At 37.7% G+C, this 60948-nt stretch overlaps 5 protein-coding genes and 1 long non-coding RNA gene across 10 annotated transcripts in view; 3 read left to right on the top strand and 3 right to left on the bottom strand.

Moving 5' to 3' along the window:
- Positions 1 to 2213, bottom strand: part of LOC133746344 (uncharacterized) — a 4154-nt gene extending 1941 nt beyond the window's left edge. For 2 of the 4 annotated variants that reach the window (XR_009864073.1, XR_009864074.1), the window contains exons 1-3: positions 1486 to 2213; positions 638 to 709; positions 359 to 428 (exon numbers count right to left, since the gene is read on the bottom strand). This is a non-coding gene — a long non-coding RNA (uncharacterized LOC133746344). Of the gene's footprint in view, positions 1 to 358; positions 510 to 637; positions 710 to 1485 lie in introns of all 4 variants that reach the window. The other 2 variants (XR_009864076.1, XR_009864075.1) reach the window with 2 other exon arrangements.
- Positions 2214 to 6237: 4024 nt separating this feature from the next.
- LOC133706857 (peroxidase N1-like) lies at positions 6238 to 7473 on the top strand. Its single transcript, XM_062132409.1, has 3 exons — positions 6238 to 6647; positions 6772 to 6934; positions 7052 to 7473. The coding sequence occupies exons 1-3, from the start codon at positions 6243 to 6245 to the stop codon at positions 7471 to 7473; spliced, it is 990 nt and encodes a 329-aa protein (XP_061988393.1). The 5' UTR covers positions 6238 to 6242.
- Positions 7474 to 16988: 9515 nt separating this feature from the next.
- Positions 16989 to 19435, top strand: LOC133743570 (ferredoxin C 2, chloroplastic). The gene is made up of 6 exons (XM_062171547.1): positions 16989 to 17307; positions 17388 to 17451; positions 17665 to 17753; positions 18089 to 18157; positions 18570 to 18614; positions 18715 to 19435. Exons 1-6 carry the CDS (start codon positions 17056 to 17058, stop codon positions 18757 to 18759), a joined length of 564 nt encoding a protein of 187 aa, XP_062027531.1. The 5' UTR covers positions 16989 to 17055; the 3' UTR covers positions 18760 to 19435.
- Positions 19436 to 35942: 16507 nt separating this feature from the next.
- LOC133745233 (protein LOL1) lies at positions 35943 to 38122 on the bottom strand. 2 transcript variants are annotated; one of them, XM_062173270.1, is made up of 6 exons: positions 37988 to 38122; positions 37472 to 37644; positions 36953 to 37066; positions 36707 to 36820; positions 36469 to 36578; positions 35943 to 36248 (listed from the first exon to the last, which is right to left on the bottom strand). In XM_062173270.1, the coding sequence occupies exons 2-6, from the start codon at positions 37542 to 37544 to the stop codon at positions 36210 to 36212; spliced, it is 450 nt and encodes a 149-aa protein (XP_062029254.1). In that variant the 5' UTR covers positions 37545 to 37644; positions 37988 to 38122; the 3' UTR covers positions 35943 to 36209. The 2 variants fall into 2 exon arrangements, with proteins under 2 accessions (XP_062029254.1, XP_062029253.1); XM_062173269.1 differs by lacking the exon at positions 37988 to 38122 and adding an exon at positions 37812 to 37969.
- Positions 38123 to 47661: 9539 nt separating this feature from the next.
- On the bottom strand, positions 47662 to 53951 carry LOC133706732 (eyes absent homolog). The gene is made up of 6 exons (XM_062132276.1): positions 53813 to 53951; positions 53257 to 53520; positions 52991 to 53158; positions 51943 to 52036; positions 50002 to 50184; positions 47662 to 48391 (listed from the first exon to the last, which is right to left on the bottom strand). The coding sequence occupies exons 2-6, from the start codon at positions 53479 to 53481 to the stop codon at positions 48132 to 48134; spliced, it is 930 nt and encodes a 309-aa protein (XP_061988260.1). The 5' UTR covers positions 53482 to 53520; positions 53813 to 53951; the 3' UTR covers positions 47662 to 48131.
- A 2836-nt stretch (positions 53952 to 56787) lies between these two features.
- On the top strand, positions 56788 to 59302 carry LOC133745097 (plant intracellular Ras-group-related LRR protein 5-like). The gene is made up of 3 exons (XM_062173090.1): positions 56788 to 57474; positions 57981 to 58891; positions 58988 to 59302. Exons 1-3 carry the CDS (start codon positions 56934 to 56936, stop codon positions 59108 to 59110), a joined length of 1575 nt encoding a protein of 524 aa, XP_062029074.1. The 5' UTR covers positions 56788 to 56933; the 3' UTR covers positions 59111 to 59302.
- Positions 59303 to 60948: the final 1646 nt, after the last annotated feature.

The following is a 60948-nucleotide window of genomic DNA, read 5'->3' on the forward strand; positions in this document are numbered from 1 at the left end:
CAGAGCTTAATCAAAGAGAGGCTAAAAGATATCCAGACGTGTATTTGAATATGAAGAGCTGCAAATCAATAGAAAGTAATCAAAGAATTGAGATTGAAATTCATCAGGCGTACCCTTTTTAACAAGCAGATCAGAGGAGAAAGGGTGAGAATTCCAGAAAAAATGATAAGAACAAGCATAAAGAGACCGAGGAGAAGGAAAAGATTGAAGAAGGGAAAAACTTGGTTAAGCCCATTCAATGAGTAACGATGAGAAAGAAAAGATTGAAGAAGGGAAGAAAGTATGTAGCTTTGCAAAGAGAAAGAAGCTAATTTTCATAGGTTTATATATTTCAGTAAAGAGACAATAAGATTCATACCCTATTCTCTGAAAGAAACTTGTGAAGAGAGAGAGCAATAGAAAACTGGGACTTTGTATGGAGAACCAAGCTGCAACAATGAAAATGAGGGTAGGAGGTCGAGTTAAGTTCATGTTTCCCATGTAAAATTTTCTTGATGGTGTGCTATTTGCTGGCGTGACAATACCAAAAATACAATTAAAGCATTAAATGAAAATAAGTTTTGAGGTGTTTAGTCTCAAACTCATTTACATACACCAGAATAGAAAGAACATTTTAATACCATTTGTTTAGTCTCACCTACTCTCTAGTCTGACCTTCCATAGAAGCTTTAGATTTGACCTTCCATAAAAATTCCATCTCTTTCAGGTCCTGAACAAACAACATATGGAGATATAAGTTAGACATTGCAAAAAGCAAAGCAATTGCAACTTGTCAGCATTATAATTTCTATAGAGCATACTACAACACATGCTCACGAATATGTAACACATGCTCAGGCATATGGTGTTGTATGCCTATCTCAATCCATGTGCATGAAGAAGTTGTAAGCTTGATTTATATATTTCAATGAACAAACATGAGTACAAATAGATACAAGCCAAAGCTATCAGGTACAATTGTAATCAAACTAAACAACTATAAGGGCCAAAGATAAGATATACTAGACTCTCTTCAGATCAGAAGAGGCGGATCTAATTGTGCAAGAGGAGAATAGAATCCAGTGCTAGAATAAAATCGACACAGATCCAAGCAAATAAGCATCAAAACTATGAACCATATTACTAAGCAAATAAGCATCAAAACTGTGAACCAGAAACTACACAAAAACATAAACGAATAGAACTAATGTATACAGCCAAGATATGTATGAAATGAAGCCAAACAGGTATTGAAGGTATATTCATCATCCATGCCGCGACCGCTTTAGTTAAAATTTCCACAACAGGGTCAGTTACCAATCAAAATCACAGTAAAAAATGAAAAACGAAAATCAAGAATGAAAATCATACTTTAAAGATACTAAAAACCTCTCACAAGACTCAAAATCATACAAGAATCAATAGATGAAGAAATACTGCAGAGCCATTGAAACAGAAATTCACATACAAAAAAAAAAAAAAAATCTACAAAGAACAAACCCTAACCTCGAGTTGTGAAGACGAAGGCGACGAAGGTAATGGAGTCTAGGGTGGAAAATCTCGGGTCTTGGATGAGGATCGAACTTGTAAGTATATTTTTCCATACAAGGATCGAAGGTAATGGAGTCTAGGGTGGAATATCTGATTATCCCCGAGTACCATTTGTAACATCAGATCGAGATTATACCTCGGAAAATCGGAATCCCACTTCAGTCATTCAAACTCAGCTTCCCGAGCTCTCTGTTGAAACTGGAATGGAGATGAACTGACGGATCTCGCTCTACAATCCAGAAAACTTCTCGATTCCTCGTCTACAGGAGTAGTCGAAGTGGAAGCCAAGGCCAGGATAGTCGGAAAAGCACAAGAAGCTCAGACGGTGGCCGGAAATGGCGGAAACTCGCCAGAGCAGTCACCACTTTTCACCGTCGAGTCGCCCTCCTCGTCCCGTGCACGGGCGATCCAAGGCCACAGGCGCGACGGCGTCGACTAGTCGGAGGGACTGGGGGTCTTGCGTCGTCGATCGGTGGCCGGAGGTCGGCGCTCTGGCTGGGTTTCCTCGGTCGAGTCGTGTTTCGGTTCTGAGAGCACCGAGCTCTCGTTTTCTCTCTCTCTCTCTCTCGAGCTTACTCTCCTTCTCCAGAACTCTCCTCTCCTTTTTCTTTCTCTCTCTTCTCTTTTTTTCTCCCGAAGCCTCTGGGCTCTCCCGATTTTGCTATGTGTCAACCAAAAATAATAGCCCCCGTAGGCTTAGACACCCACACATATTTATTATATGAAGATATTTAATTTCTTGATAAAAGTAATAATAGTCAATTTCTTCATTTACTAAGAATAACTCATTTATGTTCGTGAATAAATTTTCAAATCTATTGAGATAATAAGAAAATATTTATCCTATTCTCTCGTGGTTTTATAATCTTTCTTATGCGAGAAAGATATTTTGTGCTAATAAGTTCTTATCACTAAATATAATATGCAAATAAAATTAGTTATTTCTAAAATGTCTCGGGTATTACATCAACTCTCTAGTTTTACGACTCTCAATCTACGTCAATTTTCTGCTCTACATTTTACAAATCTCATCTAATTTTTCGCTTGTTATGACTTTCTGGGTTTTGTGTGATTGCTAAATCTCATCTACATTTATGCACTTATAACTCCCTAAGGAGAGCTTAATCACGAGTAGATAAACTTTCTAAAATTTTTACATTAGTTGGTATAGCTCATAGAGACGAGAGTGTGAGAGGTGACAGATTAAAAAAAGAGGTTGCGAGTGAGCGGTTATGAGCATATTAGTTATACGTGGTATTTAAGGTTTAAGGTTGACCTAATAGATCAAGACCCTAACGGCGACGAAAATAGCTGAAATTTTGACCATAACCATTTATTCTTATCATGATAACATCCAACGGTCAATCTTGATAAATTCTATTTCCACCACATTGTTGCTCATAGAATGTATATTTTTCCATACACTAATAAACAAGTTAAAACCACATTAGTAGGGATATAAGGATTTCGTGCGATCCAAAAAATTGAAACTTAAAATTGATAAATTTGACATTACCCATCTACTTGTAGTGTATTGATAGGTATTGTATAAAAAAGTTAACTCGATCCACTGTTATTTAGATGTCCAATAAAGCGGTCAACCATTTGTGCACTTATAGCTCCCTAAGGGGAGCTTAACCACGAGTAGATAAACTTTCTGAAATTTTTACATTAGTTGATGTAGCTCATAGCCACGAGAGTGTGAGAGCTGACAGATCAAAAAAAGAAGTTGCGAGTGAGCAGTTATGAGTATATTAGTTTTATAGGGTATTTAGGGTTTAGAGTTGACCTAATGGATCGAGACCCAAACAACGAAAAAAATAGCTGAAATTTTGACCATAACCATTTATTCTTATCATGATAACATCCAACGGACAATCTTGATAAATTCTATTTCCTCCACCTTGTTGCTCATAGAAGGTATATTTTTCCATACAAGTATAGTTAAAACCACATTAGTGGGGATATAAGGATTTCGTGCGATCAAAAAAATTAAAACTTAAAATTGATAAATTTGACATTACCCATCTACTTGTAGTGTATTGAGGTATTGTATAAAAAATTTAACCCAATCCACTGTTATTTAGATGTCCAATAAAGCGGTCAACCATTTATGCACTTATAGCTCCCTAAGGGGAGCTTAACCACGAGTAGATAAATTTTCTGAAATGTTTACATTAGTTGATGTAGCTCATAGCCACGAGAGTGTGAGAGCTGACAGAGCAAAAAAAGAAGTTGCGAGTGAGCGGTTATGAGCATATTAATTTTATAGGGTATTTAGGGTTTAGGGTTGACCTAATAGATCGAGACCCAAACGACGACAAAAATAGCTAAAATTTTGACCATAACCATTTCTTCTTATCATGATAACATCCAACGGTCAATCTTGATAAATTCTATTTCCTCCACCTTGTTGCTCATAGAAGGTATATTTTTTTATACACTAATAAACAAGTTAAAACCACATTAGTAGGGATATAATGATTTTGTGCAATCAATATATTCAAAATATGGAAATTGAAAAATTGAGACAACCCATGTATTTATAGTGTGTTAACATCCAACAGTTGATTTTGATAAAATCTATTTCCGCCACCTTGTTGTTTATGGACGGTATATTTTCTTATACAACTAATAAACAAGTTGGACAACATTAGTAGACATATAAGGATTTTGTGCGATCTAAAAAATCGAAATTGAAAATTAATAAATCAATCCATATCGTCAAGCAATGACACCTTAGTAACACTATATTTGTTTATTACGTTCCTCTGAGGGCAACCCCATCAAGACATAAGACTTTGGGAAAACCGACCATTGGATGCATTGATTGAGATATTTTATGCCCATTTTCAAAATATTATCCTCTTTCGACTTCGATTCAATAGCGATCCACTCTGTCAACCATAATATTCAAAAATTCGAGGGACTTGATCTTTGCGGTTAGTTTTTCTAAATATTTAAATGTTAAATTTATAAATAAAATTTAATCAAGTCAACATCCTATTAGAAAATTTAATTTTTTAATCTTTCTTTCTATTTTATTTCTATGTCACTAATGTGGTCGAAACGAGAACAATAACTAATAAATCATAACAAATTCAGTTTATTATATGTTGAAAAAAAAAAGGAAAAGAGAATAAGGTGTAGAAAAAAAAAAAAAAAACCAAATTCGTTTAAGCACAAAGCTAACGCACCCTGCACCCGTGTATTTTTTTATTTATTTCCCTTCTGCTTCTTCTTCTTCTTCAATTAGAAGGATTGAGGTCTGCAAGGAACGCACTACCAGCAGCTTGCCCGGAATTCTCCCGCCGTCGTCCCACCATCCTCAACCCAACCACCACCTTCCATCGACTGCGTCGATCTCTACGGCCACCTAACCTCGCCCTTATCGATCGGCCCTTAATACCCTCATGCCGGATCTCAACCCCATCAACTTGCCCGTCCAAGTCTCCCACACACGGATTGCCCGGAGAAGATGGCGTCCTAGAAACTAAAGAGCTGAAGGTGAGAAAAAGTTTTCAAGAATGTAGCTAGAGAGAATGGGTTGTGGTGATGGGTGACGAGCACGGTGATGAGCACTTTCAGGCTACAGAACTTGATCCAAGATCTACCTTTTATCATCAGAGGTAATCACAGGTGTAGAGATTGGCTTATAATTTCACTCGGGTCTGCTCTGGGTAAAACCCAATTCACCCAAATCGATTCACCCTAGGTAAAACTCAATTGAGAAACTTGACCGGGAACAGGCTTGGCCTTTCCCATGTGAATTTCATCTTAATAAGGAGGCACGTGAAAGTCATGTGGGTGGACCCAAAAAGGCCGAGCATTACTTGCTTGGAGCATGGAAGACGTTCTCATAGACAACACAAAATAACAAACTGTTGTGTGATATTTTGCAAGTTCCTCCTATACAACAGATTTAACTATTCTGTTGTACTATGTAGTACCAATTTGGAGCCAAGTTAGGAGGGAAATTTGCCGCTATTTTTTTTTTTCATTCACACAACAAACTATTCTTGTAAGTGTTGTGCAATCACCTTCTACATAAAAACTTCAAAATTTTTATGGTCTTATACAACGTAAGGTTCTTAATCGTGTTGTATGATTGACTTTCCATCATCACACAACATCTTTTTTTTTTTCGTTGTGTAAAAAGTGTTGTATATTGAGGTTATTGGCCTAGTGTCATACATTTCCTCAGTAACCTAACAAGAACTCAATGTCCATGTACCAATTATATGCAATGTTTTTTAGATTCTAACAATTAAGCAACTATATCACCCTAAATTGTAGCTGTTCCAAAACACCAACTTTAGTATCAGAATGAACTCAAACCCTTATTTTTCTTTTATCTCAAATTTTTTACAGCGTGTGCCACACGTTGTGGTTCTAAAAATATTTAGCAACGCGCATTTATGCTTGTTGATATCTCAAATAACAATTTTTAGACAACAACGTGTAAAGTGAGTTGTCTTTACATATATATATATATTTTTTTTATAGAATGTAAAGTGAGTTGTCAATAATCAAATTAAAAACAAGCAAATGATACATGTGGTGGTAAATAATTTAATACAACGCACATTCTGTGCCTATTTTAAAAGATTGTACGTGAAAACGAGTATTTATAGACCATTTTTCTTATGGTGCATTCATCTAATCGTTCATACATTGATTCAATATAAACAAATAAGCTAGCTAAGTTAGAAATGTACCAGAAGTCCTCCATTTTCGTTATGTTTCTGACCTTGCTTGCCTTGGCTACCACCTTCCCCAGCTCGGTGCAAAGCCAAAGCACCCGAGTTGGATTCTATTCCAGTTCATGTCCTAAGGCAGAGTCCATTGTCACACAAACAGTTCAGAAGCATTTCACATCCACTCCTTCCATTGCTCCTGGCTTATTGAGGATGCACTTTCATGACTGCTTTGTCCAAGGTTGTGACGCTTCTGTCCTCCTCAACGGCGCAAACACTGAAAAAACCGCTGGCCCAAACCTCGGATTGAGAGGTTGGGAAGTCATTGACGATGCAAAGACTCAGCTTGAAGCCGCATGCCCTGGTGTTGTTTCCTGTGCAGACATTCTCGCCTTAGCAGCTCGCGATTCTGTCGTCTTGGTTAGTTTTTTCTTTGATAACCTAGCGAATATTATGTTAGTAGTATAGATGCACTAATTCGTTGCATCCTCGGTATATTTAAAAATAATACACATGGATTAATCTTTGATATATTTTCTTGCAGACAAAGGGAATTAACTGGGACGTGCCTACCGGAAGGTTAGACGGACGAGTATCATTGGCATCTGAGGCTAAAAATATGCCTGGCCCTAGGGATTCTATTGACGTACAAAAGACCAAGTTTCAAACTTTTGGTCTCAACACTCAAGATCTTGTCACGCTTGTTGGTACGTAAGCTTGAATGCTGGATTACTAAAGTGTAATATTTTCTAACTAATAGCCATTAATTCTATATATTTTGTAGCTTCATTAAACTGATATGCATCTTAATTTGGAATTTATAGGTGGACACACTATTGGCACTTCAGCTTGCCAGTTCTTCAAGTACAGGCTTTACAACTTCACTACAACTGGAAACGGCGCAGATCCTACCATCAACCCTTCATTTCTTCCTCAACTACGAACACTTTGCCCCCAAGATGGTGATGCAGCAAAGCGTGTCGATTTGGACACAGGCAGTGCAGCTTTATTTGATGCAACATTCTTCAAAAACTTAGAGAATGGTCGCGGGATACTTGAGTCTGATCAAAAATTATGGACTGATGCCTCCACAAAAAGCTTTGTTCAACAGTTCTTGGGTGTGAGAGGCTTGCAGGCATTGAACTTCAACATAGAGTTCGGAAGGTCCATGGTGAAGATGAGTAATATCGGTTTGAAGTCTGCAGCAAATGGTGAAATCCGCCGCATTTGTTCTGCCATTAACTAACTGATGAAGATCGATCAGAAGCACTCAAAAGGAAGTCGGAAGACTGATTTTTTGTTTTATGCATTTGGTGGAACAATTAAGACTTTTTTTGCTTCTTTAGTTAATCTCTTTCGCAGTTTTTTTGATTCCTAAGGAACAAAGTTACCTTGAGCTCATTCATTTGTGTAAGCTAGCTAATTTATTAATTAAAATGTCACTCTATACTGATAACTAGCTAGCTCCAGTTCATGATTTCTTTATCCAAATTCAGATCCAAGTATTCAGTCTTCATTGATTCAATATTAAAAGGCATTCACATCTCACATAATCCTTCATAGCTAGAAATTGGAGGATTCTGGGTAAATATACTACTTGAAAATGGCAGTGACTTATTTGGCCATAATTGGTATCTATATTCTTTTTTCTTTTTTCTTTTTTCTTTTTTAACGAAAACGGATCGATATCTGATTAGAACATACTTCATCTATACGAAAAAGATCACTTACATTGAATGTTCGATAAACATGGTTAAATAATAATTTTCTCTGGTCCCAACTCAGCCGGCCAGTGTACTAAAATACCCATGAAGAAAAAACACATAAAAACTAAATAATACATATTAAATTTTTTTTTTTTACATTTTCTATTTTCTACGTTGATGGTGCTTCTAATTCAAAATGAGGGTAAGTACTCGACCAAGTATAACCATAAAACTCATGTACACGGAATACATGAGAATCCCATTACTACTAGAACAAAAAATCACTAAGAGACTAACAATTCTATTATAAATATCAGCTTTCACTTCTTCAAATTCTCATTCATTCAGTACTCTATTTTTCTCTAATTTTCAATCATATTTTCTTTTCAATCTCCTGTCAAAGATGGTGCATACAGATGCTAGATTCGTGGTCGGTGTGGTTGGGAATGTCATCTCTGGCGGGTTTTACCTCTCTCTCCAATTCCTACATTCATACAAATATGGAACATTTTGATCCAAAGCCTTACCTTACAATAGTGTTGAATTGTTTGTTATAATGCTCTTATTATGGATTGCCATTTGTTAATCCAAATAGTATTTTAGTTGTCACCATTAACGAAATTGGACTAATTATAGAGCTCATATATCTTGGCATATTCTTCTATCATGCTTCAGCAAAAGGGTGAAAGAGGGTTGCTACATATTTGGTATATTAACTTATTTTCTTTGGGGCTATTGTGGGTGAAACTATGTTGGCAATACCCGAGCATAAGATGAAGATGAATCGACATTTGAGGGCTGTTGTAGTTGCTTCTATCTGTGATTTTTTCAATGTCCCCATATATAGCTCTCCTCGATCTATTCATTGTGAGTGATGTCATTAAAACAAAGAGTGTAAAATATATGTCATTCTCGCTCTCAGTTGCCAACTTTCTAAATGGTTGTTGCTAGACTTCCTATGCTCTTATTGGAAAAGTGGACTACTTTATTTTGGTTAGCAATGGTTTCGGTGCAATTGCTAGAGCATTTCAATTGATAGTCTATGCAATATACTACAGAACTACACCAAAAGATGAAGATCTTTATGACAGACCTACTAATGAAGTGCAACTCTTAGCCATTGTCTAATTATCGCCTATCTATCTATTCATAATCACTTCAAATTTTCGACCTTTAGTTTAGTTTTCATTTCTAACAAGTACTATTTTTTTTTATGTGTAAGAAAAATACTTTTGTTTTTCTCAATTTACTATTTCTTAAAATATGTTTCTATATTTCTTATATCAATCTAAAACAAATATATTGAACTTCATCCTTAAAATTTTTGCAACCCGGCCATGCACTGCACCACATTTATTATGGTGCGTCAATGGATTAAAATATGTTATTCAACTTGGAAAATATATTTTATTATTCTTTTATCGATTGAGCCCCTTTGCGGCTTAATGATGTACTAACTATGTTGGGTTAATTCTCTCAAGTAATAAAGTTTTTAGAAAAAAAAAAAAAAGTAAGGGTAATTCTAGTCAGACCTCTAAATTTGCTATCTAGCCCAGAGCTGTCAATTTCGACACGACCCGGTAACATGTCTCGAAACCCACACGATTAAAAAGCGAGTCGACCGCGGGTCAACCCGCCATGACCCATTTAATAAACAGGTTGACCACAAGTCAACCCGCTAACACAAAGTGAACCCGTATAACCCGTTTATTAAATGAGTTGGGTTATATATTATATATAAACTGCTTAAATGTGCCTTTTTTTTTTTTTTTTTGAAATTTCAAACTGCATTGCATTACTAAGTCAAAGAGTTACAATCATGGTTCAGTACATCAATCATACAACTCGGAACTTGAGAGAGCCAAGTCTCATGCTGATTTGATTCAAAGCCAATACTAGCGAGCCGGTGGGCTGCTTTGTTACAACTCCTAGGAGCATATATGATCTGTACTCCCTGCAAACTGTGCAATGCTACATTAATATCATCAATTATTCTACCATACTCAGAAAGTGCAGCTCCGTCGTATGATATATCTTGTACTGTTGCAATGGCCGAAGTGAGTTGCAGCTGTTGAATGAAGTCAAGTCCCGCTCTTATAGCGTGCAACTCTGCATGTTTGACTGAGGTAATATGCTGCACACATTGAGCAAAGCATGCTAGAAACTGACCTTGAGAGTCCAGTGCAATTCCACCCAGGCCTCCATGAGTAAGTGATGGCAAGAAAGCTCCATCAACGTTGACTTTAACTTGATTACCCGGCGCAGGGGTCCAGCTTGGCTGCACTCTCTGCTGCTTCACACTCGTAGATGAGCGTGCATGTTTAAACTCATCAAGCCAAGTCATTGAGCTTAGGAACAGAGCAGTAGCCGATTTCGAATTGTTGTCCCACAACATACTATTTCAATTTTTCCACAGAGCCCATATGCCCATCATGAGTCTTTCAAATATATCTTCCTTCAAACCCACTGCCCTTTCTAGCATCCATTCTTTGAATACTAGATTTGGTAACAGAGAATTTTGAAAATTAAAAGGAGGAGTAGAGAAGAAATCAATAGCCACTGGACACTTACAAAAAAGATGGACCAAGTCTTCCATTTGATGATTACAAAATAGACAACCTGTCTCCCCATCATATCCCTTTGTTAGTAGACGTTCTCTTGTAGGCAACAAGTTGTGGCAAGCTCTCCACACACAGATTTGAACTTTACCCGGTACTTTGGCCTTCCAAGTTTTCCTCCAGAGTTCAGAAAAAGGATCACCCGTTGAAGTAGTAGCCAAAACATCCCCCAGAACATGCTGACTTGCTACCCAATATGCCGTTTTAACTGTAAAATCCCCTCTGCTTTCGGGCTTCCAAAACATTTTATCTGTTGTAGCACGCCTACTAAGAGGAATAGCAAGAATATGCTCAGAAACATTTGGATGGAAAACTGTTCTTACCAAAGCAGTCCTCCATGAGCGATCACTTGAATTTATCAAATCCGCTACTCGTTCAACCATGGTATTAGATTGTCTTTGAATGAGATACTGAGGGCAACGTGGAATCCAGTCATCTTTCCAGACATTAATCTGTATACCATCCCCAACCCTCCACCTAACACCCGCCTTGAGAACCGGTCTACCTTCAACAATACTCCTCCAAGAGAAAGATGGAGCTTCCCCTAGGTCTGCCTCCCAGAATGAACAATTTGGAAAATATTTGGCCTTGTACAATTGAGCAATAAGGGACTGAGGATTAGAGATAATTCTCCACCCCTGCTTCGCTAGCATGGCTAGGTTGTATGCATAAAGATTCTTGAAACCCATACCCCCTTGTTTCTTAGTGAGGCATAATTTTTCCCAACTTCTCCAATGAATCTTTTTCTTGGAATCAGTATCTCCCCAAAAAAATGAGGCACAAAGTTTGTGAATATCATCACAGAGGCCTTTAGGTAGCAAGTAGCAGTTCATGGCATACAGGGGCATGGTTTGTGCAATTGCTTTAATAAGTATTTCTTTTCCTGCACAGCTTAGAATCTTTGATTTCCAATTCACCAACTTCTTTGTTAACTTCTCCTTGATGTATTGGAATTTTGCAGTCTTGGATTTTCCCACCCTCAATGGAAGACCCAAATACCTGTCATGCTCTTCAACTCTTTTTACCTCAAGAATGGATGCTAAAGAAAGTTGAACTTCCACAGGCACATTTCTGCTAAATACCACACTACTTTTCTGAAAATTAATCTTCTGTCCAGAGGCTTTTTCATAGATGTTGAGAATTTCCCGAATAACCTTACATTCATGAACGGTTGCAGTCCCAAATAGGAAGCTGTCATCTACAAAGAACAAGTGATGTAGTGTAGGGGCTCCAGGACCCATTTTTAATCCTTGAATTGCACCTGCTTCAACAGCCTGAGAAAGAAGAGCTGAAAGGCCCTCATCACAAAGGATGAACAAGTAGGGTGATAGGGGATCTCCCTGTCGGATTCCTCTGGTTGGTGTGACTACTGCAGTTTGCTCCCCATTGACAAGAATAGCATAAGTAACAGACTCAACACATCGCATAATCATCTTAATCCACTTCGAGTCAAAACCCAATTTGGTTAACATAGTATGCAAGAAGGTTCATTCAAGACGATCATAAGCTTTTGAAATATCTAACTTTAGGGAGAAAAAGCCCTCCTCCTGAGTTCTCATTTTATGCATAAAGTGAGCTACCTCGGTATCTACTAAGGTGTTATCAGAAATAAGTCTACCTGGAACATACGCACTCTGGAGGGGAGAGATAATCTCAGGCAGCCATCGTTTCAACCTATTTGCAATGACCTTAGAACTGATTCTGTAGAGTACATTACATAAGGCAATTGGTCTGAAGTGAGACGCATCTGTAGGGTCTTTAACTTTTGGAATAAGACAAAGATGGGTGTAGTTGGAAGCTGCCCAAATATCTTCCCCTTCAAGGAAGTTACGAATAGCCATACAAACATCAAAGCCAACAATATCCCAATATTTCTGATAGAAGAAAGGAGACATACCATCAGGTCCCGGGCTCTTTGAGGGATGCATCTGGAAACAGGCATTTTTTAGCTCATCATCCGTGTAGGGCAGCAGTAGATCAACATTCATGTGAGGTAAAGCCTTCATTGGGGTTGCACGAAATATGTCACAAAGTGCAGACTCTTCCGTGCTCTCTGTAGTAAAAATATTTTCATAATACTCCATTTGCATCAACAAGGCCCTTTATACAGTTTCTACTCCTTCTATTTGAAGCTTGCCGATGGAAAAAAGCCGAGTTTCTATCCCCATCTTTTAGCCAAATAGCTCTAGACCGTTGTCTCCAATACTTTTCTTGCTGAGAGAGTAACTGACTGTGTTTGACATGCAATAATCGTTGCTCTTCATACTATTCCGGAGAAAAGGGTCTCTGCATGATTTCTTCTAGCTTTGCTCTGATTTCACGAAGCTCAACTTTCTGCCTCTCAAAGTCAGTCGTATGCCATAGTAAAAGCTGTTTTCCAGTCGCACAGATTTTGTGTCCAACTTGCTGCAACATGTTGCCCGTAGTTGGCCTTGCCCAATTCTGTCTAATAATTTCTGTACACTGCTCATTCCCATGCCATATTTCCTCAAACCTGAATCGTCTACACGGCTTGCTGAAATTGGTTTTAGCTGTTCTCAACTCAACCATAATGGGGCAGTGTTAACGTTAGTGACCGAGGGGTCTCTAGTTAGCTTTAGAGAGAGAGAGAGAGTGACACAAGCGAAGTATAGTGGTTCACCTCCCGCCTTAGCGGGAGATTACGTCCACTTGAAAGCTTAACTAGTGTGTGTTGAGCCTTGCGGCCGAACATGATTACAAAGTGTGTTGTAATGGAGTGTGTTGAGTTGTGGGAGGAGAGTTCCTTTTATAGGTGAAGGAAGCCATCTCCTTTACATTTTCTTAGATGTGGGACAAGAACCCACTATTCTAGTCTAGAAAAGCATATTGTGGAGGCAACTTGGCAAGGCCGGAAAGGTGGCTTTCCGGCGACGGATTTGCGACTTCCGGATACCGTAGCGTAGCTTGAACATAGGGTTACAAGATGCAAGTAGTGGTTGGGCCTCACCATGACTTGTGGGTGTCCCAAAGAGGGTGTTAATTATGCTTGGTGAGATAGCAAACTAGTCATGCTAGTAGAGGTATCTACAAGTCCCCGAAGTCCCCAAGTAAGAGGAGCTTCTTGGTTGGGGAGTTATACACATGATGTCACCAAGCATAAGTAACCGGGCGGTACGGAGCCCCTACAGGCAGTGATCGGATTCATTGGGTGGAAGTGTGAGCGTTCTACTATAGGGATACAGATTTCTCCATTGAATGGACTGAAAGCCTCTGTTAAGTCTTTCTTTGGTAAACTTGTTTGACCAAGTGAACCGGCTGCCCTGAAAACCCATATCTAAGAGTCCACAGTCTATCATCGTTTGCCGGAAAGCTGCCATGGAAGCTGTAGCACGCGGCACTCCCCAGATTTGTCATCTTGGCACATAATCTCATTAAAGTCCCCGGCCATGAGCCAAGGCAAGTCACAACCTTCAGCAGCTAGGGCACAAATCAACTCCCAAGTATGGCATCTGTTCTCCCTTGATGCAAAACCATAGATGCCCGTAAAACGATAAGTAGCCAAGTTGCCCGGTTCACGTATCTCAGCATCGATATGGTGAGGTGATTTTGTTCGTAGGTCAGCATGAATATCACCCCTCCACAGCAGCGCTAAGCCTTGAGAACCCTCCTCATGTGGGTAGTAGATATGCCCAGCAAAACCAAGTTTGGTCGCAAGAGAGGCAATATGTGTTGGCTGGGCTAGGGTTTCAGCCAAGAAAATCAGATTTGGTTTTTTCAACTGCACAAGATCAATAAGGGCTCGTTGTGTTTCATTGCAGACTACACCACGACAATTCCACACCAATACGTTGCCTTGCAACATAGCTACACGGTGATGCACAAAGCAATCCCAGTTTTTGGCGATGCACAGGGAAACCCTAGCGCCGCTTAGAGAAAATTTTGCATTTCTTGGCTTTACCTTAAATGTGCCATTTAGAAAAAGTAATATTATATGTATATAAAGGTTAAGTAAGTATTTTTCTCACTTTAAACTAGGGTTACCACTTCATCGTTAACACTATAAAATCTTTAGTGAATTTAATCAATTTATGCATTTTTTAAGTTAGATGGGTCGCCCACTACCTAGGATCCAGGTCCTAGGTTCGAGTCACCATAGGGGTAGGACTCAGTGAAATCCTTTGATCTTCTTTCGAAAAATAAAGTGAAAAAAGTAGTTAGATGGGTCGTAATGTTAACCCTTAAATGGGTCATTTTGTCCAATATGATACGAACTATTTATTAAATGGGTTAAGCGGGTTAGAAATGGATAATCCGTTTAATAAATAGATTGGGCTTGAATTTAAATTTTTGACACGATTATTAAATGGGTTGGGTTTGGGACAGACACGACAAATACCTTAACCCGACACGAGCCCGACCCAACACGACCTATTGACTGCCGTAATCTAGACCTCCCTTAATTTTTGTAAAAAATTATTTCCTGTTTTACCCTCTAAAAAAAACTAATTTAATTGTTAGCAGCATATATCGGAAGAAACCTCCATTTCTGAATCTTTACGTTTGCTTCACCCCGCTGATGCCATCTTTTTCGGCCACGAGACCTAAAAGAACAACAAGAAGCCATCTTTGCCAACCTATTGAAGTACCCAAACCATCTTTCAACAGCAAAGCGACCAACAAAGACACCAAATGATTCAAAATTATAAGATCCCTTAGATAAATAGCTCGATAAGGAACTACACAAGGACCCAATTTGTGCCCACAACATAAGACATCAAAGAAAACTTCAATTCATTTCAAGGCTAGGGAACTAAGCTTGCCGAATAATATAAAAAGAAAAAAAATCCAATTTAGTTTTCTTCTTCTTGTTTTGTAATTATACTTTTGTGCAAGGAAGAAATTACAATTCCGCAACACTCGGTGACGGGTTGACACCAATTCCTTATTTGACACTTTGCATTTGTGTCGTGAATCTGAATTTGTTGTTGAACAACAAAATCCAAAGGAGTCTGAAAACGTGCTCTGAACAAAAGTATGCATTGCTAATTATGAAGAGCCTTTTAATTTGCTCTGGAGGTACAAACTTTTTTTTCTTTTGGCAAGCCCTTTAATTTGATCTCAGCCCAACCATTAATTTCTCACATACATACACAAAACATGTTTTCCTTCCATCTGAAGATCATCCAGCCAATTAATTGAGCTGCTGGGGTCATACTTCAATCTCATATTTGACAACAAGTTTCAATGTTTATGGAAGCTACACATTGCTGATTATCATGAAGAGCTTAGGTTGAACAAAAGTAAAGCTTGCATGCATGTTGATGAATCTCTTTGGCTTATAGTTAAGTGGAACGAGATTTTCTCATGATCTCTGCAATTCCGGAAAATTGAGATTATCCTCTTCTCCTATGATGACTCATGATTTTTAGAAGGGGCAAAGTTGAAAATAAAATTTTACAAGAGTTATAGGAGGTCTAGATAGTAAATTGAGGTTATGTTTGTTTCACCGGACTGTCATACCTCTCCTTAATTTCTATAAGAGTCCTGGACTCCTCAAGCCTGGATTATGCTATGTTATTCCCTAACCCATGTTTGGTCAGTTAGGACTAAAACTAGAGCCAACACCATTGACATGAAGACCCGAGAGGCTCCAAACGGCAGCTGATTGGAACTCTGCCATCAGGCCACCTTCGGCAGGCGCAGCAGCTGGGTTTGATCCATCTCGTCATCGCCGACGTTTCTCTTTCCTCGGCTGGTCTGGTTGCTGGTTGTGGAGAGAGAATCGGACCTCGAAAATCTTGGGTTCTCCTGCAGTTTCTGTACAAATTCCGGCTGCTCCGGCAATGTTTTGAGGTGCATAAGATATGAAAGTTGATCTGCTCTTCGTGTTCTACATGCTAGTATACATGGTTTTTGAATTTGATAAAATTTTGGAAGACTTGATTTCTGGGTATTCGGCCACCGTTGCTATAACCTTCTGTGGCAGTGATTCTGGGTTCAATTGGGGATAGAAAATGAGGTTGGGGACCTCGGCAGAGACCTCCTGGACAAACCCAGGTGGGCCGACGAAGTCGAGGAGGTAGAGGTCGCTGATGTCAGAAAGAGGGAGGCTTTGGGTCGCGACGGGGCAGTAGAAGGTGAGAAGGAGAGCTTCCATAATCCCATGGTTTTTGGGGGGTTTATGGTAGAAGGTGTTTATGAGAATTTGGGACTCTAGAGTCTCATTTAAAACAGTCCTTGAAGTTGCCAAACATGGGATTAGTGTAACACAAGCTAATAAGGATATCCAATCCAATCCAATCCCATGAAACAAACATAGCCTGAGAGGTTTGAATAGCACTACCGAAAGTAATAAAATTCATGATCGTGTAAATCTTTTGTTGTAGTAGTAGTGATACGCAATCCAACGGTCCCGGTATCTCATCCACGTGGTTGAGCCGGTACAGACGCAGGCACTGCATCAGCACCCGTTTTCATTATCTTCTTCTCCCTCCATTTCCAACACGGCAAACCCGGCCACCAGAATTGGAGAGCGATTATCCGATGGACCACGCCATTCCCTGCAACCCCTGCATTCCTCTCTACCGGAAACCCACGCTCCGCCGCCGAATCACTTGGCCGACCGTTCGCCACTCCAATACAACAAAATGGCGCCGCAATACGACGTCGTCGGAGCTCCAAATGCCCGTGGAAGTGAACGACCGAACGAGTAGCGACTCTGCTTCAGTCCCGACGCACAAAGTCACCGTCCACGACAGACAACGCGGCGTCGTACACGAGTTCTTCGTCCCAGAGGTAAAAAAAAATAACCTGTTTTGTTCTTCATTTGCTGCTAAAATTTCAGTATTGCCTGGTAAATTATGGTAAAATTTCAGGATCAGTACATATTGCACACTGCTGAGGCACAGAACATCAATCTTCCATTCGCTTGCCGGCACGGTATTCATTCATTTCATTTCATTTCTGAGTAGTAATGTGTTTCGGTGGATTGAAAATCGTAGGCTATAGAGTAATGTATGGTTTTTTTTTTAAAGTTCCTGTTTGAATTTGAGTGGTTTTCTTCTCAAAAGAAGAAAAAAGAATAGGAGTGGTTTTGTATTAGGCCTCTGTTTTTCTGGAATTTGATTTGATTTGTTTGATTATACTTGGCAGGTTGTTGTACTAGTTGTGCTGTACGTGTGAAGTCTGGAAAACTTAACCAGCCTCAGGCACTAGGGATATCTGCTGAATTGAAATCAAAGGCATGTATTTTTTTTTTGAGGTTTAGTATGAATTTCACAATGCCTACTGGTTTCTTTAGTTGTCTGCCTCAGTTGATATAGCAAATGTTGAACAAATAAATCCATATAGTAGGGGGAAAATGTTGCAAAAGGATCCATCTTTCTTGTTGAGAATTGGGAAAATTACGGGGTCTCAATCCATCCCCTAAAATCGATGAATTCTTGTGCCTGGTTCTCACAGACGAGTTCAGAACATAACTGATGATTATTTGAAATATTTTGGAAATTGGTAATGAGACATTATGCGTTCAAAGTTTTAAACTGAATGACGTGTTATAATTTTGCCTGAAATACAGGGATATGCACTTCTCTGTGTGGGTTTTCCATCATCTGATCTTGAAGTAGAAACACAAGATGAGGATGAGGTAATGTACAGAGATCTACCATTCACTTTCAGGACTTGAATAAAAAGAATAAAATTAAAATGCATTTCATTGGGATGTTAAATAGCATCCGACCTGAGTTTGTTCTGCCTCTAGTGTGAGCCTGTTGAGTCATTTATTTGTCCTCTGAATATTTAATCCTGGAATTTCTCATACCTTCTATTGACAGAATCAGTCATATGTTTTCTTTTATGGCATTTCTTGGTATCTGATAGCATTGTGCACCGTCCTGATTCCCACAAATGTTTGCTCTAGCAATTGACTGACCCTCAAGTCCTTACCCACCGAAATTAGCTCTCTCTCTCTCTCTCTCTATTTATTTATATTTATTTTAGTTCTAATTGTCTTTCCATTTATCAAAATCACTGAATGCTGACATTTATGGTACTTCCAGGTATACTGGCTTCAATTCGGGAGATATTTTGCACGGGGTCCAATTGTGAGTTGTTAATACTCTGAAAGTACCATATAGCAATGTTAGTGCTAAAAAAGCCTTCCTTTGTCGTTATCTTATGTGTACAATGTTGTTTATGCTGCAGGAAAGAGATGATTATGCATTGGAGTTGGCATTGGGTGATGAATAAGCAATGTAGAATACTTGATTTTGGAGATAGGATCTACTGAGCAAAATATGACATCTGTATGTTGTATCCCTTGCCCTAAATTTTTCTTTACTCTGAGTGTACATCCGTGTTGGTTGGCTAGTGGATTGGACAAATTGTTTTAACTATATTTGAATTGTCAAGGTTGTTTAGCCAATGCCAATCTACCAGTAGCAGTTATTTTAGAAATGAGCACTGTTTAACTCTGCATTGCACCAAGTCAACCACCTAAAATGGAGAAACTAGGAATATCATGGCACTAGTAGTTTTGTTGATGAGCAAAACAAATTATGTGAGCAAATCAATCTGCTTGGATGGCTTGTTTGCTATATGTCTTTGCTTTGTTGGTTGTTACTTGTTACTGGCAGGGCTGTATTATTATTGGGTACAACATATGTCTCTAAAGTTTAAGGGCTAGAGTGAAACTGTCAAGAAAATGATGAAAGAGAAATCTGGCAGAGAGCGTGAGATTGTACCATGGCAAGCAAGTTGTGAGTCCTAGTTTATATTTGTGCCTGTCCAGTTATTCATACTAAATGGTCTTAACTTCATTGGACTTGTATATTTCCTTACTGTTTGAATGGCTATCTGTTGGATCTCATAACAAGATTGTTAAGCTTTGATTTATATTTGAGCCTCTCCAGTTATTCGTACTAAATGGTCTCAACTTCATTGGACTTGTATATTTCCTGACTGGTTGAATGGCTATCTTTTGGATCTCATAACAAGATTGTTGAGCTTTGATAACAAACTGTTGGAAATTTAGCACTAAAGTTATATAGGTATCATTTGTGTGAGCTTGTTGTTAGAGAGTTGGGACCACGGATCGTTAGGTTGGGACAACATTGGTACAATGGTGGACTATAGGCCACATGTGTCGCTATTTAACACTTGCAATTATAATACTGCTTTCTTTCTTTTTTTAATTTTTTGTTTAGAAGTATTGGTGGATGACTGTTAAAACATCCTTCTGGTTACAGATAGGACTCGGTTTTTGAATTTGTGAATCATCGAGTTACCGAAGAGGCGTTCATTGTTTGGCATATGTTATGTTTTGTAGCAATATAAGGCAAGACATGTTTAGTTGGGATGAGAAGCTTGGGTGTCTACAAGGGAAACTAAATAAATGCATTACGATGGTTGACAATAGTTATGGGGTGTATTGGTTGTTCCTTTTGATAATAGGTGCTTGATTCGTTTGAGTGATGGGTTGGTTTTGAGCTATGTTATCTTAAACGGATTTGAAATGATATATGAACAAGAAAGGGAAACTTGAGTGACCGATGAAAGTTTTGAGCAGTCTAATGGTCGAATTGTCTTGGTATTCAGAAGTTTCTAGTTGAAAAGGTCTCACAATGAGGAAAGAGCAGAGCTAGTAATGCTCACTAGAAACTTAACATGGTGATAAGTGGAGTTGAAAAGAACACATTAGGGAAATGGTTAAGATTTTTTTTAGAAGATTTTACCCAATCCTATATTTATTGGGATTTGACCTTGTTATGATTGATCAATGGAAGACTTGCTCCTAATGGGATCTGGAGGCAATGCCCATCTAAATGGATTAGGGTTGAAGACGTAACACTCTCACTTCTTCTACTTTCCTGTATCCATCTTGGCTCGAACACTCCATCTAGATTCTATATCGCCAACTTTTTGTTTCCCACGTTTATACGAAGGAGATCTAAATATCCAGGCATTGAGCAAAAACAGATATGGTTGGCAAACTTGCCTATGTCTGCGAGAGAGGAATGAAAAATTCACGGTTCACCCTCACACACTAGATCCAATACACCCTTGTGTTCTCAAGTTTCTCACACTTACGACCCACAACCTAGAAATGCACCATGGAGAAACTGTTCTTGATGAACAAGAAATAACCGAACCAGCACTTCCCCACTATCAGTTCCGGAAGCAGGTGGCTGAACACATATTCTAACAATACAAGGCAAATATCCTGTAATCTTGTATTAGAGCTTTGACTGATAGACATGGTGGCTAATCAATGTTTGTGAGTCTTTGCTTCATTTTACTTCAACCTGAGCCTCCCCTTCTTATGCCCAAAATGATATTTCTAGCAACTCTGATATCCAGCACATAAATATTGTAGTCCTTCAGGTCCTTTGCTTTCTACAGTATGAACTCAAATTAAGATATTTTGGGATCTGCTGGCATCAACTGAAATCCTTTTACTTATATTTCTCTTATGATCTGGATTGATACATCACTGATCTTACCCTTTTAAGTCTTGTTTTGACAAGATTGATGATTCTTTCGGATTTTTGGAATCTTTACCGACAGTATCTTTTTGAAGCTGTCAAAATCTGGCTCAAACAGTAATCGCACATTGTCCATTCTGAGTTTAGGTCCGGTGATCATGTTAATAATATATTGACGTTTCTGAATTATTACAATGGTCCATTTCTTTCTTTATTGCTTTTGTTTGCTGTGTTAACTGTCAGAAACATTTCTGTAATCATACTAGCTTTTGCTGTTAAATTATGAATGTCTCCTTCAGATCATTTTGGCCCAACTCAAAAGTATCATTATCACTCATGTGCATAGCTAATGTCAGACAAGTAAAGGTTAGTTTGCGATCCATGTCATATGTTTGTTTCATCTTTTACCATTTGTAATTGAATTGAAGTACATTGTTATTCTTACTATATCCCTGTCATGCATTGCGGTAAAACTAAGTTGTTTTTCTTGTAAACCTGGGTGGAACATTCCATCTCGACTTAAATAATTATCAGTAACTTAATGGGAAACGTTTTCTGCCTGAATTACTGATCACATCTAAGGGTAGAGACTGGTTTGGTTCTTGTAGATGTTCTGCTTGTCTGCGTATTCATCCTTAAATTTTGGAAATGCTGTTCTTACACTACCACAAATGTGGCTTAAAACACTATTCAGAATGGTGTGTATTGGATTTAAAGACACAAATGATTGGTGTTAAGTAGCAATAGGTACCCCTTAGATACTAAGAGCAAGTGCACCCATAGTCAAGAAAAGGCAAAGTCGAGAAGTCAAGAATTCGACCAGTCAAGTTACTATTCACTGTCACTGGACATGGGTTTATACCCGTTGTTTTTCTTGCCCGGTCAACACTATTCATTATTATATAATTTTAGGGGGTCTCGAAAATCGACTTTTTACACATACATAATTTGGGAAAACTTCCTTCATGAAAGTTATAGAGATAGTCGATACGATCTTGTGCATACGTGGAACGCAATATTCGGAGTTCGTATGAATTTATTATGAATTTTTAAATCTGAAAATTTTCCATAAATAGCAAAAAAAAAAAAATTCTATTTTGTTTAAAAGGATCTTAAATTTTCAGTTTTTCATTTCCCCCCCTCCGGTTCTCTCTCTCGCAGTTGCACCAGACGAAGGTCCGACCCGACCCGGATTTTTCTCCGTCCTCCGGCGTCCTCCGGCCAAGGACCCGGCCCCCCTCGAGGTCGCCTCACCTCGTCCGGCCGCTTCGTCGCCTCAGCCCGCCCAGACGCTGCCCCCAGGTGGAGATCGAAGCAACCCCAGGCGGGTATGCTTGCTGTTGCTACTTCAGTTTCTGCTGCTGCTGCCCCCGAGGTCGCCTGACCTCTTCTCTCTCCTCCTCCTGTCACCCACGTTTGGGTGTGGGTCGAGCTGGCACAAGCCTTGGCTGGGCAAGGAAAAAGTCATGAACTTGACTTATTTCTTGGCTGTAGTCAAGAAAGGGTGAGTTTTGCCCAGTCAAAAAACCAACGGTGGAAGGAGCAAAATCCATCTCAAGGTCATGTAGTCAGGTTTTTCTTGACTATGACTATGACTATGACCTCCGGTGGACTTGCTCTAAGGGATGGTAACCTTTGCTGGTGTGACATATACCCAATAATATCACCAATCCAGATAATGTTGTCTTCAAACTTTTGAAGTTGGTTGTGATTATGGTATCACCAATCCAATAAATTACTGATCTTTGAAATTAGTTGATATCTTACTTATTAAGAGTATTGAGATTTATATTCAGAGTTCTGAGCTGTGCATAACAACTATATATAAGATCTTAGATGTTTCCGCAATATGCTAGATTCAATTTTGGTTTGGATTTTCATGTTGTTCTACCTCGTTGAACCACACCCATTATGAATGATTATGGACCGGCCGACTGATTGTTTGGTTGACTCCTAGTCCGACGCCTCTTATGGCATTCAACACTGAACAACATGGTAAATTTTCCTGAATTTTCTAACTCTAACAATGTGCACCATCGAACTTGCTCGTAGATGGTACTAACAGTAGCAGACATTCATAGTGAACCTCAGACGTACACATTGGGGTCCTGGGACCAGATTAGTCTGAGCAGATAACTTGCTGTCCTTTGATGGGATGGTATCTAGTTATCAACAACAGCAATCAGCATAGACGAATGTGCCTTTTCGATATTACGTAACAACACTAGTGAAAATGACTTGGGGGTTAAAACTTAAAACTTTAAAAGAGAGAGGAATCAAATCTGAGGGTTTTTGGAATAGAGGCAGTGGCTGGATTTGGACAGCACCAAGCAATTTATGCATCAAGATTAGCTTCCAAACTATAATATTGTGAAAAGAGAAAGTTTCCATCGAATAAAAAGGCGCATGGGAGCTTAACTATTGCAAGCTGTTCCATTAGATTTGGCTTTGAAGAAGGTTACAGCAGAATTAGGACGTTTTGAATAGAGATATATGCAGGATAGAAAAGCTCTAACTTGTTTGGATTCTACCTAGCAGAATTTGAGACCTGAAGTTGATGTCTTTAACAATGATCAGAAGTGCCGATCTTGTCTTCTACATGTGATGCCGACAAAAATAGAGGAGGTAAGAACTTTGGGAAGATATTTTAGAACCAAACCAATGCTTGATTTATGGATCTAAAACTATATGGTGTAGAATTTCCAATTGTAAGATCAAACTTTTAAACAAGTTCACGAAATTTAGTTTCAGCATTTTAGCATTTTCATAATTTTTTTTTCTGAAATAAATATAACCAACATTAAGCTCGTTCAATATTATTTGGTTTAGTGGTGTAAGATTTTCCTTCGTAAGTAGGAGTTCCTGAGAACTCACCTAAAATTAATAGTTGTAACTCAATTGTTGATAACTAACTGCGAGTATTGCTGAGACTTAGAGTGTGTAATTTTTTTTTTCTTTTGTTGCTTAGGTGAAATAATTTTAGTTTCTAAAGAGTGTGGGTTAATCACTAATCTCCAGTGTAATCAAACTTCAAATCAATTCCTATCCTTTCAAGCTTTAGTCCAATAGCTCGAGTGGTTAAAAACAGCTACTCATACACAGGAATTTGAATGATATCGCACTGTCCTACTGTGCAATACTCAACTAACATTAGAATAGAATCAATATCTATATGATCAGTCCGGCTACGGTGCGGACGTCCGGACGGTACGGATTTCCCATTTTCACATCTTAACCGTTCAGTTTTTAGATCCTAATCTATAGATCACCTCTGTAAAATTTCAGCCAATTTGGTGATCGTTAAGGCATCCAAAACTGCAAATTACAACAATGTACACGAACGGTTCCGGTTCGACAGATTCGGTTCGTTCGTGTAAATTACAGTTTTGGATGCCTTAACGATTATCAAATTGGCTGAAATTTTTCAGAGAGATGATCTATACATTAGGACCTAAAAACTGAAACATTAAGATCAAAATATGTGATAGGAAAGTGGGTGAAAACAGAAAATCCGTACCGAAATTTCAGTGCGGACGTCCGCACCTGAGAAAAATCCTCTATATGATTCTATATATAAAACTTAAAGCAACCAATCCAAAAACAATAGCACAATACGATATAATAAGTTTTATGATTTGTTAGGAAATGGGTCATATGTGGATGTTTCTCCACCACTAGAGATCAACACGTGGAATTCAACTTCTATCGGAAAGTTGCAAATGTATGAATTCAAATTCACGATCTTCAGCTTTAGCTAAAGCTAATGCATGTCTCAGTTACAGTCTCGCACATTTTCAGGATGAAAGATCTGAAATATGACTTATGTGAGCTTGTATAAATGGAACATGAAGAATGCAATACAGAAGAGAGTTAGCAATGTTTCTCTTACAGTTACTTCGACTCATTCTATATTGCATATATAGTTTCATACCAAAACGGATCATTTTCTAGATCAATAATTATATAAAATCATCTAGTTAATCATCCAATGTCAAATAAATACATGGTTCATCATCTAGCTAGTGATATATAAAATCATCTAGTTAATCATCCAATGTCAAATAAACCCGCGTTCCGGATCGCACGAACCCAATCACGGGGCGTTCGCGATCCGGATCTGCAAACATAGCGATCCCATATATGCCCCCTGCATTCAATCAACGCCAAACATAACCCAGTAATAACCAGTATCAATCAACGCCAAACATAGCGATCCCACTTGAAGAACGAAGAGATTCAGCGACCACTTCTTCTTGGCGGCGGTTCCTTCTTGAAGGGTGAAGACTGAGTTGGCGCCTCAGCTATGTTCTTGAATTTGGGATTCTTGATTTCTCTGAAGAGATGAAGAGAATCAATAGATTACGTTTTCTTTTCGATTTGCTGGGAAGATTACAAAATCTCCAATGAATCTCTGGGATTTTGGCGACAGCTTTCTTAGCATCTTCTCTAATAAGCGTTGTGGACCTGTGGTTGTTCACGACGTGAATTGAGATTTTTTTTTTTTAGTCAAAAGCATAGATGATTAAGCTGATGATGATTATCTACAAAAAAAAATTTTTAAATTAAAGGCAGCTTTCTTTATTATTTATTTTTCTGTTATTTGTTAATTTACTTGTTTATCCTCCATAAGTAATGTGGTTGTCATAGTATGTTAATAAGGGGTATTTTAGGTAAAATAAAAGTCTAATCCTAATTTTCAAAGATTTTGTTGATTGATTAACTCTATATAAGCTGCAATTCATAAATAATTTATTTAATTAAAATTAGCTAATATATCATAGCGTACCGCGTACCCGTATCGAAACGTTCCGCGTTTCAGGGGACTTTGGTTCATCATCTAGCTAGTGATATATAAAATCATCTAGTTAATCATCCAATGTCAAATAAATACATGGTTCATCAACTAGCTAGTGATATTAAAATAAACTGTCTCAATCATAATTTTGTATTCCGCAAGCGCGATGAGACTAGCCTCATTCATTCATTCCCCCTGAATTATTTCTAACGTACAGTAATAGAAGATTCAACGGTGCCAAATTTATAGGGGTTTTTCCCGTATACCCAAAAAGCATCAGTATTTTTCCCAACTACCCAACACTTTTGTATTACACTATTTCTTTTAAGAAAAGACTAACAGGGATAAGTCTTTATCTAAATGTCATTTGTATCCTATATTAACCCGTGGTTTTGCTAATACTGTTTGACCAAACAAACTTCATTTTAAACGACAAAAGTAAAACAAAACTAGCCTTCAACATGCCTAATTTCTCCTAACGGCCTCTTGCCTAACGGATACTTAATAGGCGGAATCACTACTGCTTGTCTTAGTTTTGGATTTAAAACTGGTTTTTTCGGTTAAATAGTACAATCAGAACCTAAGGTTTCTACAAGATGCAGACATTTAGATAGTGACCTAAAGAGGAAGATAACTATTTAATGACAAAGGTAAAGATAACTATATTATGACAACGATACTTGTTGAAGAGGTGGATGAGTAACCACATGAATTCATTTATTCAAATAATATACATGTTAAACATTCAGAGCCTCATTCGCAGGTAAACAGCAAAAGCTGTTTAGCTATCCATGAGAATGAGAACAGGTACTTACTTGTACTGAAGCACACTACTTTACTTTTAGATAGGAAGCACACTACTATGGCTCTTTTCGAATATCGGATTATGTTTCCGTTTTTCGAATGCCTTACAAAGGAAACTAAAGCTCTTTATATAGAGAGCGGAACTCAAACTAGAATTCAAAACATAACAATGTACAGGATAACTCCGTGATCTTCTGCTTTTCTGAGTGCTCCTAATGATGGAGGTCGGACAGGGAAAAGCAAAAGAATTTGGGTGAAATGTTTTTCACCTTCTTCTTTTCTGAAAAGCAAAAGTATCTTTTGAAAAAGGGAACAGTTGCTTTTTTGTTTTTGGTGCATTTTTTCTTTCACCAACTGCTACATGTTGTCATCAGTCTCTGAGTGGTGGCCAAAGACAAATGAGTTGTTGTCTGTTTGTGCCATCCTTACTGTTGTAGCATTATCTTCAACATCTGTGTCGACATACATCTTGTAGTGGTTGTCATTTTCAAGTTTTTCTACCCATTGCATGCATGCCATTGTCGAGTCTATCTCTTTTCTGGTGAGAGATAGGAATAAGTCGCTACTGACTACTTCAAGATGATCGTAAGCAGTGATAATTGTTTTTCTCCTGCTGCCAGGAAGGTGTTGTTGATATCTTCAGAGATGATCTTTTTGATATATTCTAGGGCCATGGGTTTCATCCAAGGGATGCTTGAGTTTGGTTGGCCATTGTACCCAACACAGGCAGGCTGAAGATATTGCCTTTGAATAATTCTTACATAATGATATGGGGGAATATATTCAACCTCACCATTTGCCTTTTTGATCCATTCTGGGGGGGTGGATCTGAACTTCAGACGAAGCGTACAATCATTTTTTCTTATGTTTTTGACTGTGTTGACAAGAATTGGAGGCAAGCCTTTGAGATCATCATTGGTCTTAGTCCACAGATTATGGACAAAACCATTTTCAACAAGCCAAAGCTTGTGTTCTTGTGGATGTTCACTCTGAAAATTTACCAGGTATCTTCCAACATAAGGTCCTGCTATGATGAAGAAGGTTGGAGGAATACGGTCTTCAGAATTATGACTTCCTATCAGACAGTGGAATTCATGCCAGTCTGATTCTTTGAGTGCTAAGATAAGGACCCTAGCACTTTCAGGATCTTCTAGGAAGTGAATTTTTTCTTTTTTGACAGCACTTTGCTGTATTTCTTCGGACTGTGGTCTTGCATTCTCGTATAGTTCTTCAGCTAATGCAAAGAGAGCTGGAAACATTAGACCACTGCTTCTTTCCTGAAAGGCAAATAAAAGATTATCCAGAATTGCCTTCTGGTGGTAAGCTAATCTCCTGCCAGTTCTGAACACAGCAGTATCGAAAGTTCCGAAGTTCGTAATTGAAAACATTTATTACTCCAGTTGGAGTCGGTTTGCTTTTTGGCAAAGCAACAGCCGTCAACGGTCTTGATGAGCCTTTACCGTCTGCCGTTTGAGACGGGCTAGTCAATCCTTTACCCTGGGATTGATCAGTTGTGGCTAAGCCTCTTGGACTTAGCAGGAATCTCTTGAGGATTTTTTTCTTTGGGATCCTCATTGGTTTCATGTTCTTTCCCAGCTCTTCTGCTTCTGGGATTGCGACCTTCGTCGTCGTCATCATTTCTTTTACTGAACATGGCTAATTCTCTTGTTAAGGCGTCTGGAAGATAGTTCTTGTTTCCTGCAATTAATTCAACAACATAATCATATTGGTTAAGGAATAATTTCCAGTTTGCTAGTCTTCCTCTATCAGCAGCTTTATCAAGTTTGAAATTTTTGAAATTCTTTACTCTGGCACAATCGGTGCGGACAGTAAAGGGTTTTCCAAGGAAAGCTGGAGAATTTAAAATTGTTTTCTTAACAGCCAAAATTTCTTTTTCCCCTGTGGGATAATTCAGTTTTGCAGGGCTGAACTTGCCACTACAAAATTTACAGATCTTTTCAATGTTAGTTCCAGGCGCTTTTGCCAGAACCACACCAGACCAATAATTATCACTCGCATCTGTTTGGAGGATAATTTCATCATTCTCTTCTGGTTGTTGAAGAGGAGGGAGGTTTTTGCAGAGATTTTTTATCTGCTTTACAATTTTTTCATCATCTTCAGTGAAGTTCCATTTTCTTTTGGAACTTGTTTTAGGAGATAACATTGCTGTTAACCCTGATATTTTTGGGATAAAATCTCTCCCATAGTTAATGACACCAAGGAATCTCTCGAGACTCTTAGCATCAGGAATCTTGTCTGGGAACTTCCAGATCTTCTCAAGGATATGAGGTTGGAGTTTTATCACTCCATTTTTGATATTTATTCCTAGGAAATCAACTTCATCGAGGATAAAGAAGATTTTCTTTTCACCTAGGATGATTTCATGCTGAACTATCAGCTTTACAACCTCATGGAGGTGTTTCATGTGTTCTTCTCTGTTCTTGGAGAAGACCAGAATGTCATCTATGTAGACGACGCAAAACTCCGCAACATGCTTGAAGATATTATCCATTTTTCTCTGGAAAATTGAGGGAGCTTGCTTTAAACCAAAAGGCATTACTAACCATTCGTAATGTCCTTGTGGTGTTCCAAATGCAATGAGAGGTACACTCTCAGGATGCATTTTGACCTGCCAGAAACCCGACTTTGCATCAAATTTCGAAAAGACTTTGGCTCCTCTGAGCTGATTGATCAGTACTCTTACTTGAGCAATTTGATAACCGTCTTTGACAGTCTTCTTGTTGACATCTCTATAGTCAATCACCATTCTAGCTTTTCCTCTTAGAGTTTCTGCATGATTTCTCACGTAGAAGGCTGGAGCATGATGAGGGCTAGAGGAAGGTTGAATTAATCTCTTGTTCAGGAGATCTGCAATATCTTTTCTGAATTCTTTTTGGTCTTCCTCTTTGTACTGAGGAATGGCTTTGACATGACAGATAGCATTCATGTCATGTAATCTTAATTCACAGACCACTGGGTCTTTTTCCCAAAACTTCTGAGGGTCTACATCGACGTTTTGCTCGAGTAGTTTCTTGATTTTCTCGAGAGTGGGAATTTTCTGAGACTCAAGCTTATTTTGAAGGTGCTTGAGGTTGTGCTCGTGGATGAAACTAGCTTCTTCTTCTTCACTAGTTTCTTCTTCTTCTTCTTCAGAAGATTCTTCAACAAGTAGTTCTTCTTGTTGTTTGATTTGGAGTATGGGTTGAAATTTGGGTTTGTAGGGGGTAAGATCACCACTATTCTGTTGCGATCTCTGATATTGGGTAGTAAAGTTTGGACCTACAATACTTTTGGCCTGAATAAGCCTATCAGCCCAGAACACCCGTTCTCCTTTTCTGAAGCCTATTGCTTATTCATCCTGAATAAATCGTTGTTGGAGAATGAAATCATTACCCAACAAGAAATCTGTGCCCTGGCCTTCAGATTGCCAGACGTTATGGATGGTAAATGTTCCTCCACCAATGGTGATCTTAACATTTTTTGCTACTTTATTCATGGTGAGATGGCTTCCATCAAAAGTAACACCAGTAGCTGTTTTCTTTTCTTCTTTCCAGAGATTCTCTGGAATTGCAAATCTTTTTGCAACTGTAAATCCTGATCCATTATCTACAAAGGCATGTAGATGATATTTTTTGTGATCAGGGAACTTTAGTCCAATCTCTATGTAGTTGCTGTATCTACTTGTAGAGACGACTTTCAATTGTTGAAGCTCATTTTCTTGAGCTTGTTCTTTGGGAATGAATGGTTTGCATTCTTCTAGAACAATTTCTGGTGGTTCAACCAGTTCAAAATTTTCATCGGTTTTTTCTTCATCGATGATTTCTTCTTTCTTTTTCGAGGGAGAAGGTTCCATGATTTCCTGGAACAAGGCTTCTGCTTTTTTCTCTTTTTGTTCAGAGAAATATTCTTCATATTCTTGTTCAACCAATTGGCTGACAAGGCCATTCTTGGTTTTTCTTCTTGCTTCAGCTATGAAACATTCTTTGTGATAAGTCTTTTTTGACTCTTCACAAAACATAGGGAGACCATTCTTTTCGTGACATAAGCAGTAGTCACAAACGAATGTACCAGGGTTCACCTGATAAGAAGACATTAAGGATTCTGTCTTGTTCTATTCCCAGTTTTTGATTTTCAAAACATTCATTTGTCTGGATTCGAAGTACTCTACTTCTAAATCTGTCTCAGACTCAGATGAATCTTCTTCTTCAGACCAGGCAGAGTAAACTGACCTGTTGTCTTCTTCATCATCAGAATAGGCTATTTCGTAGCCTTTCATGTTGGCAGTTTCTACTATATGCTCATATTCTTCAAAGAGAGCTTTAGTAGATCTTTTACCCTTTTCCGGGCATTCATTGGCATAGTGCCCTTCAGCTTTACATAACCAACATCTGCAAGATTTTTTGCTTGGTTGTTTATGTTGATGAGTATTCTTCTTTTTCTTGAAAAATTTCTTTTTTGGATCTTCATCCTGTTGTTTCTTGTAATTGGAACTTTTCTTGAATTTCCAATCTTTTCTTTGATTACTCTTTTTGAATTTTTTAGAGTAATATTTTCCTTTCTTCTTTCTGTGGAACTTGGATTCATGACATCCCCAGTTGGTTGGCATGTCAAGTATTCCATAACAGAAATTTTCAACTACTTTGAGTTGTTTCTTAGCCATCTTTGCTCTAAGATTGGCTTTGCATTGTTCTTTCAGTAATTGCCGGATTCTATCGGCAATTCCTCCAACTGAAAATCTTTCAATTGGTTTTTCTGCTATGCTTTCTCGCACAGCTGTTCTCCATGATTCAGGGAGTTTCCTGTGCAACAGGTTGACTAGATCAGTGCTTTCTAGTTCACCAATTGTACAGTAATATTCTTGAAATTCATTCAAGTATTCTTCAAAATATCTCATGTCACAAATTTTGAGAGCATAGATATTTGATTTGGCCGTTTCTCTGGCCTTTTCACTCATATTTGCAGAATCTCCACAGAACTGATCGTACAGGGGTACTGCAAAATCATACGGAGATTTTGAAGCTTTGATATCTTCCAGCCATTCTTTTCCTCTGGCTGTTTCTTTGAAAGAGAAATAATATTTCTTAGCTACTCCGGTAAGAGTAGTTTCAAAGTACATCTGAAGATCAGGAGCTTCGAATTTTCCAAAGGTGAGAGCAGATGCCATCATCAGGCTGTCTACCCATTGGTCAAGAGTTTTTCTCTTGTCTAGAGTTTTATCCAGATCTAACCAGATACCAAAGTTGGTAATTGGTACTCTGGGTATCTTGTCCTCTGGGACAAATCTTTGAGAATTTCTTTCTCCATCTCTGCCCGTAGGGGCCTTCTGTATAGCGAGTTTCACCTTTCCTTTTTCTCTGGTGATGGAAGTTTTGGAGCTTTCTCCTTCTTCCATTTCAACGTCCTGGTAGGGAAGGAGTTTTCTTTCCTTTCCTGGATTGCAATTTTTCATTTCTTCGATTAGTTTTTCTAATCTTTCTGGATTTTCACAGAATTCTGCTTCTTCATAAAGATCGTAGAGCTTTTGTGCTCCAAGCATATTAACTGGTCTGTTTAGATCAGCTTCTAAGTCTTCTTCAGTAATTGGCTCTTCAATAGTGGGTTTTGTGCCACTAGTACTAGCTTCTCTAGTGCTATAGCTTCTTCTGAGAAGATTTTTGTTTATCCTGATATTCTCAGGACAGACATCACTTTTTCTGTGACTGTCAAAATTTAGACTGATTTCTCCAGTCTTTCTGCTTTCATAAATTTTAGCTTTTGCACTTTCTGCTGGTAGCTTCGGACCGGATAGTTTCCATTCAATAGGAAACGTTACTTCATTCCAAGTAACCTTATGGATCTGTTGTGAATGGCTCTTCTGACTGGTGAGGAATCCAGTAGTAAGACCAGAGATGTTTGATATCCTTGTCTTTGGCTCTACTGTGGTACTCATCAGTTTATAGTATATCCTGTATACTATTGCCAATTCTTGCATATCATTTTTCATAGATATGCCATCTGTCTTGACTCTCAATCGGAGACAGTGAGCTGCATCTTTCAAGCTGGTAAAGAAGTTGGGGAAGTAGTTGAAATATGCTACTTGGTTGCACAGAGATGCTTCAAGGGTTCCCAAAAGACTAGCTTGAAAATCTTCCAGTCTATTGTCTTGTAAGACACATAGAACTGAACAGTTTATGCCTTCTCGAGCTAAAAGTTTTATGTCTACTTGGACTGCTCCAATATGCATAAATTGATAATTTTTTGCTTTTGCTCTGGCAACTTCAGCATTGAGGAGTTGTACTCCTTTCTTTTTCCCGAAGATGCTCATCATGTTAACATCTCGAGTTTCTTTCGGCTTTTCATACCGAATACTAGTAGAACTAGCTGAGGGATCCAGAAAAATCAAGTTTGGAACAGGATTTTCTGGTATTTCTAATGGTTTGAATCCATTAGCTTTCTTTTTTAATGTAGGCACTTTCTTGTCATTCAGTATAGTTTTCATAGAATCCAGCGTTTTTTGCTGTTCAGTGATTTTTCTACTAACACTTGTTAGCTTTTCTTCTTCCGTTTTTGGAAGATCTTTGATATAATCCAGTTTGTTTCCAATTTTTCTAATTGGTGGATTATAACAGGAATTTGTTCTAGATGATCTTGACATCTAGCTATTTCTTTCTGCAGGATCTGATATTTTTCATCAGAAGAATTTAATAGAGAATTCAGTCTCTCTATTATTAAATCAGACATTGTCCCCATCGGGGATTCCCCTGCTGAGCTATTTTACAAGCTCTGATACCAGTGATTTGCGGATCTAACCAATGCTCAAGTAATCAAGAGGTTTTTGTTCCTCTTCCAGAATATATAAGAGATTATCAATATCTTCTTCTAATTTATAAATTCTGGTTTGAAGCCTATAGATAATATCTCAGTAGTTGGGAGTTTCTCTACTAAGACTTTCTCTATATTCCAGTGTTCTAAAAAACGGCCGCCCAGGCCGCCAAGGCGGCGCCTAGGCGCTGGGCGGCAGTAGGCCGACTCGAGTAATGGGTAATCGGAGGCATTGGACGGTCAGGATTTAGGCGGGCGTCTAGGCAGCCTGGGCGGGCGCCTAGGCGGGTTGGTCGGGCTGGGCGGCCGAGGCGGCTAGGCGGGTTGGGCGGGCGCCTAGGCGGCCTGGGGGGCTAGGCTATTTTAGGCGTTGAAATTCATCAGATGATTTAGATCTGAGATCTCAATGATTTTCGAAGCAAATGGAATTCATCTTTACATCTACATTTGAGATCTCATTAAAACTCTGAATTCTGAAACACTTAATGACCTCATGTTTAATTGATCAAAAGATCTCAATGATCAATGCTTAGGACGATGAGGAGGAGGAGTTATCGATCTGGGATTCTGGGAAGGTAGATAGAATGAAAGAGAAGATAGACGAATTGAACTTTGTCTTTTAAAAAAAGAAAAAGAAAGATGGTTGTGGGTTTTTAAGTCTTCTTAACCCACTGTTTTTTTTTTCTTGAGAATATTCTTAACCCACTGTTCTGCTAAAGTGCTAAGGTGACTTAGCAAATTGACCCACGAAACAACAATATATGATTAAATGAAATAGAAATTCTAGTAAATATAAACTCTTCTAAGTAATTTTTTAAACTCTTTTTAAGTCTTTATATATATTTTATATATAATTATATGATATAAAAATAAAATAAAAATTAAGAAAATAAAAACCACCTAGGCGCCGCCTGGGCGTCCGCCTAGCCGCCTGGGCGCTAGTCCCCTGGCCACCGCCCGACTAGCGCCTAGCGATTTTTCGAACCTTGCTATATTCTTTTAACTTTCTCAGTTTTTCTCTCTCTTTTTGCAATTCTTTGCTAGTATTTTTACAGATAGCATTTAACTCAAGTCTGTCAACGATTGAAATCTTGAATAGTAAAGTGTACTGTTTACCTTTGAAATAGAGGATGAATGCAACAGCTGTATCTGTCTGAACAAATATAATTCATATGGGCCCACCACGTTTCAACAAAACAATAGACAACAGATATCTAAAGAAAACCAACTGACAGAAACTTCAAAGAGGGGTACTACTGGTAAGAAAGTTGATAAGATGGGTTGGTAGGAATGGAAAAGAGAAAGAGTTGTGTAAAGGGGAACAAAAATAAGACACTGTGGTGTATGAGAAGTATTCTCAGGAATCTGGGGTGTATGAGCATTAACCCAAATTTATATTACAGAGCTTTACCAAATGAGGAGGAGGATGTTGATATATGGGGGAAATTGGAAAAGCGTGGCAGTGGGGTTAAGCTAAGACAATATCATAATTTGCAATGCATTGTTGATGGAGGTCTCCCCCACCACCACCAATCCACTATATTGCTTGCAGGATCCCACGAGGTGAGTTCAGATACATTGGGACTGTTTTTTACCGACAAAAGTACAGACATGATTGAAGAGAAGGCAAAAATGAAATCAGCAGGAGACTGAGGAGAGCAATCCGGGGGCGAGATGAGTAGTTGAGGAAAATTTCCAAGTAGTTTAGGGGATTGTATGAAAAGTAGGGCATAGCTGGTGGACAACGTGGCTAGACTAGAACAGTGTAGTTCAATGATCGAAACCACTCATTTAGAAGAGACTTGCTCTCTTCATTTCACTTTAATTTAAGATTATTTTTGTATGCACAATTTTTTTTTTTTGGCATTTTGTATGCACAATTTTGATAACCAGACAATTTGCGATGAGATTTGTAAGAATGATTCTTAAAGAATGACCTCAAGGGTGGACGCGCGGTTTCGATGAAGAAAAGACATTTGGCTAGCGAAACCTCACACCTAATGGCTAAGTAGGTACATGGTCCAACTCATCAACCGGCTAACTTTGATTTGTTCTCATTTCCTCTTTTCATAATGATGGTCTAGTTATAACTTGGGAAACAAATGCATTGCATCCACAAATATGTTAATAAACATGCTAAGAATTCTTCTAATTCTGCCATAGTTTCATTCTGGTTCTCCATTGGAAATTTTTTTTATCCATGTATGATTTAACAAGAACACTTGTCCTATATAAGAGATTCCTTTTGCCCTTTCTCAATGCAAGAGACCTCCGTTCGTTAGAACTTGGAGTCAAGATCATACTTAAATACCAGGCAATTTACATTCTTAATTGTTTTGACAATTAAATACTCACCTCAAAATTACTCTTGAGAAAATATCTCCTGGTCCCAATCATTATTTTCTTGGATCAATTTGTGGGCATCTTAATTGACTGCTAACCAATTTTTTTTTGTTTTTTGAAGGGTGACTGCTAACCAATTATTTCTAGACGAAAATTGACAATTCAACAGCAGAAAGTATTCAAGATAAAAGTTAGACTTGTCAAAGTAGAAGGAAAAATGAACTTTATCCTTATCTAATGCACTCAGAATCTTCATCATAGCTTGTAGAATTCTTCTCATACACCCAATCTTACATTACTACATTATTCATAAGACCATCGATCACGCAAGGAAAAAATCAACTCTATACATGTGAATAGCAAGAGATTGATCTGCTATCACTTAGAGATGCAATCATGGAAACTAGGGATACTGTAAGATGCAAACCTAAGTTGAAGCATCTGTACTTGCCAGCTTTAGGTGTATGATAACTTTAGTTGGTGAATTTCTGTTCAGCAGTGCTCGTCGAGACCTGAGAGAGCAGTCAACACCACATCAATCAGTGAGGAACCTCATGATTTTCTGTATAGTTATAACAGCTCACATGTATCTGGATGTAATGCACTATGAAAAAAGCAATTTTTGAACATATTTAAGTGATGTGCAAATCAATAACAGAAACTCATTACTTCACTAACATTGATTATTCTGTCTTTTCAAAAAAAAAAAAAATTTGATTATTCTGTACTCACCCCAACTGATGTCACAAAATTGCAAACCGCACATTTCACAGATCTTGCCCCATATTGGTACATTAGTAGCATCCTGCAGTTCCCACAATTCACATGTGCCACCTGATTTGCTGTCAATGAAACACATTTGATTTCAATAGTTTAGTTACTGGGGAAGAGAATTTTTTGACTACTGAAGGAGGGAAGCGAAAAAACATAATTAACAAAGCGATTTAACTGTCGATTAACGACTCAATACCTTCTAAGGCTAGATTGACAGTGTGACAGCAAGAACATTGTACGCTTGTTGCTCCACGTATATACATGAGTAAGGTGTGGCAGCCTCCACAGACCAGCTGTGCCATTTCTGTGCCTATAATTCAGCATCACACATAAATGGTGATTCAGCTTAGACTTTCTGAATTTATGGTCCAAAAATAGATCAAACTGAATTGAACAACAAATGAGAATGTAATCTAGATTAACAGACAAGAACAAGAGATACCAGGAGGTGGCACAGCAGTGACTGCATTACAAACAGCACAGCATACTGAGGTGGCTCCGACTGGATAGAGTAAAAGGTTCCGACATCCAGAGCAGACGAGCTGGCTTTGTGCACCTAAAGAATTACAACAAAGTTTTGTTCGTAGGTAGGTGGGAGGTAAATGTAATGAATTACTTTTGCATACAACATTTCACAAAGATTTGATGCAATTCAGAAAACTAACACCCAGCATCAATCCTGTCTAAACCTATATATCTGCAATCAAATTTCATTGCAGATGAACTACCATGAACTTTAGTGCTTCTGTAGAACAAAGCTTTGGCAGCAAAAGGACTTTTGTTCGAGTACTGTAAAAAAGAAAAGAGAAACAGAGAAGGGAGGAAAATAGAAATAAAATTTTGTAACATTTTGTGCAATGCCAAGAAAACTCAAGTTCATTATCTCAGCAGCCAATTAACCAAAAATACAAATTGACATTGTTTTGAAGCCAAATAAGGAGAGATGAGATTTGAGAAATACCATTTGCAGCAGCAGTAGCAGGTGGTGTATAAGGTGCTGGAGGTGTTGGATATGGGGCAAGTGGAACTGGCATTATATATATGAAATCTCAAAGTTCTCTCTCTCTCTCTTTCCTTCTCAGCTTCTAAAAGCCTACTGCCTCAGAAACTGGGGACATTACGTTCTTAACATATCTGGAAAGAGGGAAGCAAACAGTTAGGAATTGAAAAGACACTTTTTAATATTATATTAACTAGTTGGAATGAGCCACCTATAGACCATGAACAGGAATAGACAACCCTGTGGTGACAGAGATTGGAGAAGGGACATGAGGAAGAAATCTTTCAGAAAATTGCATTACCAAAAACCCAATAGGTGAAACATATGCGTGTTGGTCCAGTAATGCAAAACATAAGCATGGAATACTCAATACTATAGCTGAAGTTAGATGAAGTTGCCCAGAAAGAAAGAAGCATGGCAACAATACACAAGCTTATGCAATTCAGTTGAAGAGTTTGGAGTGGGGCAAACACATACCTTTGCCTCTAGCTGGTCAAGTGGGAGAGAGAGAGAGAGAGAGAGAGATGAATTGATATTGGGACTAAAAAGTATTGTGAGAAGTGTTGTTACCTTTTTTCCCACTGACTTAATTCTTGGGTATCTGGGTATTTGTCATACACCTATTTTGTTAAATATTTTAGATCACTGGATTAGTAATATATCCAATGGTCTAAATTATTTAAAATTTGGTATCCAATTATTATTAGTTAAATAGTATTTATTACTAATTAATTTTATCATTAGTCAATTAATGTTTGACTAATAGTTGATTATCAATTGACAATTCTACATTGAAATGTTATCCAATGAGAAATTAAGTAGTCTTTGGTATCTTTGAAAAGCCGCTCTAAAGAAACCAAAAACCCTAGAACCAGTTCTCGTCCGGCGGCTCCCGCCTGAGGCAGGCCACCAGCCTCGCCGCGGTGCGTGGTCCTGCGTGGCGGGGAGTTTAGTTGCTATTGCTTGGAAGGGATGCCTGGGATTTGTTGATCGAAACTCTGGTGTGATGGTTTTGGCAGGGCAGTCTGGGGCGACGTCTCCATGGTGCGGTGGGGCGTTGGGCAGCAGCGGCACGCCGTCAATGATGCAGGTCTCGTGGGTGAATGGGTTGCAGGGATGCTGGATCTTGGCGGTGCAGGTCAAGGAGCCATAGGTCGTTGCGGCGCGGGATGCGGCGGCGTTGTCATGGCGACCTAGTTGGGTGAAGGGGCTGTACGTGCATCCTTGGCGTGATGGAGATGACGACTGGGCATGGGCCAAGCTTTCCTAGCTGGGTTTGGGTTGGCTTTCTTTGGGTTGTTCCCTTAGGGCTCCTATTTGTTTAGTTTTTTTACTTTCTTACTATTTCCTCTTGTTTTAGGTAGCTAGGCACTCTATTGTGCAACTATGAGTTTTATCTTTGGGCTTGCTTAGTTACTATGTTATTTCATAGTGGGTAGGCTTGCTTGAATAAGTGAGCATGGGTACTGTCAAATGATCGGACCTAATCTATGTATCGTTGTGGTTTACCACAAACTCTTTATCTACCCATAGATGGTAGAGGGAAGATATGTAATGGTCCTTTCTGGCCTGAGTTAATGATATATCGACATGATATTATTTCAAAAAAAAAAAAAAAAACACAATTGACAACTCTAAGGTGCATTTAAAAAGTTCATTGTCTCATTTTCATAAGAAAATAACTCAAAATAATAATAATAATAATAATAATAATATTTTCATCAAACGTTTACTTACCTATAATGAGTAGGAAAATAAAGCAAATGATTCGAATATACGATTATCCCTAAATTTGTTAGCACAAACATGTATGGAATGAGAAGTAGATTTCACATCAAAATTAAAAACTTATTCTCAAACGAAGTTCAACATATTAAGAATCAGTTTCTCTCCTAGGTGATCCTATCACCGGTTACGGTTACTATTATATTTACACTGCTCTCGTGACATATGCAATGCAGCGATGTCGTCCGACATCAAGTCACATGGTTACCTTTTATTTTAGATGCGTCTGTGCATCATGCTATCCTTTATTGTTTTCCTACTTTTTAGATGCGTTTGTGCATCATGTTATGTTTTATTGTTTTTCTTTAGATGTTTTTGCATCGCTCCATGTACTTCTCAGTTTCACTTAATATAGTTTGTCGTCTTTCCCTTCAAAAAAAAAAAAAGAATCAGTTTCTCGTTAATATACCTTACGCTTACCAAATATACCCTTGAAAATTTACAGCAACTCAAGATTTACACATAAGTTTAGTAGTAAAAAATTTGTTCTTATTTTTGTCTCTCTAATTTCCTTTCCAAGATAGGGAGAACATAGAGGAGGCACAATGGCACATGGAGATAAATTCATTATCTTTAAATAAAGTAATTTTTTTTGCAGGACTAATTTATTCAACGAAAAAGAAAATAACTAAGGGCAAACATGAAGCCAAAACTCATCTGAGAAAAGGAAAAAATCCAAAAGACAACACCAAATTATATATAAGATTAGCATTCTTCTGCTAAATCAAAAATTGAGAGTGTATATTCGAGCTCGAAATCAAAGCTATTGCTAATAATATTTTGTCAATTTCCATTATTATTATTTTTTTTTTTAAAGGGAGGGTTGTCAATCTATTAAGAAAAAAAAATATGTAACAACATATCATGACTCACCATCTGCAAGTTACGTCAATATTGAGCCATGTAAGCTACCCTAAAGCAAGCTAGATGTAATTACCCTAGCGTTAACCACAAGTGACTAAGAAGACAATGTTAGGGTTTAAGACTGAAGTTCGCCCTAACTTATTCAAAGAACCCTAGGACCACCCTACGTAGATGGGGCTTCCCCAAGGTCCATACTAGCTACAACTATTGTTGTATCCTCCACCACCGAAGCACCACATGCCATATCATCAACCATGTCAAAGCACGTTTGCACTACTAGCAAAAGTAAACTTACGCTTTGACAAAACTCATTCCTGAATAAACCTTTTCAACCAGAATGAGCTTGTGAGGTCCAGTTGGAGAGATAATTTTACCTAAAGTTTGACAAAACTTCCCTTAAAGAAGTGGACTACCCAACTTGTATAAATCAAAATTTACACTTCTAGTTCAACAATCATTCTTAACACCAGGAGCTTACATGCTCCCCACAAATTACACAATCTCCATAACAATAATAATCGTACATGCTCAATACTATCCAACTTCCAAATAAACATCAAAATATCCAACATCTCAAGTCTATAAATTTGACTAATACAAATCTCCATAAGTTTGGTATTCAGGTCATAGACCCTTATAAACAAACTTCGAATTTAAGGACAACATCCCAATAGGTAATCAGAGCAGTCTAAGAAAAGGAACTGATATAACAAACTAGTAGGTTAAACAAGTGACCTACATACAAATGATGGTAGCTATAGATATCATACCTCAACTCCTTCTATTGTCGAACAACAAATCTGCCTACTGGGCATTTGAAACCGAAGGGCCCAGAAAAAAGCATGCAGAAAAACGTTAGCATAAGTAGACAAAAATAATCTACGCAAGTAAGGTAAAAAGATTAAAGAAGCTTTCATACTTTCCCATTTCGTTTTTCTCAAACACCAATGCATGCAATATAAGTTTTAAAGCTTCTTTAATTTTTTTTTTTTTTTTTTTTGAAAAACTCGTAATTCGGACCAACTTCGCTCCACTGGTCAAATAGGAGAGATAAAATAGGGGAAGAATATTCACCATACAAAGATAGACCTCCTAGGCACGAGTAGTAGCCTAGCTCCCAGGCTAATACTCCCTTCACTCCCATAGTATCGTCATGCCACTAAGGCGGAGCAGATAAAAGGCTGTGGTGAGCTAGTCACCAAGGCAAGCAGTTCATCTCACCACGAAGATGGATGGGCTATGGTGTCCTTGCCACGAAGGGGGACAATAATGGACAAAGCCTACTAGCAATGAGATTTAATAACCATAACTTGACGAAGTGGTGTTAGCTCAGTGGTTAGAGCACCCACTACCTAAGATCGAGGTCATGGGTTCGAGTCACTATAGGGGTAGGAGTGAAATCCTTTGATCCTCTTTATAAAAAGTATATAAAAAAATAACCATAACTTACCCGTAGTATGGGGAGAATAAAATACGAAATCAAATACAAATTTACTTCCCCAAAATCTTGCATAAATCAAGGAAAATTCAACAACATGTCCCACATGTCATAATATTGTCAAATATCACAACTCAAATCCTAATTGAAGTTCAATCGCAAGATTTCAACTAAAATCATAAATCAATATAGAATTCATATTCAAAGTATCCAATGGAATTCATAAGTCATAAATCTCATTCAAATCAGGAAATCCTTATTAGAAAATAATCCGAGACTTTTATGAAAATCACAGGTCACTACCGAAGTCACAATTCGAATTCAAGCATAAGAAATTCTTCAAGATAATTTAAAATCAAATATCGCAACCATTAAAGCATCGAAAAATAATACGAATAAATATTTAAGAATTGCATGCATTTTATTTAAAAATAAAGGACCACTCATAATATATGGCTAAGTCTGCCATCGATGGGAACTCTCGACAAGTGGAATCTCTTCACGTCCTGTTCAAAGCAGTACTCATGAATAACCAATCGGAAAGTCTAAATAAAATTTATGTTAAATAAAAAGAAAAAAATCTATAAGGTTGACCCTCCGAAACCTAACGCTCGAGTTCTTCTCGGAATTAACCCAAACTTCACAATCTTCTTTCATCGATTCTAGCGTGCTAGAATAGAAACGACTGAAACCCAACGGTTGGATTTCCATGAATCGATCTCCGAAAATTCCCGATCGATTATCAACATTCACCAATTTCAATGACATTACATCACATGTTCTTATCGTCAAACTCTACCTAACAAGCCAAAACAGAAAGGTAAAAGCGGCGACATGCGCCGCTATGCAAACTCCAAATTGGGTAGCAACACCTATGCCAAAATGTTCCTTACATCAACCCTACCATTCTTAAAGCTACAACAAAGTCCAATTCCTAACCAATCGGCTGAAAATTACCTCGAAAGAAATCAGAAACCCTAAAACTTCAATTGCTCAATTCCACCTCCTCACTTCAAATCGGTTCAAGTTGTTTGAAGGTTTGCTAGACACCTTAAGCGCTCCAAAACTCAAGTGGTTTCGTCAGAAAGGATGGCCGAAGCTGTGAGTTCTGACCGGGTCAAGGTTTTGGATCTACCGTCGCACAAATCTCTTTGAAACTCCTTCTTCGACGTGATTCGGTCTAAACCACCACCACAGGCTTCAAGGCGAGGAAGAGGTGGTCCAGATGGGACCAGAGGCGCGCCATTAGGTGGCCGGATGGAGGAAGACCCGTCAGGTCAGCGGTCGGGTCGCGCAAGAGAGAATCTGAGCTAGGGCTTTGGATAAACTGAAATGGCAAATTACCTTAAATGATAAGTTTTCTTATTTATACTCATGTTTGGAAATGATAACTCTCAGGGTTTTTAGAGAACCTTTAGCAGACTCTCTATTTTGTCTCCTTAGCTATTTTGGAGAGCATGTTTAGCTTTTTATCTATTTGAGCAACTACACCAGACTCCTAAGTGGCTCTTCATTATAACTTTTAACTATCTCGCTCCTAAATATAGAGAGCGAGATGATGCTCTCTATAATTTAAAGAACAATTCTTAGGTTCACTCCTAGGGTGAATGAGCATATTCACCCCCGTTGTCGATTAACATATTTTTACTTAATAAATTTATAATCCAACGGTCTATATCTTAAATTATCCTTTACAGATCATCTCTGTAAAAAATCAATCGAATCGGAAATCATTTAATTATCTAATTGAATCAAACAAATGGATGGTTCTAACAACAGTTACTACTACTATGATGAACCGTCCATGTATTTCATAGAAATGAATAACTAAAAGGTCTTCAATTTGATTGATTTTTTACAGAGCTAATCTTTATATTACGTTATACAACATGAATGGTTGGATTATAAAATTATAAAGTTATTATGCGTTAATCGCAAGAGAGGGTGAATGAGCTCATTCACTCTAGGGGTGAACCTAAGAATTGTTCTAATTTAAAATATTATTTTTAAGTTATTTTATGTAATTTTTAAATATATTTAAACTATTTAGTCTTCATTTAAAAAATAATATAAATTCAAAGGTAGCTAAACTAGAGAGCACTGATGCAGATGTATTTCTAAAGTGGCTAGCAAAAATAATTTTTTAGCTACTTTGGCTAAAATTTGACTAAAAAATGGCTGGCACTAATCAATATTAGACCATAACTTTCGCATACGATCTCCAATTTCAGCCTTCTATGTGTCTATGGACTCGGTTTAATGCGATCTACGGCTTCTACGAAGAAAATTTTCTCAAATAATAACTCAATGAAAAAGTCAACTTTCAGGCCCTAAATGGTAAAAACATAAATCGAAGAAATAAAGACTTGTTATTACGAGAATAATAAACTAATAAATGGTTAAATTAAGTATGTATACATGTTGTAACATACTTGTTCACCGAAGTCGACGCAAACTCCAGTTTCCTGGGGTTGACAGCCTCCAACTTTGGCTTGTTTCGAGCCCCGAGAGGACGTCCCACTTTCCTCTTCTTTAGTGGAGAAACCAACAACACTCCTACCTGTTGGGGAAGCTCTAGAGTAGGTTGAAATTCAGAGAAATGAGAACAGTCTCTGGTATAGCACCACTGCCTTTAACCTTTTACTGTAAGCAAGTTTCTTTTAATTTTCATTCATAATAACTAGTAAACAGTCGAAGTTAGAATTAAATATATTTTTATTCCAATAAAATATGGTTAAACAGCTTAATATTTGTATCCAATTCATAAATGTTTTGATTTAGTATGTGATACCATGTAACTTATTTTAATATCAAACAAAATTTATTGTACTTCCTAATCCTATGCTGCGTTATGTCAAGATACATATTAACTTTGTCGTAACACCTGGACCACACAGCTGACAGCTCCCTACTTTCTACTTTTCTATTGGTTGGCTGTGCATTGGATGCACGTGACTGACGTAGTCCACACGCTCCATTAGGCCATTCAATGGTCCAGGATTGAACTCGTCTATCACAGTGATAATCACAGCCGTCTGTCGTCTAAGCTATTGACCCTGGAATAGAAAAGGTACTTTCCTCAAAATAAGATGTTGCGGTCCTCTGTGTGTGTGTGTCTTTCAACCTCACGAGCCGTCAAATCTCTTAATACTTTGTCCAATAGGATCGGATTTTGATTCGAAGCTGGCCTGAATTGATTGTTAATGGATAAGTTTAGATTCAATGTTTCGATATTAACGATGTTTAATGAATTCAATATCGAATTTAAGTTGATTTGATTCGTGTTTAAATTTTTTTGAATGAATAATGTGGTCAATTTTTAATAATGAAATATTATATTTTATTTATTTTTTTTTTTTTTTTTGAATAATGAGATTTGAAACTCAGTCAAGCTGTGAGGCAAATCTCCACGCCCATATTATTATGTAATAAACTTTGTTGCATCGAGGGGAACATAATACCTAAACCTCTAGCATACTTAATAACATTACACTTATCTTCATAGAGGACATCCTGTAAGAAATCAAGTGCCTCATCTAAATATAGATCAATAGCATGATCCAAACTAGCAAAGTACGTGAGCTAATCTATGTGCTATACTATTTGCTTTCCTGAAAATATGTCCAATTTTGACGACATCAAAAGTTTGCAAGTAATCTATACAATCCTCAAGAATTCGACTTACTTCTAAATTATCTTCAATTCAGTGATGCAAGGCTGCAACCAACATGGAGCAATCACTCTCCAGCTCAATGACATCCCAGCCCTGGTGAATGGCAATTAAGAGGTAGCCAGTGGGCGAGGTGGCTGCCTCAGGCGGCACCCTTAAGGGCCGGTTTTACCCAAAATTATCAATAACCCCATGAATTGATGTAGAGTGATATTAATATTTATACTCACTGAGTCACTGTTGTGTTGTGTGCATTGCATGAATTTTTTGTAGAATTAGGACTACTTGTTGCAATTTTAACTGTGTATTACAAATTTAGATATATATTCGTATATACTGAAAAGGGTGTTGTAAAATCATAAACTCTATAATCCAAATATTATTAGCTGAATCCTTGGGCAGCCTAAACGACAATATTACAATACTTCCTCCTCCTTCTCCTCTCACCAACATTAAATCTTCACAACAACATAAGAAAACAAGAACTATAAACTTGAGGCTAAGAACAAAGGCCTGGAAAAGGGCAGAGAAACTACATTTTAACACAGAACTACAGTGTAAAAAGAGAATGGATGAGGCTGATGGGAAGACCAGAGAACAGAAGACAAAAGGTGCAGTAATGAAGAATTCATTCAAGCATGGGCTGTATAATTAAGCTGGAAGGAAGACTACAAAAACAACCATTGCAGCTGCAGGGTCCATAGATAAGTATGCAACATGCAAAAGATGAAAGGGACCACCATGCTTTCTACTTCTGTTAGCTTTTCTCCACATCACCATGAATTGATCCCAACTGGATATTCCTGCTATTAATGTTCTAGAGACCTCCTTCAATAATTCAATTTTGAAGGTCACAAATTTTGCCCTTGCCCTCATCCTTGGCAATTTTCTCAATCAGAAATATTACAGAGAAAACTTGTGAGCCAACCAATACTTGTTTTCCTGGCATGGGGTATGTTTAGCTTGATATGGAAACAAAAGATCTTTTGTTAGCTTGATGTAGATTGTCATCATGCGTCTGGTGTTTGTTTAATGTGGTATTACGATTATGGAGTTCGAAATCATTTACCCTCGTTGTATAACTCCACGTGCGTGAGGGGCTGCACGCTAAGGGTTCCAATTAACATTATTAACAGTTGATGATTCATGAATTTCTTTTGTCATTAGATGATAAAAACCAACCCCACCCCCATCAGAAATTCAAAACATTATTGAATGCATGACTAGAAGATTTAGAAGGAGTGTACTTGTTTTTTTTTTAGGGTCTCGTTAGTGATAATGATCTAAAAATCGCTAGCAATAGGGGGGCGGTGGATATGAGCCTAGTAATTGATCATACAAATGTACTAGGTCTGCAAAAGAATCCACAACTCATATGTTATCTGCACAATAATGAACTGGAAAAGGTTATCAAAGAACATAGCATGCACTAACTTGAATGAGAAAAACATGTTCTCAGCATAGTACTCAAATTCCAAAGAGTACCCACCATCTAGTTTCTTAGGGGCCTCAGCCTTCAACCTGATCCCAATACCTTCTCTTGCTCCCAAACAAAACCTACAGAGCTACTCATTTTCTTTTTCCTCTATCCTTTTCCTATTTTATTGTGAATGAAATCTGGTGATTCTGGCAATCAAATCCAAGAGAAATTTCTCTTTTGTCGACTTGGCTGGTCTTTCCTGGGGTAAAACTGTTTTGGATAGGCTTCACAATGATTATTTTAGTCTGAAATATCAGTAACCAGGCTATGTAAATCACCCATCAAACATACGAAAATGTGGCTCAACACCAGCCACTTCTCAAGTCCTTTGTCAAATCAACCAACATGATTAAGCTAATAAAGGACAATTAGAATTAGGGTTCTTTTGGCACCTAGCCTAAACTAGATCTTGGGATGATCTGAGATAATCGACTACTTGTGCTACTTGGCCAACAGCCAACATTTCGAAAGACGATCCTAGAAGGATCAGATAAGGTATTGCATTTGCGGCCAAAAAATTGGACTTAACCTTTGATATGAGATTATCGACTTCGAAAAATTGGAACTGCTTGGTTAAAATCCACAGCAGATTAGCTCTCTGAAATGGATCTTGTCCTAGCATTTTCCCACTGATAAGTACCCTTTTAGTTTGGTAACAAAAGCAGCTTATGTATGACGAAGAGCAAAAACAAAAACAAAATCAGAAATAGAGAGCTATATGTCAACACACGAAAATCATAACAGAATATTATCATTTTTGTCCAAACTATCTGCAGTATCACATCAGATGCTGACACCTTAATCCACAGGCTGCCCATAGATTAAACTCCAAACCAAAATTTGAGCTATTCAAATTTCAACCACAAATCTGTAAAGGGGGTGTAGGAATTCTATATGCAAACATTACAACATGATGACATTAGAAATAATGACAGCACCTTCACATGGAAATTCATATTACAGGATAGTGACACTAGAAGAAAAGATGACCACTCTTTAAGTCATGCTGACGTTGGGCAAATGTTTTCAGGGGCCAAATTGAAGTGGCCATGAATGAATTTTAACAGAGAATCCTCCTAAACTTTAGGGGAGGGCTATTCATGCTCCTCACAGTTTCACACTTCATTTTTGAAGTCACTATAACATCTCATGAGTCCATCAAACAAATCCTAAATCAATCAAAATGATGGTCAATAGGCATTTTCTAGGAGGAAATGTTACCCTTCTGTTTCAAGAGTACAATCAATCTGGCCTCTTACATATAGTTATCTTCATTCATGTGAGTTGACCGATGCAAATTATTTTTTGACATAACTGAACAATGTCTGGTCTGTTTTATGTACAAGAATCTTTCCAGAAATAGCACTACTGCAAAGGCAGTGATTTACTCTTTTTCATCATCAGCATCAGAATTCCCATATACAACAGAAAAGTAAAATCCTACCGTCCTCAATGTGAGGCCTGGAAACCTGTGAGAGCTGCCTGGTCGCATATCAATTTTAATAAATGGCCACTGCATCAATTGTGCAGCTTCACCCTCCTCCCATCCATCCCCAATTACGCAGAAGCGGACCTTTGGACCATTGAAACGCGCCTTGATCCACTGAAAACATTGTAGTTTCCCCACTTCCCAGGAACTATAGACTGAAGAAGTTATAGATATGTCAGTACCAATCTTACAAATTCACAACTATGAATGATGCACATTGGCAACTACCACTATCCATGAAAAGTTAAAGTTAAACTATGTCCCATCAGTGGTCCACTGCTTGCAGATGCATTACTTCAGATAAGTTTTCAAATAAACTTTCCCTGCATTTAATGGACATAATTTTTAACACTTCACTTATAAGAATGCTAAATCTCAACAATTATTAAATACTAATGAAGCAAGACGGATAGTCATGAAATCCAGAACAAATAGGGAAATAACTGTGACCTTCTTGGATGCAAGAGTTCTTCCATCTAAGTTACATGAAAAGTAGGCGTGCAAAGAAGGGACACAAAAGATATGTTGCAAGGCACTACCTCTATGTTCTGCTTGCTGCAATATCCAGGTTGATAATGGGAAAGATTAAGGTTTTTGGAGGAGAGAAAACAGCTCTCTGTCATTCTTTTCCATGGCTTTATCTCACTGACATAATTTTTCAATTTCCCGGGTGTGTTAGCTCCTCTATTTTCTGTTAAGCTCGGTTTTTTGGTATATAGGAATTTGAATGACAGAACTCCCGGAAATATTGTCCTTATTATCCCAGATAGTGTCGTGCTGATTTCTTCTATCTGCCGTAGAAATGGCGAGCGAAGACATGACTGAAGATGTAGAGCCTAAATTCAAATTTTCTTGTAAATTCACTCTTGACAATTAACGGACAACCCGTTTCTCTGAGTTTTATTCCCCCCTTCTCTTTAATTTGGAAGTCTAAAGCACGTCTTAAGGTACACATATTATTATTCATGGTAAGGTGAATACTGCTGACATGGTTTAGAGGAGAAAAAGTTCTATTTTTATTTTGCCTAATTGCTCTGATGTCTGAGGCCAGAGCAGAGTGTGTATCCCTCTGTTTCTACATTGACCCATTGATTTGGAGGAAAAGATGTTCTGTTTTTCTTTCGCCTCATTGGGTGTATGACATGATGTGTAAAGCCAGACCTGAACATGCAAATCATCTGTTTCTAAATTGCCTCATTGCTTTGGATCTTTTGACAAGGCTGTTTCAGAGGGCTATGTTGCGCTGGAACACTCCAGTGCCATGTGCGGCTTTATGGTGTTATGTGGAGTGTCTACAGAGTGGGAGAGAAGCTCTATCACTCATGGGAGAGTGTCTAGACATTTTGGGGACAATCCCATTTTTAGCAATTTCCTCCAAGTGAAATGCAGCTGTTATGTATTCTTAGCATTCATTTTTTCCTGGCTTGTTCAGTTTTAGCTTGTTAAGCTTAGTGGAAACCTTGTCCACTGTTCTGTATTCTGTCTTCTTCTAATGAAACAGTGTTCCATATAGATAAAATAAAATGAAACAGTGAAAGTCTAATATGATAAACCAGTCATTCTTTAGCCATTTAACTTTCAAAATGTTCTAACAAAGTAGCAAACGATGTATGAAGCAAGTATACTTTGAGACTCCTACTTTTGTTATTAAAAGGAATGCAAGGAATACACATGACAAAACATAACCAGGCCCAATTAGCCTCAGTATAATCAAATTATATGCCAACAACAATAAGTAAACATGAAAGTGGCAAGGATGACTAACCATTTTCATGAGCTATCATATTGTCAAGTCGAAAGAGCAAGCATTTGACAAGGCTGGGGATCAATGATCCAGATGTCACTAAAACATGAATACGCTTTGTAGCAGAAGAGTCATTTATCCCATCAGCAGCCACAACGGATGTGCCTCCATTCCCGACAGAACACTCTTCTAAGAAGACGCGTGCTATATTAGCATAGGAAGAAATTCATTAGTCAGTAACTACTGAAAACTGTGAAAGCATGAAAAACAAAAGCTCAAGGCAAAATGTACAGCCTTAAAAAAAAAAATTATTATTTTTTAAAAGAAACAGATTTTATTGCAAAGAAGATGAATACAAACACAGTGGACAAAGAGTCCAGCAAAACAGAGATGCAGCAAAAACTCAAAAAGAAAGCAACATCCAAAGACCCCTGACAAAACTCCCAAAAGAGAAAACAGAATGTACTCGTATAAACTACTGCTCTCCAACCCCTTAAAATACAAGAGAAGGTATAAACTTTATAAGCCTCAGAAATCAAAGCCCCAAGAGCCACCCAAAATCTTACTCTCTCCCAGAGATCCTCAACCCCTACCCCTTTATAGACTTCAAAAATTCTTCTATTTCTTTCCATCCACAACACCCAAAAAACTGCAAGGACACAACAACCCCACAGTACATCCTTGGAATTATCACAAGGGGTTAAGAGTTGCATATAAAATCTAGCATCATAAAGGTGAAGGAATACAAGCTAATATAAATGGTTGAGTATTTCATCATGGAGATGATGCCTTGGAAAAGATGGAGGCATCTCCATTATTGTCTGGCAAATGTATGGGCAATAGCTATGGGTAGAAACATGCTATTTTAGACAGTACATAGAGGGCACTACCGATGTCTTCCGTGCCCTCAACCCATCATCAGACTGCCTTCTTCTTTTGGCGGTCAAAAATAGCTACCTTAAAATAATGTATCGTAAGCAATCTAATAGTCCCAGCTCGCATATCCTGCTTTCCTGAAAAAAGGTGACATCCTCTTGACTTTCCTAGGCCATCCAGTTATAGGCATTATTCTTTCAGATGCTTGCCATTGACATGTATATGGGAAATCAAGTGTTGGACAGACATATTGAACCTGTTAACCAGCACCATTACAATCCTTAGGGGTCTCTTATCCCACTAATGATCTCATGAAAGACCATAAAATCAATTTATTTGAATGCTCAGTTCTGTAAGAACTAGTGTTCTACCATCATTTTCATAAGTTTTTCATGTGTTTTTGGTTGTCACCTCATGAAAACAATTTTTTCTTTAATCTGACCTATTCTATCCTAATGTCTCCTCATGAAAACATTTTTTAGGTTCCCACAACAAAAAAATTATAATCAGAAAACATAATTCCACATAAAGCAGAAAAGGTACACAAACAGAGGAAATTCATTTTTCATGTTGATCCATTGCAATGATGCAATCACTGTGGCCTTAAGTGGAATAATCCCGAAGAGTGCTTATATGAAAACTAAATAGGTTGTACACTATTAGTATGACTTTAACTGGACTTGTAAGCAATTGTGTTCAGAATTTTCATTTGTAAAAGTATTTCCAAATCTTCTGCATTTTGTGTCTTTTTTTTTTTTTTTTGTACGCGCTTAGTAAAACAAAAGTGGCAAAATAAGACCCACCCGCCAAACACTAATGTCAGCTTGCTCAAAGGAAGATAGGACAGTATCAATGGTTATACAAGAGCTACTGATGTAAGTCATGTAACAAAGATGCACTTGCTATAGAATCAGATTGCTCTGTCTTCAAATCTTAATGGTATTTATTCATATTTGCAATCTAGAAGACTGGAAAGGAGGAGGAACTCAAAGCACTAAACTGAATCTTACAGGCTGGATGAGCAGCGATAACCAAAAGAAGCAAAGGGAACAAACACTAGAAGCTGCACTGTCATGAAAAAAATACCTGACGTGAGCCATCTATCTGTATATTTATCAGTAATATCATACAATTCATCCAAGTCTTTTGTCGTCTCTTGATTAAGAAGACTCTGCAAACCCTGACATAATATAGAAAGTTTGAGGTTTTGTTCAGATAGCTCTAACATCAAAACATCCAAAAAGCTTTGGAGAAACCTATTCTTAAGCAGAAAACAACAGCATACTACTTCTATATACAATATATTACACACAGATGTCAAAATGTAAGTTCAAGCTACGTTTACCCACATCTAAAGGAACTGAGAGTTATTTTATAAGTGCAAGGTAGCTAATCCATGAGGATTGAGGAGCCTACCCTGCAGAGCCAATTTCTTTTAGACCGGGATTAAGCTTATTTGCATGAAAAACAATCCTGTTCTTAAATCCCAACATATTAAGGATCCCAAAATGAGAATATGAGTGGAATGTGGATCACTTCTATCAAACATTAATTTCCCTGAGAACTTAGAATATAGAAAGGGGAATAAAAAATAAAAAAAGGATTATGCTACTCTATGTTATTTCTTCATTCCTTGAGTATGTGAAAGAGAATGACATGGGTACCATCCATAAGAACCATACTAATCACAAACAAGCTTAATTACTTTGCAGAGATGATAGAAAATCCATCATGATTAATGCAAACGCACATGCAATTTTCTTATCTCCAATGAATTGTTAAGGAAGAGGAAAGTTGGAGCTTAAGACCCTATATTGAATACTCCTTTTGTTGTTTTATAAAAACTTTAGGGGAGTTCCTTCCTCTTTTGCATAAATAGATGACACCAATTGTATTTCATAACATAACAAAATAATATGCATTGCACATTGCATCTCTATCATGGTCAGAGCAGTGCAAAGGTGAATATACTCAACCATCCTTTGCTGAAACAAAAATAGTTTCAATTCTATTCTTCAAAAACATACCATGAATATAAGAACAGTCAGACAGTAGCCAATGCATACACCAACTTGTAGGTAATAGCAGGACAAAATTTCTTCTGCAAATAGTGAAATAGGACACATTTTGATACCTGTTTGTATCTATGGGCTATGACTCTGTGCCTATATGCCAGTTTTCTTTTGTCATCATCATCATAAGAAGGACCAAATTCATCTTTGCTGAAATCATATTCAGAAAGATTCCGCCCATCATCATATCGGCGCAAGACATCAAGATAGGGTTTATTGTGGTTCTCAATCTGCACCAGCCATACCAAAATTCAAAATCTAAACTACCATCGAGCACATTTTTGAGATACATATAACCATATCCATGTAAGTGAAGGTCTACACACACCTGTTCATAGAAGAAATGATCATCGCATAGAGATAGAATTTGCTTCTCCCATTTCTTTCCAATTTCTACACCCTCTTGTACATTCTTCACCCCATTAAAACCCTCCGCGTACGTTCCGGTCAACAGAGACTTGAGCAGTATCAGAGTCTCATCCATGTCCCATATATAAACATCTAGTTTCTGATCCCTGCTGCTTTCAGCAACCCCTTTTGCATTCTCACCCATTATCCTCCCCGATTTCGGTGTCAACTCAAAGCAGCTGACCTGGAGAGTTCAAACACTCATAGTCTCATACACTTTGTAACTCTGAACCACATTACTCAACACAATAACATCAATCCTTCATCTGCTACAAAGCTACTTGCTTTTCAAATTTCAAACAAACTACAGAACATGAATTGATTTCATTGAGCAAAAACATCAAGAACTGAAAATGGGGAACAACCCAGTTGTAAATTTGATTGCTTTATATATTCAGAATCAGCCTACAGTGTATCAAACAGCTTCAAATTAATGGTGAAATGCACAAAAGATTCAACCTTTAGATGATTCTTACCTTGGGGGATTGTAGAAGAGATTGACGACCAAGTACTATTCACATTGAAGACGCAGGCTCTAGTTCTAGGAGCCCAGATTTAACCTTGACGACGAGACAGACCCACGAGGTTTTAAATATTCAAAAGGTTTTTTATTTTATTTTTTACTTTTATTTATTTTTGTTGAAAATGAGAATTTAAGAGCTTTACTGGTGGAGGATCTTTTGGTGTGGCGGCGGTGACTCACAATTGATTTTTAACCTAATAGTAAACATTGACTTTGAGCTTGTGGTCATTGTCTTTGAGATCAAGTCAATTACCAATTCACCAACATCCTCCTTGGATGGATAGTGTCATGGTACGCCCCCAAAAAAGATTAAACTGAATGAAAAGAAGGAAGGTGTCATGAAAGCCCTATAAGTTTGACTAGAATTTTCCTACACATAAAGCCAGGCTACACAACCTCTTATGTGGGGGATTTTTTTACTGGCAAGTTTATTTTCGAGAAAAATTGGCGACAACCCCTAGTAGTTTTTTTTTATTTTTTTGACGAAGAGAAATTCATTAAACAACAAAGCCTCTGGGGCGATCAGAGTTTACAAGGTCAAATATTAAGACTTTCCTAGTCTGAGGTGGATCTCTATCATTCTAAGTTGTATACAAATTAGTAACTTGACCTAGGTTGGCTAAAGCGTCAGCAACAAAATTAGCTCCCCTCAGAACATGTTTGAAAGCAATGGAACTAAAATTTGGCAGCAATACTTCTAATGTCTTGGACAATTTTAATCTGCCTCCACGATGGAGGACTAATAACCCCATTAACTGTGTCAATAACAAGTTTGGAGTCGCCTTCTACTTCCACCTTCTAAATACCTTTCTCTTTTGCATGGATGAGACTGTTGCGGAGCGCAGTCGCCTCAGCAACAGGGACAGTAGAATTTCCAGTAGGAATGGAGGCTGCGTAAAGAGGCTTACCAACATGGTTTCTAATGATGAAGCCCCCAGCAACCGAATCTCAATGGACAAAGCCATCAAAGTTTATTTTAACATGATCATGTTTTGGTGGTTCCCATCTGATTGTGGTTGGTGCGGCAACCCTCTTGCTTTTGCTGGATTGCACATTAGCATCTATGAAACTTTTAATGGTGGTCACGGAGGCTGCAACGACAGAAGAGGGATGTTAAGCAATCCCTCTGAAGATAAGATCATTTCTTGCTTTTCAGACCTGCCAACAAATGGTAATCAATTTTGCAAACAGATCAGAATGATAAGGTTTTTCGATAAAGAGATCCCGGAAAACCGAGATGTAACCTTAGGGAAGAGAACGCCTAACAACAAAGTTTTAACAGCTCTTCCTTCATCACATGTATAGTACATGTTTGGATACTTGTACACGGATTATACTTGAAATAGAAAGGCTCTTAAGTAATCAGAGATCCAATTGAACTTCATTGCAGGAGATTTCATAACCACTATGGCAAAGAATCCCAAGTTATCTTTGTAGTTATTTTGATTCGTTCTTTTGAAGGGTAGAAACATACTGTATCCGGAGGCATTGATTCACTTTCAAGTAACCCTATTTCAGCAGGGGCAAGATCTACTATTGTGTCATGCACTTAGGTCCAGTTTGACACAGCTTATGCTGCGCAAAAAACTGCTTAACTTATGAGTTAAGTAGCAAAGGTGTTTGGTGAAATTTAACAAAAGCAACTTATTTCAAAAGTTGCACCATTAAGGCCCAGCTGGGATTATGGATTATCAACTTTTTTTATGTTAAGTACTTAAGTTGGTTGATGCGTTTGGTGAAGTAAGAAACTGCAGCTTATTTCTCAAGTTCATAACTTCCAATGCAGATTATAGAAGATGGTTAAACCATGCTTTTAGAAGCAGCTGCCAATAGAAGCAACAAGTGGAATTTTAAAATACCGAAAGAGTCCTCATCTGCTCATAATCTCATATGTTGTGCCTGTTCCAGTTCCTCTATTCCCTCTATCTCACCAAACACTCAACAACTTAAGTTCACAGCTGATTATTCTAAAAGCATAGCAGAAGTCACTTTTTTTTATAACCACAGCTACACAAAACTCGACCTAAGTTACTGCTTATAGAAATTAGTAAACAATAGTTTTCATAAGCTAAAAGCTACAACTGCTTTTGAATTAATCTCTGCTCTCCCAAACTAGCCTTTAGGTGAAAGATTAGTTGCGCTTCACGGTGGAGATGACAAGAACCACTAATGTGTAAAACTTTAGAAAGTATGCTAGAGTCACGAAAGATGGATAGACGAAGAATATTCATGGACAAGGAGGAAGTCATAAGATTTGGGTCGTGAACTTGTTAATGTATGAAAAAAAAAAGCTCGACGCATATGGAAAGCAAATCGGAACCCCAGACGACTAACATGATGACAATATGTGGAGATGCGCTTACAATATAAAGGTATATTAGTGATTAAGTCAATTTATCATTTACTAAAGATTCCATTTAAAATCTTCCTGCCCCAACCACGTATATACCTTTTTTGTTTTTTTTGTCTTTTTTTAATTTTTAATTTTTAATTTTTTAATTTTTTTTTTTACACAATATGAGGGTATCTCAAAGGTTTCGTAGACACACAAAGGCTAATCCATCGGCGCATGTGTAATGCTCCAATTGTGCATCACACAACAGTGTCTGACCACTTTGACAACTTCGTGTGTCGAACACGGCTATAGAGTTCTCAACCAGGACGCTCAACCACTGAGCCACTTGCAGTGAGTATATACATATGAAAGTTATGAAACATCATTTAAAGAAAAGAAAAAAACTGAAAAGTCAATTATATTCGATTAAATGAAAAAGAAAGTCAAAGTAATGATATGGAAAGTTAATAAAAAAAATTACGTTATCTTACGATAAAAAAAAAATTAAATTTAAAAACAGATAACGAAAATGGCATAATAATATTAAGGGATATTAAAGTAGAAGAGGCTCTAATAGGAAATGAGCAAAATTAGTTGCCTTGTTTTACACAACAACTAAACAAGAGAAGGGGTTTTACCTTTGCCCACAGAATCACATTCACATCTTCAGAGAAGTTTCAAAAACTTGCCCATCAAACTTTTCCTGCAAGCCACACTGTGCAAAACCTCCATAGAAGCCATGGGTCTAAAACTCAAGGAAAACCCACCATCCCCAGCCTTCATAGAAACAGTGGAAGAGATCATGAAAATCTACAAGTCACTGCCACCAAGGCCTTCCATTGAAGAGGTTGAAGCAGCCATGTCTGTGCTCAAAACAGTCGACACTGAAGAAGAACAGAGACTTGAGGAGATATCAAAGCAGGTGGTCCCCAAAGATGTCCCTGAAGAACTCTTCTCTGTTTTGCTGCAGGTGAGGAGGACCATGGTCCTGTTTCAGAGCCATGAACAGAGGAGAGAGGCTTCTGAGGTGGTTGAGTTTGACAAGATGTTTCAGACTTTTGATGGCCTTATTCAGAGGACTTCTGCGCTGGTTTCTGGTGACACCCAGAAGGAGAATCATGTTGCTTTTGGGTACCCAGTTGGGGAAATTGTGAGTGATCCTGGGATTAGTGATGACAGTCTTGTGGTGATGAAGAAGAAGAAGAAGAACAAGGAAGATGAAGAGTTGAAGATAGATGGTTTCAAGGGTTTGGTGAAGAGTTCTTCCACTATTTCTTCAGGTTAGCCATCAAATTTTCATATTTAACTTATGAGTATTGTTTAGAAAATCATCCATATGTGAGAGTCATGAAGAAATTACTTGACCCATCTTATTGCTGATCAAGGAAGTTTATTTTAGGATTTTAATGAATTTTGGATTTGCATGAGTAAATATGCTTGGAGCTTGAGTTGTTTGACTTTTGATCAGGAGAATCATTATTTTGAGATATGATCGAACACCTGGTTTATGAGCATAAATGGGTTATGTATTGGACTTTTGTTGTGCTCTGGATAGTCTATCTTATAAGAACTGTTCATTATTTTCAGCTTGCTTCATTCTTGAAACTAAAATTAGAAACAGGTATCTCTTGTGTAATTGTGTTTGTCTTTTTGGCTCTTTTATATCAGGAAGTTCTGTTTTCTTTATCTGTTTGCATTCATATGTTATAGACTATTTAATACTCTGTATCAGGAAAATGTAGATGAATTGCTAGCATGATGATTTTTTTTTTTAATTGATTTGTAGGAGAGTCTGAGAAATTAAGTCTAATGAAGGTTGCAGCTATAATAGAAAACACTGCTAAAAGTGGAGAAGTAGTTCTTGATCTTAGAGGCAAATTAGTAGATCAAGTGGAGTGGCTTCCAGTATCACTTGGGAAATTATCAGGTGTCACTGAGTTGGACTTGTCCGAAAACCGAATCATGGCTATTCCGCCCACCATTGGTGGCCTTAAAGCATTAACAAAGGTTGACTTCCACTCAAACCAACTCATAAACCTTCCAGACTCATTTGGTGAGTTGAGTAATCTCACTGATCTTGATCTCCATGCAAACAGATTGAAATCGCTTCCTGCTTCATTCGGAAACTTGATCAACCTCATGAATCTTGATTTGAGTTCAAATAGCTTCACCCGTTTGCCTGATGTAATTGGGAAGCTGATCAGCTTGAAGACATTGAATGCTGAAACAAATGATCTTGAGGAACTGCCTTTCACAATCGGATCCTGCACATCACTCGCTGAGCTGCATTTGAATTTCAATCAGCTAAGAGCTCTGCCCGAGGCAATTGGAAAGCTCGAAAACTTGGAGATCCTCACAGTTCACTACAACAGAATCAAAGGGTTGCCAACAACAATGGGGAATCTTAGCAGTTTGAAGGAGCTTGATGTTAGCTTCAACGAACTCGAATCCATACCCGAGAACTTGTGTTTTGCAGTGCGCCTCGAAAAACTGAATGTGTCAAACAACTTTGCTGACTTGACAGCTTTGCCGCGGTCAATTGGAAATCTTGAGATGCTTGAAGAGTTGGATATCAGTGATGATCAAATTAGGCAATTACCACTCTCTTTCAGGTTCTTGTCAAAACTGAAGGTTTTCCGTGCCAATGAAACACCTTTGGAAGTTCCCCCTAGACATGTTATCCAGTTGGGTCCTCAGGTAATGCATGCCAACCCTGCTTCCACTTTGGCTTTTCATTTATGTATGTTGCTTTCGATAATTTCTAGAGTACTGATTCAGCTTCTTTCTTCACAGGCAGTTGTAAAGTACATGGAAGATTATGTTGCCAAGATGGATGCTGCATTTCAACCATTGAAGAAGAAGAAGAAGGGTTTTTGGTTTTGGTTTTGCTCAAAACTCTGCTCCACCAAGAACTAGTATACGTATATTTATCTCAACAAATCATGCCATGAAAATGGTTTATTGTCCATATTCATTCAGAAACCGTCTTTTATTCAGATACTTTGCAACTTGGTACCTGTGCTTTTGTATAATCCAAGTGAGTTGAGAGATATGTAAACTCGTGTTCTTTTGTGATGGTTTTTGTTAATACAAATGGGAAATGAACTACGCAAATGTCTAAAGTGGGTTGAAATTATATGGACAAACAGCCAAATCTTATCATAATCATCATCATCATCATCATCATATGTCGAAATCCAAAAGGGTAGCATCAGAAATTTAAAGTAAGATATTACTGGCACTGTTTTTCAAACAGAAAATAAATTCCTACCTTATCCTAAAGATGTTTAATTGGATTTGTCTAGCATGTCACTTCTAATTTGATATGAGAAATCATCAAGATTTCGTGATCATTGCCGAACTTATTTCAAGTCGATGAACATTCTCAATATTTAATATTATGCCTTGAAGAGAAGTCTTCGTAATAAAATAGACATTTGGCGATAAGCTCATGCTTGTTTGGAGATATTGTCAGAATTCATAAATGATTAAAGTGTGTTGCTCAGTGTGAATTAAAAAAAAAAAAAAAAAAAAAGGCATATTGTAGCATTGGCTGCTAGTTGACTTCCATGAAACAGCTCTTAAAAGGGTCATTATCTTAATCTAATTTTCTAAAACGGTGGGATCAAATCTGTGTCAGCAATAAGCTGTAAGCTGATTTGTAGCTCTAGACTTTAGTGTTCGATCCAATTAAGAATGTTAGTGAGACAATTGGTTTAATGTTTTTCAAACCAGAATCAGATGGATCTTTTGGAGCAGATTGCAAGGGAGGGCTTTGATTCCTCAGTTGGACTAGGCAAGCTCCAAAGCCCTGGCCAGATCATCATGATATGCGATCGATCTCATCTTTAATTTGTTGCCAATAACTCACATGACATTTTCAAAATCTAATTTTAAAACCTGTATACAATCTCAACTTTTTCAGGAAGAGTCAATAACTTTGACAGCTTCTACTCTCATAGTTAGTACCGGCATAATTGTGACAAATTACTTTCAAATACGAAATTAGTGTTTATTGTATAATTAATGGAAATTAATGTAGAAAGGTTTCCGACACCAATTAGAATGGACGTCCATGATATTCGACTCACTTCCATCGCAATTGTCCAAGTACTGTTTGTTTCTTTTTGAACTTGTATTGTCAAGTGACTATTGAAGAAAAATGAGCATGAATTGATAGTATACATAATGTATAAATGACATCTTATCTCTTTTAGGACACGATAAAAAAAGACATCATCGAAATAATTTTCAAATATTAAATTATTGTTTATTATATTAATGTACAAAGATTTCCAGCGTCAATTAGAATGGAGTTCCATAATAAATGATTCAATTCCATTGCAATTATCCAATTATTTTCCGTTTCTTTTTTTAACTCGTTTTGTCAAGTAACTTTATTAAAAAAAAAAAAAAAAAGAGTGGAAATTGATAGTATATTTAAAGTACACATGACATCTTATTCTTTTAGAGTAACTTCACAGTCTTTAATGTAGCTTGCACAGTTTAGAAAGTACAGACTGTGAGACTGAAAAATAAAAACCTTACATTTAAAGCCTGGAGCTTTCTGTTTTGTTCTACTTGAACAAAGGGCTAGTCGCCCAAAACCAAATCCTCGTAATAAGAATTTCGTCATAGTACAATCACACTCTTTACTAAGACTTGACATGTACATTAACATCGACCTTCTGTGTATAGCTCTTGTTGCCTCTGAAAATCATCATAGCTCCGAGTTGTGCGGTTGTGCCATCAAC

Source organism: Rosa rugosa, chromosome 4 (genome assembly GCF_958449725.1).
Source record: "Rosa rugosa chromosome 4, drRosRugo1.1, whole genome shotgun sequence".
In the NCBI taxonomy this organism is placed as follows: domain Eukaryota; kingdom Viridiplantae; phylum Streptophyta; class Magnoliopsida; order Rosales; family Rosaceae; genus Rosa; species Rosa rugosa.

Excerpts from the sequence above, each read along its gene's own strand:
- LOC133706857 (XM_062132409.1), top strand. The coding sequence starts at position 6,243 with ATGTACCAGAAGTCCTCCATTTTCGTTATGTTTCTGACCTTGCTTGCC. Across the intron at positions 6,648-6,771 it reads CTCGCGATTCTGTCGTCTTG|ACAAAGGGAATTAACTGGGA; the intron begins GTTAGTTTTTTC and ends ATTTTCTTGCAG. Across the intron at positions 6,935-7,051 it reads AGATCTTGTCACGCTTGTTG|GTGGACACACTATTGGCACT; the intron begins GTACGTAAGCTT and ends TGGAATTTATAG.
- LOC133743570 (XM_062171547.1), top strand. The coding sequence starts at position 17,056 with ATGGACCACGCCATTCCCTGCAACCCCTGCATTCCTCTCTACCGGAAA. Across the intron at positions 18,158-18,569 it reads AAACACAAGATGAGGATGAG|GTATACTGGCTTCAATTCGG; the intron begins GTAATGTACAGA and ends TGGTACTTCCAG. Across the intron at positions 18,615-18,714 it reads ATTTTGCACGGGGTCCAATT|GAAAGAGATGATTATGCATT; the intron begins GTGAGTTGTTAA and ends TTTATGCTGCAG.
- LOC133745233 (XM_062173270.1), bottom strand. The coding sequence starts at position 37,544 with ATGCCAGTTCCACTTGCCCCATATCCAACACCTCCAGCACCTTATACA. Across the intron at positions 36,579-36,706 it reads TGTCAATCTAGCCTTAGAAG|CAAATCAGGTGGCACATGTG; the intron begins GTATTGAGTCGT and ends TTTCATTGACAG. Across the intron at positions 36,249-36,468 it reads ATTTTGTGACATCAGTTGGG|GTCTCGACGAGCACTGCTGA; the intron begins GTGAGTACAGAA and ends CTGCTCTCTCAG.
- LOC133706732 (XM_062132276.1), bottom strand. The coding sequence starts at position 53,481 with ATGGGTGAGAATGCAAAAGGGGTTGCTGAAAGCAGCAGGGATCAGAAA. Across the intron at positions 52,037-52,990 it reads TAGCCCATAGATACAAACAG|GGTTTGCAGAGTCTTCTTAA; the intron begins GTATCAAAATGT and ends ATATTATGTCAG. Across the intron at positions 48,392-50,001 it reads TATGATAGCTCATGAAAATG|TCTATAGTTCCTGGGAAGTG; the intron begins GTTAGTCATCCT and ends TAACTTCTTCAG.
- LOC133745097 (XM_062173090.1), top strand. The coding sequence starts at position 56,934 with ATGGGTCTAAAACTCAAGGAAAACCCACCATCCCCAGCCTTCATAGAA. Across the intron at positions 57,475-57,980 it reads TTCTTCCACTATTTCTTCAG|GAGAGTCTGAGAAATTAAGT; the intron begins GTTAGCCATCAA and ends ATTGATTTGTAG. Across the intron at positions 58,892-58,987 it reads TTATCCAGTTGGGTCCTCAG|GCAGTTGTAAAGTACATGGA; the intron begins GTAATGCATGCC and ends CTTTCTTCACAG.